Genomic DNA, 60,948 nt, shown 5'->3' with positions numbered 1-60,948 from the left:
TCCATTACCACACAGGAATTACATGAATATTTGACAGTCATTACCACACAGGAATTATATGATCTGTCTCACCCTGAACTGACATGCAGCTGTGTGTTGACTCTTGTCCTGAGTGTTGACACTTGTAGAATCCTTCATCTGACTTGGACACTGCAGAGATATTCAGCTCCCTTCTGGTATCACTTTGAATGATTTTATCATTTTGATAGAAAAACACACTGGACACAAAGTTTTCTTCTCTCAATTTGCAGCTCAGACTGACAGAATCTCCCTCAGTCACAGGATGGACAGGACTCACCAGGATCATATTTTTATCTGTAAAACAGTCAAAGAAAATGAGGTTTCAGTCAGAGATCAGCTGGTTGAGAAACTTCAGAATGAGTAGATGTATGTGAATAAATCACATATTTTGTTTTTTCTTTGTAATGAACATTCATTTTTTGAAGTGATCATAAAAACTGATGTTTCATCCTGTCTACATTCAACTTACATCTCTTACTGTAGAAGTAATGTTTGACCAAATTAAAAAAGTGTCTAAAAGTTCCTTCACATTACTTTAATGGTGACGAGTGATATATATGTTATAAATCTACATAAATCTATTGTACACTACATCTCCTCATCATAATCAGGTGATTGAATGTTTTTCAGCCAGGGGAGATTTGTGACTGTGCTCTCATTGGAAATGAAATAAAAGCTTTAACAAAATACACAACAAAATACAGTTACAACCCCCCCCAACCCTTTTTTTTATATATTATTATTACATTCTAGGTTATTTGCAAGCTTTGTTTACAGTACATGCCCAGAACAATATATCCTGTGTACTAATGTAACTATGGTCATGCAGATAAGGCAAAATTTGAATGTGAAAATAAAAGAGAAACTAACTGTCTGTAAACTTTGACCCCTTAAATCCCAGCGAAAAAAGAGCTTAATCAATGTCTGACAGTATTTTTCCAACACTTCTACTTTCATGGCTAGTTATCAATTATTAAGTTGTTACTCAATTCAGTAATTAAACGCAGAATCAACTATATGATATGATACAAATTACGTTTTTATAGGTCTACATTTACAACCGGCCTGTTGAGGGCACCTACAACGCTGATGTGAGTTTGTCACCCCTGTTGTAAATGAATCCCAGTTCATGTTTGCTGCGTCGTGGTATTCTTCGCCCCCTCGTGGAGGAGTTAGGAACTAGATTTGTGTTCCCATTATGTACTTCCGAAGCAAGAGCTCTAGTTTCGAGGGGACAGATTTCAGAGTAACACCACAGGACTGTCAATAATAAGCAAGGTTGGTGTGTGCTAAATGGTTTGTAAGTGCTATAGTGGTAAACATGTTTTACGCAGTCTGTTGGTTTTCTGTGCGGCTCGTTGTGTGCGTATGTTTTGAAGTTAGATACTCGAACCTTGTTTGACATTCAGCTTTCAAATTGTTGAATTCAATGGTTTACTGCACAACAACAGTTCGTATGGACATTCAAAACTATAGCAAACTTATTTATGAGTGGTTTGTGTAACTGGTTTGCTTCCGTATCTCGGTGGTGTCAACCAGAAACATGTCATTAAACATGAAGCAACATCGAAGTATAGCAGTACAGTCAGTAACTCAGCCTTGCTAAATTTTACAAACCTATAGTTAATCCGACCTGTTTGATGACTTTAGCATCCTATTTGGCAGCAGGCCCTTGTCCCAGCAGCCAGTTTGTCATGAAATAGTAAACACAGGTGTTACCAATGATACTATTCAAAGGTCTGTTCCATTCTGGTTGAACGGAGTCAGGGGGCTGCTGTTGTGGCATGTTGGCTCAATGAAAGGACTCTGCAACACTTAATGGAACGGGTCCTTAATCAGTATCAGTGGTAACACCTGTGTTTAGCCCTCTACGTCATATTAATATATGGCTGCCATGAAGAAGGTTATTTATTTTTGCCAATAAAACAACATATTTGAATTTTAAAGTTTAGAGTAAAAGGTAGCAGTGAAATGAGCCTTTGGTGATTATCAATCATTATTTTCAGGTTCTCTCAATTCATGTTTGCTTTTCATCATCCCAGTATCAAAGCCAGTTTAATACTATATTTTAATAAACCCCTTTCACAGAAGACTTTTTGACATGCCACAGGGAGGGAAAACAGGTGTAAATCATCAAATTAGGGATTTTTGGATTTATTTTAGCTGATTCAGTTTCTGTCATTGTTTCATGGGACACAGGGTCATCGTTATTGTTATCAGTAACAGCTGTTTGGTGTGTCAAAATGTCTGCTGTGAAAAAGGTCTATCACAGTCCCAATTATGTTAGAAGTCATAGGAATTAATTTGATTCTGGTGATTTTCTTTGCACAACGTGCTCAAAAACAATACTTGCTGCCATTCTCACTCAGTCAGCTTGGTATATTGGCAATGCTCTTTGTCCTCTAATTTTTTCCCTCCTTATAGTATGTGTCCATCTCTTTTTAAACAAAGTCATATTTGGGTCGCTACAGGACCTTAAAAAATCTTAAATTCACATTTACTAATGAACCACCTTCAAAACTATGAAGTGGTCTTAAAATCTGTTTAGGAGGGTCTTATATTATATACTCTCTCCAAGTGCAAGAGTTAAATTTGAATGCCTCTGTTATACTATTACAGTCTTTTAGGTTTTTGCTTCTGAATGGTTTTTGACAGATGCTCTTTAACTCAACCAGTTATTGTCATTTTGCCTTACTTAAAACTTTGAACTGACAATATACATATTTACTCAGAAGAGTATGCCTATATTTCCACATTTGTTGTTTTATTGAAAAAAATGCCTTAAATGTAATTAAACAGTGGTATTAAAAATCATATACATGACATGTTGAATATGTCTGAGGTTATTTTTTGCAGTGAAGATAAAAGTGAACATTTTTTCAGACGTTTCTCCACCTCCATACTTTTTCAGGATGGTGCTGTGTGCAGTGAGGCGACAGCTCCTTGGGAGCAGCAGCTGTGCAGCCTGGGTCAGGTAAAGGAACCCAGCCTGCATCACTGTTAATCACCATGGTGACAGTAAATAAAGTCATAAATAAAGGAACGTAAAGTCTGCTGAGCTGGACTCACAATATTTGATCACAAATCACAAACACGGACAGGTCTAACAATAAAAATGCATCTCTAAGGTACTGAGAGTTGTGAAATGCTAATCTGTAAAACTAATAATTTCTTGGATTCTGACTCATGACTACAATGAGTCAGAAATGGAGATGGTTCAGTTTTATGTGATACAAGTTTAGCTTGTTTGTGTGGATTTCTGCCATGCCTCCTTCAGGCTGATTTATAGAGAAGTAAGGGAGTGTATTAAAAGCATTCATCTCCCTCCTGTTTGTGAGAGCAAACAATAACTTTGAGTCCTGAACAACACCAGTCTAATGTCCATTAGGCACAGCATTTGTTTTTACTACAGTTATACAAAGTATATTCTATTTGATTTGAATTAATTTATTATTCAGCTTAAAGCAAACATTTAATTGCATAAAGAACAACATAGACATGAAGACATGCTGTCATGACATACTTAAAAAAATCTACTAGCAATGTATCTTAACTGTATATGTGTGTACTGGTGTAGCTGTTCATAACTTTCTGAAGTCTTTCTTTCCTCTCAGGCGGCTGCAGAGACAGAGTAGTGGCTGTGTGTACTCCAGCATCCACGGCTTTAGCCAGGAGGAGATCAGAGAGAAGCTGCAGGCCTTTCCTGGAGGCTCCATTGATCTGCTCAAACAGGAGTCTGGTGTCGCTGTCCTGACCATTAACAACCCCTCCCGCATGAACGCCTTCTCTGGTAAAGTGACATTCAACACTGTGTATTTTCCTTCGAGGGGCTTGAGCAGATTTGTTATTACGGGGATGAAATTCATTTACACATAATAATTTGTCCAATGTGCAGTTCAGTTTATTGTTCAGAGTGTTTCCTCCTCTCAGGCAGTATGATGGTGGATCTGGAGGACAGGGTGAGCCAGCTGGAGAGCTGGACAGACTGTAAAGGGCTCATTGTTCAGGGTGCTGCTGGAACTTTCTGCTCTGGCTCGGACCTCAACGCTGTCAGGGCGATATCTAACCCACAGGTAGCAAAGCAGAGAAATTCTTTACAGTATCTCTTCTGTTGCTGTCTGCTGTATTCCATCTGTTTGACTGCACCACCTTACCTCACTCCTTAGTTTTATTTTGCACAATTTAAAAAATTGCAAAGATAATAATAAAAATACAGTGCAGAGAGAGACAAAAAATCTCAGAGGACTTGTTTGAAGCCTCCACCTAAATAAAATTTCACAAAGATATTGCGAATGCAAAATTAACATACAGAAAATAACACAAGGGATGTCAAACTACAACTGGTAACAGAATAATAAAGCCCATTTTAAAGCAGAAATTGTTAGTATCTGATGTGTAAGAGAGTATGTAAGCATGCACACGTGTATGCAAGCATGTGTATTTGTGTGTAAAAATTGTTAAAACAAATAAAACATGGACAAACATACATGGAAGAGCAGTTACAAAACAGCAGCTCAATGCAAAAGTACTCGCTCAAACTATATTATGATATGAAATATAGGAATAAATGAGAGTAAAACAGAAAGTTAGAAGACACTTTGTCTCTGCTTGTCTTTGGCTCTAGGATGTTTCTAAGTGATGTTTCTGCCTTGTAGGATGGGATGAAGATGTGTATGTTCATGCAGAATTGTCTTACAAGACTACTCAGGTAAGGCCTCTCATTTCCGTACTGCTCCAGTAAATATCAGTGCAGACTAAAGCAGCAGCAACCAGTCTGAGCTTAAAGAAGTTGGAGTTGAGTTGTTATGTAATGGGTGCTACAGTATGCTGACAGAAGAGTTTTCTCAGTGCAGGCTGCCTCTGATGTCTGTTGCTCTGGTGGAGGGGAGAGCGCTGGGTGGAGGTGCAGAACTCACCACTGCCTGCGATTTCAGGTGATGTTTTTATATAGGCGAATAAACAAAAACACCTTTTTATTTTCCATCCTCACCTTTCATCCAGAAGTTTTCTAATGTTCTGACTGGTTGCCTCTTTCGTAGGTTAATGGCATCTGGCAGTGTGATCCAGTTTGTCCATAAACACATGGGTCTGGTTCCAGGCTGGGGTGGTGCAGCACGACTCGTCCACATTGTCGGGAGCCAGAATGCTCTGAAGCTGCTCGGCGGTGCTCTGAAAGTGGACCCTGAGTTTGGCCTGCAGATTGGACTGGCAGATGGAGTCCTGGAGGTCCCCCAGGATGAGCAGGGTGCAGGGACTCTGCTGCAGCAGGCTGAAAACTGGCTCAGTCGCTACACAAAAGGACCCGCCCCAGTGATCCAGGCTGTGAAGAAGGTGGTGCTGTCAGGCAGAGAGCTCCCTCTGTCAGACGCTCTGAGGACAGAGAAGGACGTGTTTGGGACAGTGTGGGGTGGTCCGGCTAACCTGCAGGCTCTGGCCAGCAAGTCCAAACACAAATGAGTGTCTGTGTTCATTTCCACAGAGAGGGACAATTGATTCAGACTGACCGTGACATGAATATACTTAGTTCTTTGGTGTGCTGAAGACATTTAAAAATACTTCTCAATACTTTTCAACTGAATGTTGTATCAAAAATGTGGACACTGTGGGGTTACGACCACAACTTTATCATTTCACTAAATCAGCTGGTTAATTGCCTAAATTACACTGATAATAGACTTTTTCACAGCAGCCATTTTGGCATGAAATAGTACACACAGGTGTTACCAAAGGTACTATGTTGTTGAGTATCATTGGTGAGACCTCACTATTCCACAACAATATGGCTGCCATGAAAAAGATGACTTGAATTTAGAGATGTTCCAATACCATTTTTTCTCTTTCCCAATACCGATTCTGACACCTGAACTTTGTGTATCAGCTGATGCCGAGTACTGATCCAATACCAATGTGATACAATTGTTACCACTGTATGGCCTGGCTCATGTTAAATCATTTGTATATCATGAACAAGTACATATAGAAAATTAATGCCACAGATGTTTTTGGTTGTTTAATAAATTATGCGTTATTGGACTGGTCCACATACTTGTGTTCTCTCCATGAAACCAATACCAGCATTTTAGGCAGTATAACGCTACTTGAATCTACTCCCCTCCCTCGGTTTTGCAGAGCTTTATAACGGGTTTCAGCTCATTGGCTGCAACTTTACTGTGTCAATCTTAACACTCTCACAGCTTTGTTTTTGGGTGTAGCAGGCAGCTCAAGTTCAAAAACCTTCTGTGCACTTTCTGCTCAGCACCAAATGGCAGACAGACCAGATAAATCCTAGCTGATGACCATAGTGGAGCATTAAACAGCTAAAGACACATTTCCCTCAGAAGCTGGTGGAGACCAAAAACAGAACAAAAACATCTCACTGTCACATACTATAATGGTTATGATATATTTTGTTTGGTCTCTCTGTATATGATATTATATCTACATATCTCAAGAGTAGAGCAGTGATGTTTGTTTTTCTCGTTCATACTTTGTATTGCAAACATAATTCTGCTGGAGAAGATGGAATGAGGCTGGTGCTTCCAGGGCTGAAAACTTTATTAATACTATAAATAAAACTCCCCCGTTCCTTTGAGATTATATTTTAGTGACCAGACTCTGTAGCTTCCTGTTTACAACAAAACCTTTATCTTTTATATAATTATAATATTTAATTATATAATAAACCTATTTTTGTCAGATTTATCTTCGCAGTCAAAGCACATCTGTAATAAAACTGCGATTATGCTTTTTAATTCCACAGGTTCCACATAGTCTTATATTTTTAGTATGGATGAAAACGAGGAAGTAAAGGACTACATTCTCCATCTTCTAAATCCCTCCTGTCCCCATCAGTCAAGCAAATGAACACTGCCTTTCCTCCATGTCCCCTGAAAATGGGATTATGGTAATGATTAGATCTTGCCTGGCTGATCCTGACTGAAGCAGAGCAGCAGCATACAGATACAGATACTGATGAGGAATAACAAGCACGAGACATCAGCATCTGTCTGCAGGACTGAGTAATACTGCTGCTGCACTTCTTTCCTCTTTAACTCAGTTTTGTAGGTTATTTTAGGTTATTTGTTCATTATGGCCTCAATCATCTCCACTTTTCTGTTTCTGTTTTGTTGGGAGATTCTTAGCTGTAGGTAAGAGCACTGTTGGCATGTTTTCAGTCCTCTGGCTCTCATACATGCACGTGATGTTGAAGCGCAGGGCCAAATCAAACAGTTTAAATACGCATACTGAATTCTTTCATGAGGTTTGGCACTAATTTGTAGCTCATTTTTCATTGCAGATTTAAAATGTCTCCATACAGCAAATGAGGTGTTGCAAAAGCATATCCGTGCACAGACTGAAATGGCAAGAACAGGACAGATCCCCGGTGGATGCCAGGCCTTTATCTCCGGTTCCCCTTCCAGAGGTCATGTTTTCTGGCCAGACACCCAGCTGGAGAGCTGATAGCTGCTGCGGTCAGAATATCAAAACACCTACAAGGTGAGTGACGGGAACACAAGAGTTGACCTTATTACAATGAACAGCACCTAAACACTCATTTATGGTAGGAAAAAAACAGGCTGTGATGCAAACTGTGCACACTACAGATATGTAAATGCTATCTTTCTTGTAAGCTATTTTGATCATGTAGTCGTAGTAGCATACAACAGAAACATATATAAAGCAGGCCTATACCTCAAAATTTCAATCACTTCCATGAAGAAAACTAAGTGAAATTGTTATTTTTAAAGTTCTGATTATTATTTAAGATATAAACTTAAAAGGAATCTTACAGAGTAATGGCATGGAGAATAGCTGAATACAGCTATAGCCTTCACTCTCTGGGAAATCAGCCTCATCCTGTATTAGAAAAGTATGCAGTTGAAACAGCCTGACAAACATAGAGAACAGAACAATGGTCAACAGTCAGGGAGACTGAAACACTAAATTTATCAAAAAAAGAAGGCTGCAACATATACATAATACAGAGAATTGTGCAAAAAGTTTCTTAAAAATCATAAAAAATCATCTGTGATACAGCATTCACAGGAAATAATATCATTAAAATTCATCCATGTCGCTCATTTTACACAGGTTCATGCAGTTATCACATTCACTATTTAGGTTAATTTCTATTTATTTCTATTAGGTTCTAGAATTTTAACCTAGTTCTGTGCTGTTACTGTTTTGCATTGAATATAATATGAAATATCCATAAAATATGTCACATTGTCAGGGGTCAGTTTAGTCAATGAAAGAAAAGGGGTCTTGTAAGGAAAAAGATTGGGAAACTTTGTTTTAAGTCTTCTTTTTGATGCTTTGTTATAAAAATAAGAATATATATTGAATTGAATACTTAAGTCTCTCGTCCAGTGGAAAGAATGTGACTTTTCCCCCCATAGAAAAATCTCTTCAGGTGGTAGTGAAGAGAAAAAAAGGGTCTCACTTACAATGGGCCTATTGATACTTCTACTTGTATAACACTCTGTACAGATATATTTTAAAGAAAAAACAAGCTTACAGGCACCATATGACACAGTAAAACAAGAACCCAAGAATATAATAATCAGACAGAGCAGAAAAGTATTACCCTTTTAGGATGATGAAATGACAAAATTTATTCTTAAATTACAAACCATGTAACAAAAAATTTGCCAAGCAAAAACTGTTACACAAACTTTATTCTTCAGAATGAAAAGTCTAAGACAGAGCTGATGATGTATTAAGCAAGTAAGAAATATAAAAATAACATAACTTGAAATCTCTGCAGGATGGCCAATAGCAATGGCATGTTCTTGTTTTCTTACTGCCTCAGACATCACACACAAGAGGATTTACAACCATAAGAAACACAAAAAAACAAACGCAAATTAAAAACATGTACTCAAACTCAACCCCAAAAATATCAATTCTCAACATCCTGCCAACCAGTAGTGTTTAAATAACTCTCTCTTCAAACACGCACAAATCACAAAACTTTAGAAACACACCAATTGAGAATACTTTAGTCAGGGACAATAAGAATGCTAATGAGGCTGCAGAGGCCTCGACAGCTTTAAAAAGGAAAACACTAATACTTCACATTAAAATGCCAATTATTTAAAGCTGGAAAAGGTTAAAATAAATTTGATATGTACTTCCAATATGCACATTCATTTAGAACAGTAGTTGTAATCTCTACATATTTTCAAATTTCAGAGAGCTGCAGCTTAAAGGATAGCCAAGACAAACCCTTAGGCACGTAGCCAAATAATCCTGTGGGCTCCTGAGAGACATGACTATGTTGTTGCTCATTAAGTGTGAAATTTTAATACCCACATGGCATAAGAGCATTAGCAAGTACTTCGGTTTCCTTTCTTTATCTGGATAAACAGCCTGAAGATTTTCGTTCTGCTCTAAAACGACATACTTCCAAGAGTTAACAGTTACATTTTAGCATTTTGAAGGAAAGGCCTCATGATCTGTTAAATCTGCAGTTAAGTAAAGGAAATAATTCGGGTCAGGTGGAGGTCGGGAACAAGTTATCAAGAATTCAATTCTTTGCAAGAGTAGTCAGAGGACTTGAGCTCTAACAAGCTCATTTCTGCGTGCTATGTTAGCTGAGAGAGTTAAAAGTGTAAGATGAATAGAATGCAGCCGTTCATGATAATGATAAAGACACAGTTCCATTTCCAGGAGTTACATCCTCATTTATGCTTTCTCACTCTAACGTCACTGATCTGGCTGAGACTCCCAAAAACTCTCTGACTGTTAGGATAATAAATTTTCAACACAAAAATACCTAGAATAAGAAGAAGCAGGCTGGCAAGTCACTTTTACCTTTTTGAAGGGGATATTTTACGTTTCTTGAAGTGAGGTTGTATGAGGTATCAGGTCAGGACATCCCCAGTTAAGAGAAAGCAAAGAGGAATCAGCATGGAAGCTAAGCAATGTACTGCTGTGGACACTGTAGTGTACACTGTATTTAGAATATTCTCACCACTTTACTTTGCCATCAGACAGCCTTTTCTGATGGGAACCTGACATAATGAAAGCCATATATCACCTTCTGCAAACCAACCATAGTTGAAATGAGTGATTTTACCTCGCAGAGCACGGAAATTACTGATCTACTGACCCTCGATCGCTTAGTTTGTTTGTCTTATTGTGTGACTTTCATGTTTTAAACAGTTCATATTAATCAAAACCACATAATAACACTAACAAAATAACAGATTGAGGCAGCAGTGGCACTGCAACTCCCATGTTTTGTGTAAAATGACTGATTTCGCCTGTGGAGTTTGGTTGGTTTGGCTTACATAATGCCAGTTTCCTGTCAGAACAGGCTGTCTGACTGACAGCAAAGTAAAGCAGTGAAAATATTCTAAATATAGCATACACTAAAAGTGATATTGATTTTTTCTTTTTTAGGTGGACTATTTTTTAGCGACTAAAACACCTATTGTTGCTGCAGCAGTTTATTCCTTTGCTTCTGTGCTGGTGTCCTTCTCGGCTTTTCCAAACTGAGGTCATGCTGACTGGCATCTACTGCAGCTAATACACTGACTATCGTTAAGTATCTCGTACAGCCCCACATCAAGTAAGCCGAACTGTCCCCTTCCACTTTTCTGGAATTTAAAAAGAAGAGACTTGATGTGCCTGCAACCAAATGGCAAAAAGTGAGCAGACTGATGGCAGCTGATCACCACAATAAGTCTGATACATCTACCTCAACAAATCTGAGATTTCATGGTTCACAACAACATGCTGTATCCATCTGGTTGTTTACCAAGCTCCTGTCTCAGTACTAGAACGCTCTGTGCTAGAACATAAAACCCAACATTGCTTCTACTGGCTGGGTATATGCTGGATGAGACAAACAAATAAATCATACAGACACATCCAGATCATTGTGAGCCCAAAAGAGGCACTAAATCAGACTGCTAAAATTGAGTTGTTTGCCTAAAAACATGGAGTATGTAATTCTTGATTTCCCTTGCATCAAGCAGTCCACCCACATCTGATCGTGACAGAGTGAATGACAGCATACAGTGAGGAATAAATTAGTGAAATGGAACAGAGCCATTTAGTGACGATGGTATCAACTTCACACTTCAGTCACTGTACACTGGCCATCAGGCATTCTGGACCTCCCGCTGCTACTGGATGAAGAAGGGGGAGAGGCGGACTCAGCCCCAGGAGGGGCTCTGTCCTCTGGATTCAGTCTTTGCCTCCGCTGCCTCCCCTCCCAGGGCTCTACACGCTCCCCATCTCCCCCCTCCTCTTCTTCATCCTCCTCTTCCTCGTCGTCGCTCCAATCTCCAGAGCCGGACTCGTCCACGGAGGTGTGAGGGTCAGAGGACCTGGAGGGCGACGCCTCCTCTTCTTCATCTTCTTCCTCTCCTTCCCCAGGCTCAGACCGCTCATGAGAAGGTGTGGGCCTGGGGCTGATTTGCAGCTGGGAGAGAGCATCCTCTAGGGTGGGGCTACTGCTGTTGCCAGGCTGACCACCTAGGGAGGTGGGAGGTCTGGCAGTGGCTGGAGGGGCTGTAACAGTCGACGGGATACCTGTGACCTGCTGCTGTACACCCGCTACTGTGGTATCAGCCCCATCAGCAGAGTTTTCTCGACCTGCTGCCCCAATGGCCCCAGTGACACCCTCAGTGTCCAAACGCAGTCCCGCCACTCCCTTCTTGGGGATATCCAAAACGTCCCTCTTCATCTTGCGTCTACGGCCGTGCTCATTGCGCCTGTACTGCACCATATTCTCCAAGTCAGCTACGTACAAAAAACCAGCAATCAGCATTTCAGCGGTTTTCTTGCCCTTGGAGAAAGCGTCCTCCAGCTCGCGGCTGGTTCGCTCGTCATACTGCCACCAACCGTTACGGCCCTCATAATACCAGGCATGATCACTTGCTGCCCCGCCCCGGCCTCCCGCTGATGCTTTCAGCTCCTCTGGAGAGAGAAGCGTAGGCCTTTCCAGGAAGTCGTCCGGTACTTCTTGTCTGCAGAGAGCACAGCGTTTGCTCTGCCAGGATGCTCCCTTCACACAAAGGAAACAGAAGACGTGATGGCATGGAAGCTGGACAGGATGGACGCAGCTCTGTAGACAGATGGCACACTCCGGTACAGACAGAGCTGGGGATGAGTTGCTGGAGCCAGAGCACGATGATTCGGCACTGTTCCCACTTCCACCACCACTGTTGCTGCCTTTCTTACTGGATGGAAGTGAGCTAACAGAGTGGTCAACTTCCCCACAACTAGCCATCCTTAGGAAGTACTGAGGGAAGGGGACAAATAATGGTTAGAGTAAGAAATCAATATTCAAGGCTATTATTATTATTATCATTATTATGTGTAGTGATGGGTATCAAGAACCTGCACTAAACCAGTGCTAGTTCCCATCTGCCCAGTGCATAAATATCTTTAAGCTCCTGGACAAATGATGCCACTGTCTGCATTTATGTAATGTTACATAAGCAGCTGACGAGGCAAAACATTCAAAAGTGTGGGCACACTTAACTAAACTGCAAAAGTGGAGTACTAAAATAATCTTTTCATATGTTCTCATGTCATGTCTTTTCTGTACCAAATTAAAATAGTAGTAGTAGTAAATAGTGGGCTATCAGTAAAGTATCAGTATAGAGAAATTAATTAAGTCTTAATACCCATCTCTATTATTGTGGTTGGTGCTGTGAATTGATTATGATAAAAAATTCTAGTGAGATTTATCATCTGCAATAAAAATACTTTTATTTTACTGCTGGTGTCATGATCACATCTAGTATTCAAATGCATGTCATTCACTCAGTAGCAAACAGTCCCCAGATGAAGTGAAACTAAAAATTATCAATATGGAATGATACTATGATCTATATGCCATTTGCAACCTGAAACAACACATGCACGCATGATACTTGATACTTACTGGAAGTACCCTTAATGCTGCTGTATCATTAGGAGAGTTGACGGACCTTCACACTTGCCACTGCCGAAAGGAAAAGAGCAGTAAGTAAAAGTGAAAATATATTTATTTTCAGACTGTCCTGAGGGTAACTACAACTCTGGTACACAATATCAAGCTCGATCATTTAAAAGGATGAGCTAGAAGTTTGCTTTAATTCACTGTAAGTAGGGGAGTACACAAGATTGTACAACAACGGGCTGTTCTCTTAACTGTCTGACTACAAATATTGACCTGTGTCAGCCAACTGTCTCAAGTTCATGTTAACCCAGCTGGCCTTATAACAAGGCTAGTGATGAACACAGCTAACGTTACTCGAGTCAAATCAATAGCTAGCGGTTTAATATTAACATTAACTGGTGACAGTCTTGAAGCAAACTAGTTCAGCTAATATTGCTTGGCAGTTACTTAAAAGCGAGCCGTTTGTTGTTGACGTTACACGTACAAACACAAGTCAAAGGGTACAAAGGGATCTCTCGACTGGCAAAGCACCATAACAATAAGACCTGTTGTAGCTAACGCTGGCGGGGCTGATGGCAGCACTCTGACTCCAGCAAATAGACGGAGTTCATCTGATGGCGCTAGCTTATTTTAGCAGGGCGACATAAACAGCGAGGAGAGGCATTTTCATTCTCATGATAGAGACCATGTGAAGACTGCGTACTTACCGTACCGTTAGATTTAGCTGTGTTGGTCCGGCATACAGCTGCAAGTCGTGTAACAGTGCTGATTTCCAATGCTAATTTAGCGACTTCCAATGTTAACTGGCTTTGTTTTCCTCTAAAAAAAGAGGCTGAATAAAGACGACGACGTAACGGTGCGCGCTGACGCTATTTGACGTAACATCGCACGACGCTTATCCAGGGTTGCCAGGTTTTGTATGACAAAACCAGCCAAACTGCCAACAAAACTGACCCTCCAACCAGTCCAGTACCAGAGTTCAAAACATGTCCCTGCCATAAACACTGCTTTTAAGTATTATGATATCTACAAAGTAACCTAAAACAAATTAAGACCAGTTAGCTACCCTGAATAGTTATTAACCTAGGTCCTAACATGGTCTTGCGTAATTAAATACAGTATACTGTCATAAATAAACGTTGGCCAATTCCCTGACGCTTTGTCTTATCGGTGTCGTTACCCTTTCCCTCCTCTCTTCGCAAAGGACTAATTATGGTATATTGTGTGTGTGTCAGTGGCGGTTCTAGACCAATGAGCTAGGGGTAGAGCAGGTAGAAGGGTAGGGGGCGTGGCGTGCGTTTTACGTGCCAAACGACCATGCGTGCACATATGTATAATTATAAATAAATAAATAAATTCAGCTATAATATAGATGTTAGAATATGTATTTATAGATGTCATTAATACAAGATGCATGCCAATCGGCGTATATGCCAATCGTGACAACATGCAAAAGTAGCCCAATTCCGCGGAAAAACCGCGGACCTGGCAACCCTGCCCTTATCCTCGACGCATGACAGTTCACTGTCTTCCTGTTCGCTCGTGGCTAGAGGACGTTGGTGTCACAGAGGAGAGGGGCTCTTCGCGTTTCTATTTTCACTGTAGTATCAAAAGAAGTCACAGAGACAAAATGTTCTCCCGCGCCGTGAGACCGACCGTCAGCCTCGCCCGGAGCCTGTCCACCTCCTCGCAGAACAACGCCAAGGTGGCGGTGCTCGGAGCGTCAGGCGGCATAGGCCAGCCACTATCTCTGCTTCTCAAGAATAGCCCCCTGGTGAGTCACCTCTCCTTGTATGATATTGCCCACACACCCGGGGTGGCTGCAGACCTCAGCCACATCGAGACAAGGGCCCAGGTGACAGGCCACATGGGCCCCGACCAGCTGGATGCCGCTCTGCAGGGCTGCGACGTCGTGGTCATTCCCGCCGGTGTGCCCAGGAAACCCGGCATGACTCGTGATGACCTTTTCAACACCAACGCCTCCATCGTTGCCACCTTAGCCGATGCCTGCGCCCGCAACTGCCCCGAGGCCATGATCTGCATCATTGCCAACCCCGTCAACTCCACCATCCCCATTACGTCAGAGGTCATGAAGAAGCATGGAGTGTACAATCCCAACAGAGTGTTTGGTGTCACAACCCTGGACATTGTCAGAGCAAATGCCTTTGTGGCAGAGCTCAAAGGCCTTGATCCAGCTCGTGTCAATGTACCGGTCATTGGAGGTCATGCTGGGAAAACCATCATCCCCCTCATTTCCCAGTGCACACCAAAGGTGGAGTTCCCTGCTGACCAGCTGGCTGCTCTGACCGGCAGAATCCAGGAGGCTGGCACAGAGGTAGTGAAAGCCAAGGCTGGTTCTGGGTCTGCCACCCTCTCCATGGCCTACGCTGGTGCCCGCTTCACCTTCTCAATCCTGGACGCCATGAATGGAAAGGAGGGTGTGGTGGAGTGCTCCTATGTCAGGTCCGAGGAGACAGAGTGCAAGTACTTCTCCACGCCTATCCTCCTGGGGAAGAACGGCATTGAGAAGAACCTTGGACTGGGCAAGCTGTCCGCCTTCGAGGAGAAGCTGGTGGCTGATGCCATGGATGAGCTGAAGGCTTCTATCAAGAAGGGTGAAGACTTTGTGGCCAAGATGAAGTGAACAGGGGCCATTAAGTTAGTTGAAAACAAAGAGCTGTGATTGATCATTTGTTCTGTCTTAACTTAAAAGGCATCTGGCTAAATCTCAAGATCTGTCACAGTGTTTCCTCTTTTGTTTTTGTTTAAGCAGTAGAGTCCTCTTGATTCAGAAATCATGGTTTTGACCATGGTCCTCTTTCCTGCGTATCATTACCTGTACCTTTTTAAACATGGCTTTATTCTGCACTTCTGATTTGTGGACATACTGTACTGTGACTTATCTATATTTTGCAAATGTCAAATTTAAACAAAATTTCATATATTTTCATGTACAGTCTGTATTAATGGAATGTTCTCTGCTGAATGAATGAGGGGAAATACTGTCATCATGCCTGTTGATGCAAGTAGATGTTACTGATGAGCAAAAATAGTCACTCCACCAATAAACAATTTAGCTTTAAAAATGATTCTTTATTTCTTCATTATATCATGCTAATTTTGGCTTGACAGTGTGTATGAAATTAATAGAGATGCACTGATCCACTATTTTTCAGATTCGTTCTGGTTCAGATAATTTGGATATCTGCCAGTACAGCTGCAGTTGCAGACTGTCTCATGTTACGTTCCAGCTGGTTCATGGTCCAGCACAAGCTCTGCTTGTATATGTAACGAAAAGTTAAACTTGCGTTATCTATAATTCTCTAAATAATTCAGATTATGGAATCTGAATTGTATGGATCAGTTGTGTTAGTCAGATATGTGATGAACGAGTTACATTAATATTGGCTATCTATTGGATTAGATTAGTCACAGCTCTAAACTAAGCCAGTCAAATGAGATCAAAGTGATTATCCTTCATTTCACATTTCATTTCTGGTTCATTGACACTTTATAGGCACAGAAAGAGTTAAGATATTGTTCAAATGCATACAACTTAATATTAGAGAAGTGATTCAAATTAATGATACACATTAATTAATTAAAATATCTATCTTACTGTGAAGTTGGTCCTACATGATGGTAGCTGTTACAGTTTGTAGAAAATAAAACTGGAAAATAAAGCTAATAGGCTAAATATTTGACTGCAGGTAGCCTGATTACTTTTAACTGCATGTTTGAAGATTCACAGTATGTGTTGGTGAAGAAGTTACAGAAGGTCTGTTAGAAAAGGTTTACAAAAAGTGATTGACTGTCCTTGTTGCCATGAACAAAACACAATTATTTGTGGTAATTTTGCACGTTTCTCAATTGCCATAGCATAGTTATTGTGACTTTGGTGGCACTAAGAGATGAATATCAGTAAGGCTGTCAAAAGTATTTTAAGTATCAATACCTTTTCAATAGCACATGATTAAAACAATATAGTATCAGTTACTTATAGTATCACCAAAGCTATAGCAAAAAAATATTTAAGTGTGATGTAATTCAAGACTGTATTTCAGACCTATTTTGTGTGCCTAAGACTTTTTTTTCTTTTTGCTGTGTTATTAAAGGAGGTATATTAGCTTTTTTAATGCTAGTATCAAAGTTTCAAATTCTGGTATTGTGACAGCTCTAGATGTCAGTATCTACACGTGTACAGGTATTACATAATGCAGCGCCGCACTACCATTACAGTTATCATCCTAATGAGTTCATGACAACCTTTTGACTAAACAACTGGTATCTGCAATCTGTACTGAGTTTCACGAACTCTGAGATGGTTTATGGCATGTTGATTGCACAAGATGGCAGTCAGAGGAGACACAGACACAGGTACAAACCCATTATAGTTTTATTTGACATACAGGTGCTTTTGGTTCCTAGTCAAGGAGCTTTACTGAGAGCACAGATTCCATTTACACAAAAAGAAAAACCAATAGTATATTAGATTTATCACTTATCTGGATAAAACTACCATTTTGTCCAAGACATACAGAACACATGTTAATGGTTTTCAGTTTTTTGACCATACTCCTTTGATTCACAGCCTGCAGGCTCTCCTCTACATCTGTCATCTGCAGTGATTATGAGAATGTCACAAGATGGCAATAGCAAACTCGCTTTTATTTTTTCTTTACAAATTCTGCACCAAATAAAATAAAGTAAAGAGATCTAAAGAACAGGAACAACAATAATAAACAATTGTTCTACATAATGTTGCAAAATCTACATTCAAAAACCAAGACGCGCAATGTTGTACCAGGGCCCCATTAAATAACCATATCAACAAGCACATAGTAGAACGTCTTTGTCTCTCTGTCCATCTGTCTGTCTGCCAGTCCTCCACGCAGTCACAGACATTTCTCACTTTGTTCTTCAGTCCCAGCAGCAGTCTCAGCAGTGTCTTTCCAACAGAGACACTCTCTCAGTGGTGGAAGTGAAGGAGCAGAGGCTACAGGGTAGAAAAAATGACTTTTTAAAGTCCATAGTGGCCCAAGCCTTGTGGCTGAATGTGCCCCATCCCGCTTGTGCATAAACATTATTTTCAAATCGTACAGGTAGCAGCAACACCCCTGCAGAGAGGGGTCGAGGGGGTGGGGGTGGGGACAGTGGGTGAGGGTGGGGGGAGTTTTGGAGGAGGGAGACTGGGAGGATAAGAGGAGAAGGAGGATGGGGAGGTGCTAGACTTCGCCTGTCCAGAGCACTACTGTATGAGGCCGATTTCAGGGGAGACTGGGTCTGTGTCGTGGCCTCTGCGGTGCCTGTGCTCCGTTTTGTTCCTGTTATCAGAGTCTTCACGTTCTGCTGGGTCTCTCTCCCTGTCTCTCTTCCTCTCCCGTCGACCCTCGAGGTTCTCCTTATCTTTCCGGTTGTTGCGATTCCTCCGTTCTCTTCGCTCATTATTCTTCCTCCGTCCTCCTCCTAGAAGTTGAGGAAAATGACATGATAGAGATTAGTAAAGCAGAAGAGAGGATGAAGGTCTCTGTCTTCTCCAAATCAGTTTCAAGTACTTTATTGTCATATACACAACAATAACAGTGAAGCAGTGCTCAAACAGCACAGAAAGCACTTAAAAACTGTAGTTTACCAAACTCTATGTGCTTCACAATGAAAAGTAGAAAAACTACATCTTAACTACTCAAAACTAAAACTTCAAAAAGTAGTTGAACTACATCCAGATGTGCCCTCTCGGTTGCCTCTATGGTCAATGAATGAAAAAATACCCCCAACCCCTGGGGAGAAAACATTATCCAATAGAGAAAATGCAGTATAGTGCTATATAGACTAGAAAATTAGTCAGTCGCTACATTCCTCTAAATTGTTAAATAGTTTGTTTCCTGTGTGTTTTTATTACAGCAATGTAGATGTGCTTTAAGTCTCATATAAAACTATTTTAATCGACACCAAAGATTAGAACAGTGTCACCATAAATGCATCATGAATTTTGGCGTGCTGTTCCCCCACAGCATACAGCCGATCCCCTTTTTTTTGTTTTTGCACCTGCCTTTCAGAAAGCCTGGGTATACCACCAACCATGCTCTGGTTCTTTAACTGGTTCTGGTTAAGATCCTTGGAATCCAGTAAACCAGCGAACATCTCTACCAGTTTTGAGCAGAACCACTGTCATCAAGGATGTCATCAACAGAGGGCATTGCAGAATGGACAATATAACACACTATAAACATTACTGTACATGTAGTTTTCCTTTTAAGTGCGCTATGGTCTGTGTTCACCACTAGATGGCAGTCTTTAATCACAGACAGCAGCTCCCTCCCTGTGATGAGCAGGCCATTGTCCAAAATAGAAACCCTTTAAATAAACCCCCAATTTATCTGTTCTTGCAACACCATCTCATAAACAAAACCAAGAGTTTTGGAATGCTGAAGGTTTATCTCTGCTTGGCCTACAGTTATTAATGATAATAACAAGATCCACCCCCAGGGAGGTTGGAGACAGGACCTGCAAGTGAAAGCAGAGGAGGCCCTTTCCTGTTGTTGTACTGCTGCTGTTCATGTGTGAGTGGAACGGAGCAGCACGGCCTGCTTGGCTGGTTGGCCGGCCAGTCGGGGATTGTGAAACTGCTGAAGTCGGCAGTAGGCACAGACACAGGGAGAGAGAGAAAGAGAGATAAAGCCAGAGAGAGAGAAAGAGAGAAAGAGATCTCTCTCTGTCTCCCTGCTGTACACTCATCCTCTCCCTGTCTGTTCATTAATCAAGTGAGGCCTCTGGTTGGACCAGGGGGTCCCCCCCACACATTCTGGACTAGTGACACCAAAGTCTACCTGCCCACTGTGTTTCATCTATATCCCTGGTTTCAAAAAAGGTGGGACACTGTAAAACCTTTTAAAAACAGAATGCAATGATTTGCAAAGACTTTTCAACCTATGTTTAATTGATTACAGTATGAAGAAAAGACATTTAAACTGATAAACCTTCTGTTTTTTTGTAAATATACATTCAATCTGAACTTGATTCCTGCAACAAGTTAGAAAAAAAGTTTGGACAGAGGCATGTCTACCACTGTCTTACATCACCTTTTAATTTAAAAACACTCAGTAAGTGTTTTGGAACTGAGGATGCTAATTGTTTAAGCTTTAAAAGTAAAATTCTTTCTAATTTTTGCTTGATATGTTACTTCAGGTGCTCTGCAGTTCAGAGTCTCTGTTGTGGTATTTTGTGCTTCATATTGCACCTTACATTTTCAGTGGGAGACAGGTCTCGACTACAGGCGGGTCAGTCTATTATCTGAACTCTTTTACTATGAAGTCACACTGCTGTAACGCATTCAGAATGTGGCTTGGCACTGTCTAAGCAGGGACATCTGTGAAAAAGATGTCATCTGGATGTCAGCATTTGTTGCTCTAAAACCTGTATGTACCCTTTCAATATCAATGGGGCCTTCACAGATGTGACAGTTACCGATGTTGCCATGGGCACGAACACACCCCCATACCATCACAGATGTTGGCTTGTGAACTTTGCACTGGTAGCAATCTGGATGGTCCTTTTCCTCTTTAGCTGGACAGGACGTCTATGATTTCTGAAGACAATGTGGAATCGTCAGACCACAACACACTTTTCTATTTTGTGTCAATCCATCTAAAATGTTTGTGGATATTGCTGATATATGGTTTTCACTTTGCATGGTAGAGTCTGAACTTGCATGCTTTTCCGAAGTGAGCCCATACATACAATCATGTCAGTTTTCATTGTAGTGCCACCTGAGGGGTCAAAGGTCCTTGTCCCCTTACAGAGATTTCTCTGGATTCTCTTGATCTTTTAATGGTATTATGGATTGTACATGGTAAAATCACAGAATTCCTTGTAATTGCATGCCGAGAAACATTCTTAAGCTGTTATTTTCCCATGCACTTTTTCACAAACTGGGGAACCTCGCCCCATCCTTGTTTGTGGATGACTGAACCTTTCGAGGATACCTGTTACCAGTTAATCTGTAGGAGTTCTCCAAGCAGGTGTTTTTGAGCATTCCACAACTTTTCCAGTCTTTTGTTGCCTCTTTCCTAACTTTTTTGAAACATGTTGCAGGCGTCAAACTCAAAATAAGTGCATATTTAGAAAAAAAAAACCCATAAATTTTAACCATTTGAACATTAAAATGTTTTGTCTTTGTATTGTTTTCAACTGAATAGACATCCAAAAGTATTTGCAAATCATTGCATTCTGCTTTTATTTACATTTTTACAAAGCATCTCAACTTTTTTGGAATCAGGGTTTGTAGAAATATTAATGGACAGAAGATGGACGGTGTATGTGAACATGAGCACAAACACAGTGTCCAGAGTGTTCACTTTGCAACACAATGCAAAGTAAGTTTTAAAAAAAGAATCAAAATCAAGATGGTGAAGATAGGTGAGCGCATGGATGGATGGACAGATGGAGTAATCTGGTGCACTGACTCATTCGGGGTCTGCCCCCTGTCCTCTATAAACACAGGAAGTCCCCTTCGCTCTCATTGTTTTCTTTGCCCTGACACCATTTACAACTATTTACAAGTTCAGTGGATTAGTCATACTGTAGCCCCCGTGCTTTTGTCAAGCCAGAGGAGAAACCTAATCCATGCCAGTGTTGAGATGATTAGGAGAGTGTTTATCAAACCAACCTGCATTTGGTTAGTTGGAACAGTTTCTGATGGGCTTTCTGTAAACTGTGTGTTGACATGTGTGTAATGGTCCCCAAATGAGACACCTTTGGATGTTTTGGAACATTTTCAACAGACATTTAGCGCATTTGCAAAAGCCAAATTTTAAGGACTAATGTCACCGAGAGTTTGAGACTGGCAGTGAATGAGAGGTTGACGTTTGGGACGACAAATGTGAATCTTCCACTCAGTTTATGAACTTGAATCAGTGCCTGCAGTGATATAGCTTAATTTGAATGCAAATGTTTAAGAAAAGCTTCCACATTTGCCTTAAGTGAAAGTGACACTGCTGTTAAGAGAACAGTGAGGACATTACCACTTAGTTGTGTTTTGACTTACACTTGTACAATATGCCGTAAGTACACATACTTGCAGCACATTTCACAATACAGTTTTCTTAATAAATCTGTGTTCCATCTGGAGATGTTACTGTAAGTGTTTCAGGGAATACACGTGTCTTTAACTGAAATTTATCCAAAAGTGAGCTTAATAGGTTTGGCCACAATTGTATTTTGCACAGACAAATTATTTTCACTATTACTTAATACTGAATCTACAGAAGAACATTAAGGCCACATGTGAAAAATTTATTCGAGTGCTGACTTTATTCCATAATTGTGACTTTAAAGGTAGAATAAGAAAGATTTGCCAGCTGTTGTTTGTAAATGCACCAGAAAGATAGTTGGATGGCTGCGTTTCTGCAGATGTAAGCACCAAATCACACTTCTGGCAGGTCATGGGAGAACCTGTTTTTTGGGAAGATTCCTGAAAATGCCATTACACTCAGAATTCTAACTTTATCCTAATAAGTCTGATTCTGTGTCTAAAAATCCCTTTATATTGTTTAGTATGTAAGTGTTGTGAAACCAATATTTCCAGGATTAGAGTACGCAAGCACTGGATGCAAGGACAGCATCATTATCCCAATGTGCAATGCAGTAGTGACAACAACAACAGCATAACAGACAAGGTGGGCAGTGACCACATCGATTTAAATCTAAGTAAGGTTTCACTTTGCCTGTCATCCCCAGTAAAACATTTCCAACCATGAAGGAGTTGCATCCAAAAAGATGTATATTTTTGTTTATTTATACAAAAGTGTTGATGATACATATTTTGGGTATGTAGTGCATCATATGTGATTTTGATGCAGTGCAGAGTTTAAAATCAGAATTAAGATCAGAATGAGTTATGACTGTACTGGAATCATTTTGTAAGCAGGACGATGTTTTTTCAGACATGAAGAAATACAGTTATGTTTATTACTCAAAGTTGTTTCCCTTTTTAGTGAAAGTGTTGTCTTCAAACTATTACAGGGATGTTGGCACATTCTGAATTATTCTAAATGTTCTAAAAAGGGAAACGATGCATCATCCCTTAAAGCAGGGACCAAAATTAGCACCAGCCACTGGCCAAATGCTGGCAAAATATGCCAGTGACTTGATTCACTCAGCAGCCAAGCAAACAATGTTAGTGGCTGGTAAAATTTGAAAATTCACTAGCCATTTGGCTGGTGGACAAAAAAAAAGTTCATTTTGGGAATTGTTTGACATTTTGGGACAAACTTTACGCTGAAAAGCTTTCTTGAGTTAAATGAGATGGTCAATACCATGTTTATGTCCGTGTTCAACATTACATTGTAGCCTGGAGGTGATTAGCTCAGCTAAGCATCAAGACTGAAAATGGAGGGAAACTGCTAGCCTGGCTCTAGAAAGTTTAACAAGCCAATTACAAACACAGGGTTCATGGTATAATTATTTCTTGGTGACCAGCAGCCAGGTGCAGTGACTCCCTTACATTTCTATTTGTGTTCAGATTAAACAACCAAGATGCAGTGTGTTAATTAGTGAGTTTTAAAACTGCTGGTGGGCAGATTTTGAAACCTTAAACAGAGCTGATTCCCCTCATTTCTAGTTTTTGTGTTAAGCTAAGCTAACGGTCTCGTAGCTCTAGCTCAACAGACTTAACAGACAGATAGGAGGATGGCACCAGTCTTTTCATCAATTCAATTATTGCTGAGATAGCAAATAAACACATTTCCCAAACTATTACTTTAATGTACCTTCAGTTGATGTAACTGCCAAAGCTGTGAAGCCACTGTAACATTTATTTGACCCCAAGCCCTCAAGCACTGTCTATTTTGTTGTTGAGCAATAGCTAATAAAATTGAGCACTGTCATTTGCACAAGGATTGGATACACTGTAAAGGATTTAATACAACCAATTCAGTATGAATACGGACATTAATTTCAAATTATAGTAAATCTGGACGCATTCAAGAAGTCTGTAACTTTTGGTTCCACATACAATCAATGTCACATTCAGTACACAAATGACAAGTATTTGTCAGCAGTGCAAGTTTGGAACATTTGCTTTAATCTTTAGTTAATGTGGGGGATTGTATGTAGGACTGTTTTATCCTCTTGATCTTGTGTTATTCCTCTGAAATTCTGCCTACACATTTTCTGTGGCTGTAATGTCACTTCTAGAAATCTGATGCAGAAAATTCACAAAGGACAGGAATCAGTAAACTGTACTGAGAGGACAGAGAGGCCTTACTGGGTGGGACACTGCACACTGTGTGTGTGTGTGTGTGTGTGTGTGTGTGTGTGTGTGTGTGTGTGTGTGTGTGTTGGTGTGTGTGTGTGTGTGTGTGTGTTGGCACAATGAGTGAGCAAGCATGATAGTGAAAGAGACATAGAGCGGTAGAGGAGATGAATAACAATCCAAAGATAATTCTGAATGAACTAAAGAACAAGTTGAGAGTAGGAAACAGACATCAAGTGAGAGGGGGCACTGAGAGTAAGGGGAGGTTTGTGTGTGTGTGTGTGTGTGAGAGAGAGAGAGAGAGAGAGAGAGATAGAGAGAGAGTGTGTGTGTGCGGTTGGAGGAGCACTGTGTGTTTTATGGTGGCACATCCTCCGTGGCAGGCGTTCTGTCGTCCGGGGAGCTTTTGGCGGGAGCCAGGCTGGGATTAAAGGCTATGGGCTGTCCCACAAGTGGAATGCCTGCCGCATGTCCGCCAGGATGTCATGAGGGGGGCTCTGGGTGTGTCAGAGTGTGTGTGTGTGTGTGTGTATCAGTCCCCCCTTACTGACTGGTTGATGCTAGCTTGCTTAACTGTATGTGTCTCTGTGTGTAATAGGTCTGTGTGTCTATTTGTGTGTGTGTGTGTGTGTGTGTGCGGGAGTTAAAGGGTTTGCAGAGGGCATGCAGTCTATCTGGCTACAGAGATAGAGAGGTGAACAGCAGGTCCATTGAAGGACAAATTAGCCAGCATTAACTTGAGAGAGATGGCGGCGGATGAGGATGTGTGGGTAAACATTCACAATCTCCTGCGATGGATAACGCAGGAACAGAGCCAAGTTCTTCTCACTCTGAGCCTGAATATGTCAGCATGTTTCCTAAAGTTTTACAACTTTTCTGTTGTGATATCTTGAATTTAAAACACTGTGCAGAGGTCAGGACCAACTGGAAGTTGTGATTTTGCAATGTGTCTGTAGAAATGGAGGCAGTTACAGCTGGAGGCTTAACTCTACACTTAAAGGAATAGTTTGACATTTTGGGAAATGGTCTTTCTTGAAAAGAGTTATATGACAAGATTGATACCACTCTCATATCTGTGATTAAACATTAAACTGGAACCTGGAGTAGATTACTGTTATTTAGCACAAAGACTGTGAGCAGTATAAACAAGCTAGCCTGGCTTTGTTTAAAGTTTAGATAATTATAATTAGTGTGCAACTCCCCATAGAACAACAACTTCATGTTTTCTGTCAGTCAGTGTGTGGATTAAACAAACAAGATATGTGTAACTTAAAGCTTTAAAGGTGATGGTGGGCCTGTTTTCAAAAATTGGGGCAGACATGCTAGCTGTTTCCCTGTGCTTTGAGTCTTTATGTTAAACCATGCTAACAACCTGCTGGGTCATATTTAACCGATGAACAGTGGAATCGATCATCTCATTGGACACTCTGCAATAAAGCTGTTGTGATTCCCAAACTATCAAACTAAACTTAAACTTTCTTTAAAGACCCTTTACAATGAAAATAATGCTTTTAACCTTGTTAGCATGGTCTTATGGTGTTTTTATACACTAGAAGACATATTACGAGTATACAAGTAGTTAAAGCCATGGCTGAGCATTTCCACCTATGAACATGGATTCAGACTGGTTTCATACGTAACATTCCTAAGGAACCAATCCCATCAACTTATGAGGTGGGACTTTCCATATCTGCCAAGACAAAACGACGGGTATCAGAGGAGAAGCTGGGCGTAGCTGCGTGTTGATATTTTTGGTATTTTTGCAAGCTAAATTTTACCATTTCCAAGACCATGGGAGATGCGTGTTCTGCTTTCAGTTGCAAAGTTTCAAATGTAGAAATGGTTACCCTTCATGTACTACTAAAACATCTCAAATCTGAGCAAAATGTTTGCAGTTTATTTGGAAAAATCAGACTCCCATCCAAACTTCCAGAGTTTCCAGTAGTCATTTTCCAGATAATTGTTTTGGAAATTTTACCTTAAAACAGATGGGTTTTGCCACAGAACTTATACTGAAACCTGACACTGTTCCACCCATTTATCCCGGGGACACAGCAAGTACAAGCCAACATGTTGGTCAACCAAACCAGGAAGTTTATTTTTCTTTTACCCGTTGACTGTGTCCAACAAATCTGCGGTATCCTAGATATTGTTAGCTAATGTTAGCCTGTCAAGTTACATGATGAGATTGATCTTGATTCATGTCAAATGCTGGCAGGACATTTTATATGGCTTGGGGATGTTGACGAAGAAAGTTAACGTTACTCAAACGTTACTCAAAACAGTTTGTCAGATAGCTAAGCTGCTCAATAACTGCTTGATTCCACTAGGCACAGCTGCATCACGTTATGGTTGCACCACGGCCCCTGGAGCTCATCACGGCCATTGTAGACAATGCTTGTCATTCCACTAGGAGCGCCTCAGTGTGTCCCAGAAGCGGCTCTCCGTCTGCTCCATGGAGAATATGCGTTTATTTTTAAAGGACGGTGCATCAAGCTGCACAGAGCAAATTGAGCTGGGCAGGAAGTCAACGCAGAGTGGAATCAAGGCGTTAGATGATGGCTATAGTCTAGGTCTCAAGTCACCGGCAAACTGCTGGTAACTGTGGTGTAGATGCCATGAGTTAGTAAACTCAGTTGGCAGCCCTGACACAGCCTCTGAGACCGATGGAGCCAGTTTGATGACAGGGAATACAGCATCAAGGTGATTTACAGCGGCTCTGACTCTGGGATTAAGGAAACTTAAAAGTAGTGTAAAGTAGTAGTAATATATGTACAACCAACAGAAGTAACAGTATGGCAAAAGAGGACAAAATGAGCAACTACTCAGTAGACTCATGTGGAGGAGTAAAGCGATGTAGCAAGGAGAACGGGAGGAGGAGAGGCCGTACAGAGGGGGAGGAAAAGGCAAAAGGAGAAAATGCAAAGGAGGAGGAAAGGAAAAGCAGGAGGAGGATGTATCAGTGTCTGAGGGCTGCTGGAGGATTACTGGGGGCTCTCTCAGGTCGGACCACTGACCCCCTAGCGTGTGCAGAACGTAAACAGCGAGGAGAGGACGCGCCGGAGCAGATAATTAGCCTCTCATTCACCACAGATGCTCTTGGAGCTTGGGCAACTGAGTAATCGCAAACAACTTTGTTAAGTTATTGTTTGGTTTCTTTCATTCTTTCTTTCTGTCTTTTTCGTTCTTGCTTTCGATTCACCTCCCTTCTCTCTGTATCCCCCCCACCCTCTTTCACCAGGCTCAGGCTAGATCAACAGAGCCGTCGACTCCACACTAAAGTCTCGGCCCCGACCCGACTGACTGGGAGCGCCAGCAGGGAGCTTATATGGGGGTCTATGTTTTCTTTGGTGTGGTAGGGAGTGTGTGTGTGTGTGTGAGAGTGTGTGTGTGTGTGTGTGTGTGGAGGGGACGAGGATGGGGGAATGGATCAGTAGAGAGATACAGATAGAAGTGAGGGGGAGAGGGATAGTGGGGGTGACAGAGGGCACATTTCACAGTCTGCCTTACAAATCACGTCGACCCAGTTGACTCTCTTCACAAATTACCACCAGGAGCAACGGCTGCGTAGTTATTTTAGTGAGACAAAGATGGTATGTGTGTGTTTGGTGTGCCCAAGTGTGCATTTGTCTGACTTGTTTGAAATGGAGAGGGTGTATCTGTATCTGGATGTGTGTGTTGGTCTGCATGTGTGTGTGTGTGCGTATGTGTGTGTGTGCGTGTGTACGTGCGTGTGTGTATTGGCAGCTGTGGGGATAAACCAATACTGATCCCCTGGTCGCCGCGTGCCTCCCAGGGGGAGGATGTTGATGTTGAGCTGGCTGTTTCTGCTCCAGAGTCAACTGCTTTTCTGCTGCATCACACACACACACACATGCACACAAACACGCACATGCACACACATACACACACACTGTTTGTTCTGTAAGTGTGAGGCCCCAGGGGGCTGGATCTCAGCCTTCTACCCTGTCTGCGATCTGTCATTTAACACTACAGAGCCCAGGCTAAAAAACAACCAGCCGTAGCCGCCGACCAGCTCGGTAACCGCACATACGCAGCACACACAGAACACAAAGCGATCGTAAATGCGCCACAGCATTGGGTTTTATAAAGAGTCGAGTCCGTCTGAAAGCAGTTTTCACTCTGTTCATTAGCAATGATCACGCTATCCCCTGTTTACTAGGAGCAGAGAAAGCGGTTTGACTGTTTAAAAATCCAAAGAGGTCTTGTGGGAAAACACACAACATACCCGTTGCAACATCACACATGTGTTCGCCCCACTGTCCTCACTCTGACCACAATGACAATCCTCTGAGTAAACAGTCGTAGTCCTGAGCGGAAGAAGGACCAGCTCTGATTGTACAAGCTAGAGCAGCAAGGTCTGGAATTCATATCGTGCCATGTGTCACAAATTCAGTGTTGGCAGAGAGCGTGATGGGTCATCAACAACTACAGTAGACAATGTGCAGAATGTCCCCATTAAAAAAATTTGGTTTTTAGTAGTTTATAGAGCAAACCCATTTGTGTTCTTTTCAGGGTTTTTTCAAATGGAATCGCTCACTCAGCTGTTAGCAAAAAGCAGTGATGCAGGTTAAAGCGCTCCTTTTCCCTCCCTCAACATAGGGGGTCACACCGTCATCACGCAGAAACCTACTGTATGTCAGGTGGGAGAACATTTTTAGCAGGGGCTCGGGAAAATAACATTTTGATGCCAGAAGATACGTACAATCATATTTTGAATGTTCAGATTTGAATACATAAAGAACACTACTGGGAGACTACAGAATGATGTAAAAAACTCATTCTGTAGTATTTTGTATTTTTATATCAAAATCATTTTTCATTCCTGTAAAACAAAATATGTCGGGTGCTTATGTAAGCTAGAGCAAACCAAGTTCAACCAATAATATCATGACATCCACCTGTCAATCAGTCTTTTCAATCTTAGCCAATCATAGCCATGCAGAGCTAAGACTATGATCCACCTCAAACATTTACTGTTTCCCCAAAATACCTGGGGTTGGGTGGGTTACAAGGGTGGGTTACAAGCCCACTGGGTAAAAGTTATTTACTTTGTGGAAAGTGGTATCTGTGACCCTGTGACCATCTGTGCTCAAAGCATTTTACAGCAGACAGTTTCAACAACCAACGTTAGCTGCATGAATAAAGCACAACTTTATTACTTGTACAAAAACACAACTTGATGATTCTATCCACTGATTTCAGTGAAACTAGGTTGTATATGCCTACTAGTTCTCCCTCTCATGTCCTCCAGCTTTTCTGCTTCAACACTGGATCAGAGTTTCTGTTAATTTAGCTTCTGTTAGTGGGCAACAGAACAGGTCTCAGCAGCCTCCCAGTGAACACAGTGTCTGAGACTGACAGGGAATATAGTATCAATGTCATCTACAGAGTTTCCCAGTGAAAAGAGCTTTACTTAACTCTACTAGCTCTACTAGCTTTACTTCTTGGCAAACTACATTTGTAGCGTGTTCCCTGATTCCTTGTGGACTTAAAACACGTGGCACACAAACACACTGCAACTTTGCTACAGTATCACTGTTGTTTTCTTTACCTGGACATTTCCTCCTCTTCACCAGGCACTCTTTGATCTCTGAGATCTCGGGGCAGGGGTTGCCAAAGGGTGATGGGTACTGAAGGACCTGCCGTGTGCGGGTCTCCTGGCCGCGCTTGAACCCACAGGTTCTACCGGACCGAGAGCAGGGGCTCCACTCACTCCACTCACCCACCTCGCAGTGCACTGAATTGAAAGACAAGTGGGGAGTAGAAAATTTAGTGTTTAGTTCTTTCACTTTGTGTATTCAGCTCATGTTTTCTCATTAACTTAACAGAAAATACGTTTTATTTGTTCAAGTTAATTCAACTTAAACTTCTAGTATTTATTTTCAGAACACTTAATAACTTATAAAAACTAGTTCCTTTAACTTGAAGTCTTTTGACTTAAAATGTTGAGTTGAATGAATGTAAAGCACAGAGTTCAATCAAGTTATGTTTACAAAGAAACATGATCAGTATATTAGCAGACTTCCCAGCATGCATTGTTTGAGTTAAAACTCTCCTGAGACCCTTTAAGAAAGCATGGATATCAGTGAAGTTTATACAAATAGTTAATATTTACAGGATAACTTCTTTTCTAAAATTTGAAATGAGATTACCCCCTTTTTTTCTTCTAGCTTATTTGCCAGTTGTAGCTATTCTACATCAAGGGCCATAAACTTGGCATGGCTCTTACCAGTAGGACTGGGCCCTACCAGTAGGACAGGTATCTTGGCCAGTTATTGTTTTCACACAGGACTGACCTTGTGCTGCGCACTCCATGAGTTTGTCATTGGGCTCGTAGTCCTCTGGACAGACATGGTGGCACCTGCCACTGAGCTGGTACAGGCCTGTTCGGCACCGTGTACATGTGTCACTGTTCACACACGACTCACACTCTGCAGGGCACTCTGCAAAGACAAAAGTTATGTATCTGTGAGTATAGCAGCCAAATTTAATGCAAAAACATGTTTTATGTAAATAGAGTTAGATAAAGGGTAAACCCGTGTTTATCATTGTCACTGATAAATGTAAACTCTAAACACTCACTGGGAACACACTCCCTCTGTGTGTCGCTGCGGACCAGCCCCTCAGGGCAGTTCTCCTGGCACTTGCCCAGGTGAAGGTAGAATCCTGCTCGGCAGCGTGTGCAGAAGTTCTTGTTGAAGCAGGAGTCACACTCCGACCTGCACTCTGACAGAGAAACACAGACCCACCGCCAGCGTTTATTTAAACCGGACAAGTTATCGAGTGTGTTCTGCGCGTTAAATATACAGCATGTCAGTGTTTGTGTGTGTGTGCATGTCTCACTGGCAATACAGTCAGGGACATAGGCCACTGCTGTCAGATTGATACTTTACAGGGTGACTTGTGATATCTGATTTTAAGTAAATGATAATTTAATGGCACCAAAAGGAAACATACTTAACAAGTTTTCAGTTATTTGAGTACATACTGTGTGTAAACAAAATGCCATATTTCACAAACAGGTCCTGAGGCTGTTGCTTGTAAAAACGTGCGTATGGAGGGAGGACATATATTTTGACAAGACCTCTTGTGCTATTGCTTACTTGTGCAGGTGTTTCTTTCTGGGGAGCGTGTGCCGTAAAAGCCCGGAGGACAGGACGTCATGCACACCCCGATCTGCTTCATCCCAATCCTCTCCAAATGCATGAAGAAGCGCGGCTTGCAGGACAGGCAGCCATTGTAGTCAGAGCAGGTCAGACAGCCACCCTGCTGGCACCCTGAGCTCACACCAGAGATCTCTGTTGACAGGAGCAGGAGGATTTCAGCTATGAATTTCACATGTATTAATACAAAAAACTAAAATAATTAGATTATATTTTTAAATGATGAAAGGGGATAACTACTCTAAATGTGTGTAGTTTTTGTAGAAATCACAGTACTTGTTAAGCCATAGTGCCCCAGTTTGATGCCAGAAACTTTGGAGGTGTGTGTTGAAACCTTGCTTGTAAAACCATCCTCACTCTCTTTCAGAGCTCATAGCAGGAATTCATTTTGCTCTTAGTGTCCACATGGGACGCAGTAACCTTCTGGCAGCACACTGGAACTAATTTAGCAGTAAAACATTCAAATAAGGAGATAAGGAAATAAGACAAAAGAAATCAAAACCTGACTTGTATTTTTCTAAATGGTTTAATGATTTTTTTTGGCATGATGCTGTGCAGAAAACCTTGGTGAGGCTGATAACTTCATCTAGAGAGTTCAATCCAGATCGTGGAAGTTATAAGGATTTGCATTTCTAAAACTTCAGTGATAGCACTAACTCTTGATGCACTGTTTTCATGTTTCATGGTGGACCAACAATGTTACATTAAGATATTAGTAAATGTTGCATCTCACATATCACTTTTCAAGGGGAATAAACTACTCTGTAGGTTTATGTTGTACAGTCAGTTTTGTAGTGAAGACTGCATCTCTTAATATGCTCCATATTTGTTCACTAGCAGACCTTGAAAGCTCTATGTGTGGCAGTCAAGATGGCAGTGAAGATAACAAAAACAGGGATTCATTCATGTCGTATCGTGTCTAAGTTTAGTGCATCATTGCATATCGGGTATGGAATTAATATAAGATGAGATGAAAATATGAATGTCAGTTTTCGAGCCACAGAAAAGGCCAAAATGTGGCCTGCAGCAGACGAGGTACAACCATTGTTTTTAGCCAAGCAGTTGTTAATGACTTGAGGCTCCTCCTGGCCAGTTAAGAGGAGTGAGGAGTCAGTCTTTGCTATAAAGCAGAGCAGTCAGTTTTTCAAGGTTCTTCAAAACTTGTGAATCACTGCAACCACAAGAGATCATTGAGTCATAAAAATGCACAAAGAATATTGGGTCACCTGTATCACGAAGGGCTACTATATCACATGCTCAAGTATTGAATTAAAGAATCATATAACACTAATCACTTACCGTGTGGTTGATAGCAGAGTGTTCATGACAGCTATTTAAACTGTTTACAACACATTTCATGTTCATAAGAAGTGCAGGATTTAGTTGATGGTTTAGTTACAGTAGGTTTTTATCCCCCTCTCTTTACTAATTTGTGGGATGATCCACCAGACTATGTGTGCCATAAAAACTGTGGTTGTAGATTTTAATCATTTCAATTCTATGTTGAAAGCCCTGTCACAGACACTTACAGCACGTGTATTTCAAAGTGATAGTGTGTTTAAGTAATGATTTAAAACTCACAGGTATATGCAGTGCTAGCAGAATATTAAAGAATTACAAAACAAATGCAAAGATTATAAAAACACAGGGTTTAAAGTCTTAAAGAACTGACAAAGAAATTATTTCTATGTAATTTCTTCCTGTCAGTTTCCTGGAAAAGCTTGTATATCAACTTTTTCAGTATCTAATTGCACTTAGGGGACAAAAACAGTAACAAAGAGGGTTTGGGTGGTTGGATGAAGATGTGAATATGCTCTGAAAGAAAACCAGCAGACATGCATGACAGGTCCCATGATGCTGGGCAGTTTAGAGAGGATGTTTTAAGCGTTTGATCCTGGTGTTTCAGTGACAGTATGACCGTTTTTATGAGGAAATGTGTTTAACTCACTCCACTGTTTGAAATACAATGTTTTAGTTAAATCCAGAAAGTGGTACAAGGATTGGGGGGATGAGAAAATCAACCCAGGGACAAGCATGTTTGAGCTTACTTATATGTCTGTAACAGGAGTGACACCTGTGACAAATAGTCAATACAAAGAAAAGGTTGTTTTGGTGCTCCATTCCTAGAGGCATTGTTTGGATAAAGTTGCAGTAGTCACACATGGTAGGCAAATCAAAAGCAACCCCTGTAAGCGCCCAAGGAATTGGTTTTCCTCATGCCACAGGTTTAAGCTGGCCCTCTTCCGTCTTCTCTAAGTTCGGGGGGTTTAGCTGCCAGTTTACCATAGATCACGGATACTTTGTTTGAAATATCTCGACAATCTTTACAACTGCTGTCCATTTGCCCATATGTGTTCCTGCCAAGCTGGCCTGATTCACAGAAGTCTTAAGACGCAGGAATTTGGCCTTGCCCTTGCACTCGCACCGACAAAACCTCAGTTGGACAGTGGTATCTTGCATAACATACCAACAAAGTCGCATACGAATAAACACATTCACATGCCTGCACACTCACAAACACAGATGGTTCACGGAGAAAATAGAACCGTGCGGTAAAATAGAAGTAACCTGTAAAAAACATGTTGCCTTAAGTATTAAATATTGTCTACCACTTCATATCCATGACTTTATAATCTCTATCCTATGTTTAACTTTAAATCACAATCTAAATCAACCCATCTTCATCCTCCAGTAAGCTGACATGTCTTGATAAACTATATGATATACTCAACAAATATATAAATGCAACACCTCTGATTTTGCTCCCACTTTTCATGAGTTGAGGTAAAAGATGTAAGACTTCTTCTATGCACACCAAAGGTTTATTTCTCTAAAACTGTGTTCATACATTTGTTAAAAATCCATGTTAGTGAGGACTTCTAAGTGATACACAAAACAATGCCATTCTAAAATGTGCAGGTGGGAATATAATGGCAATTACTGGTTGACTGGCTGACAGTGGCTGGTTGGAAAATTTTAACAAATTGACCAGCCCTACTATAGATACCATTTTCCCCCCAGAAGGGCATGACCCACCCTGCTCTGCCTTTGATTGGTCACTACTCACCACTTTTACTGGTTGGGTTGGTTAGCTTTAGGCATGAGGAGTGATTGGTTCGGGTTCGGGTGAAAAGTTTGCAAACATACTACAGTTATCCATTACTGGCTGTATGAGGCGCTACCAGAAAACCTTTTTAGTACGTGGTTTATGCTGTGAAATGGTCACACTTAGGGTTAGGTTCAGGCACAAAAATTAGTCATGTAAGTTTAGAACAATACAATATGTTGTAATAACTATGTTATGTTACATACGTCACATGACGTCACTAAAGTACCCTGCAAGATAAAAGTCACATGACGTTTTGTACTTTACAGCTTTTAATAATATTTTGGTTTCACCAATCCTGATGTCCTGTGTGAAAAATCCTGTGTTTATTTTAGCATTTTTGAATTACTTAGTAATATATTACTGTAATATTATTAATTTTGTACCATAATGAGTATTGTAAGGGATTACAAACAGTAATTATATTACAGTCACTATTTGAAGTAACTGTGAGTTACTAGTTACTTTTTGACCTAGGTAGTTCATCCCATGACTTGTATGTATGGCAGGTCACATCAGCTGCTCGCCAAAAATCTAAATGAATTATGGAGGATGACAGACAGGAAGAGAGGCATATTTTCCACAAGTGGAAGTACTGTCATTATTTTAAGCATGTTTGGCGAGAGAATATGTGGTGATTGAATCTAATTTGATGGTAGATTTGTTTCCACCACGGCTGACTTTGGCCAACCAGCAACAATAAAACTTTCTGAGTGTTAACAGTTCACTGCATCAACAGTTCAGCTTTGGAGCACAACTGGAAAGACAAAACAAAATTATCAATAAACAAATGGCTCAATCTGCTAACAGATCATGCAAACTTAGAAAGGCTCACAGAAACCCTACATGACAATCTGACACTATTCCATAATACCTGGTCTCCATTTCTGCAGTTTGACCAGAGCTCATTCCTCTTTACTTCAGTCATTCACATCTTTCCAACACCAGTATGACAACTTGTTTAATCAGCGTCTCTATTTGCCACACCTGTCAGGTGGATGGATTATCTTGGTGAAGGAGAAGTGCTCACTAAAACAGATTTTCACAAAGTTGTAAACAAAATTTGAGAGAAATGAACCTTTCATGTGCACAGAAGAAGTCCTGGATCTTTCACTTCAACTCGTGAAAAATGGGAGCAAAACCAATAATGCTGCGTTTATATTTTCATCAAGTGTAATTACTACTGTTAACGCCCAAGCACCCACATGCCTTCACTTTTGGATGCATCATCACGGACAGGAAACTCGGAGCTCGGGTTCTGTCTCTGCGTGGTAAGTTTGACCAGTTGACTTGATGGTCATTGACTTCCAACTCACTCTTACCCCCTTCTTCCCGTCTGAAGTCTGTACTCATTCACCCCTTCACCAACTAATCCCTCCATCCTCCCGGTTATCTCTGGAAGTGTTACATATCTGCATCCTTGGAGGAAGTTTAGATTCTTAGAAGCACTTGTCAATTAATGGATTTACTCCTTAAAGAAGAACGTGAACTACACCGTCAGCTTTGACAGAAATGTATATCAGTTATATCATAGCTGAATATGTGCACTGCAAGATAAATGTATTATCCTTTTCAGTCCATAAGACACATTTTCAGCATCTTATCTTGAACAAAAATGAATTCAGATTTCACAAAATTCACAGATTTCACTTTTCCTGCTTGGTTTCTTATTTGAAAAGCAGTGTTAACAGAGCTCTCTCAGTAGCTCCCCCTCTCACACAGTGTGTTGAGAGGCTCTTTAATTTTGTTTAGGAGGAAATAAACATTTAAAAGAGAGAAACTATGTGCCCTGTTGCAGTGAAGAGTAAAAAGCAGACACTACATTGACTATATATCCTACATTGGCACAGCACTAACACAGATTTAACAGGGAATAAACAACACTCATACACACTCTAAAAAAACAAAACTATTTCTTTTAACTTCCTTGAAGATGTGAATATGCTGAATATACTCCCTTAAAATTTGAAGTTCATTGAATTTGAAGAGACAAGTTGAGGTAATTTAGCAATGAATAAAAACATTTTAAAAACTTTTTGTCCATTTTAATTCAGTTGAACTTGAGAAATTATGTTCAATAAATTTACGCAATTAAATTGAACCAATAAATCTTCAGCCACACTTAAACAAATTAGTCTGGTAATAAACTGATCATGTTTCTTTAGAAACTGAATTTAGTTCGTCAAACTCCTCAAAAGAGTTAGAAAAACTGTGTTTATAAGTTCCAAATTGTTTGAAAATAAATACAAAGATATTTAAGTTTAATTAACTTGAACAAATAAATGAGAAAAGATTAGTTAATTCCTCTTAATTCCTGTACATTTCTTTGTGTTTAACTTTACAACAACAATCTATATAAGCTGTGTCACACTGCTGAACAGCAAAACGATCCAGACTTTGTTTCTCTGGTCTGACCTAAACTACTCTGAACAGAGCTGCCAAAAGCAGCACTCCAGGACCCCTTTAAAACTACATAATAAACACACCATTAACCCCCAGATGCTGCAACTCTTTGCTCTTTAAAAAAATGTCCACTTTGGTGGTCATGAAGAGAAAAAAATCACAACAAACACAAATAGCGCTCTTTTTGAGAGACATCAGAGTGAGAGAGAAGTTTGAGCCCCAGGTGGCAGGGATGAAAACATCACCTCGAAGGTCTATTATTGTAGATCACAGACAGTTTTCAGCCACGCTGGCAAGCGATACATGGAATATTCCAGTTATCTTCTAGCTCTTCTCTAACAGAATTAGTCACAGAGCACATCTGGAGACCCTCAGTGATAAAGTGTGTGTAGGAAGAACAGAAAAATATACTTTATTGATACTTGTTTCATAGTGTCATGGAAAAAGGGGTCATAGCTCAAGAGATGAGACATAATGTTGGAACCCATAGTGTTGGAGATATACGACAGATAAAATACCATCACACACAGCATGGAACATCTCTGGTGTTGTCAAATTTGCACTAAGTCAGGTTTTGAGGCATATAATAAGATCAAGATGGGACAAGATTGATTTCACATTATGATGCTGAGCTCAATCTCTGACTGGCATGAGTGTGAAGACCTCTCTGGGCTAACATCAGAGGAAACCTTTCCCCATAATTTCTATAAAGCGGCAGTACAAGGAACATAAATTGAACATGGAGGTTACTTCTCCAAATATGGGAACTACAGCTGTGAATATCCATGTGAACACTGATCAGCCCTGATACCCAGGCAGCCGCCTGAAGTCTGCAGCTCTGACCGCTAGAGAGCGACGAGAACCAGGAGGAGACTGAGCGCACAGAGCAGCGGCTGCACGCTTCAGGTGAAGGACAGAACAATCAATTCATCCAATTAAAGTTCGGGGGAGACTTATCAGAAGTGGATTAAACGTAGTAAAAAGACTTGAGGTGTCATGGGACCATACAATCAAGAGCTGGAGATGCGCTTTAATTTGGCGAAATCAACCAATTTAAGAATAACTCACCACCTTATTAAACACTTTGAGTACATAAACCTCATAATCCAGATGTTGTGAGTGTGGGAATGAGCGATAATATGTCCATTATATTGAAAAGCTTTATAATCAATTATAATCTGGGAAATTACTGGGCTACAATCACTTTTAGTCTCCCAAAAGTGAATGAAGTTTTGATCGTCTTCTTTAAAGTGTGCTTTCATAATCTGTCATGATAAATCTTTAATAATTTACTTTGATAATCCACAATAATAATCAATAATTAGCTTTAATGATCAATAATAATTTGGGAAATCACTGTTTTAATCTACCAAAAGTGAATTCTTTAAAATATACTTTAATAATAAATAATAATGAGCTTTAAATAATTAACTTTGATCATCAATAATAATAATAATGACCAATAATAATTAACTTCAATACTCAATAATAATCTGGGAAATCACTTTTATAATTTAATTAATTGTTTCGTCTGTTATCGTTTTCTTTTTAGTTATATACTGGAGTGAGAAAAAAACGCCCATCAAGGATAAACTGCAATAACTCATAAGAGTGGAGCATTGACCAGTGTTCCCAGTTAGGTGCCTGCGTAGGATTGTTTTGGTGACCTACAAATACAAGTCTACCAGTTTTAAACTGTAAAACTGACCAAATTTTAATGTTTCAGTCGTGAATTTGGATATTTAAAAAATAACTGATTATCAGCTTTGTTGGATAAATATGTAGAATTCAGGCTGGAGATGTTTGTGAGTAAATTAGGGCAATAAATGTTGAATTAAAAATAAAACAAACAAATGTAAAAGACACAAAGACCTTAATGAGTGTGTGCAACAAACTCCGGGCAGCATCCCACCGCACTTTACTCACGTTTATGTTGCCGGTGCCTGGAGCTGCTGTGCTGCTGACAACCAGTGTAATCCATGCAGTGCAAGATGATCAAAACAAAGGAGATCAGTTGTAATTGCATAGTAGCCCAGAGGTGAGACTCGTAAAGCTAATGTCAATGTTCACTTATTGGATAAGATTCCGTGTTCTTCCCCCACAGACGGAGGCAGAGGGTGGAGGGTGGATAATTCCTAGACACAGCAGCAGGACCCCCAGCTATGTGGTGGTGATATGTGGTGATGGTAGTTAACGGTGGCCCAATGATGCCTGGGCCGCTTAGACTGTAACATCCTGGACAGGAGCCAGCCAGACTGAGTCAGGGGACCGTTATCCGTGCCGTGAAGAAGAACATTCCCTCCAAAAATCAGAAAACAAACAAACACGCCAAAAAGCGAGATTCTCATCCGGTGCGCGCAGGAGGAAAACAAAATCAACCATTAGTGTCGGTCAAAAAGATGAGTAGAATTATTATTACTGGCTAACATGACTCTCAAAAAGTTTCAGATGTAATATCCATGCGTGGAACTCCAGATTGACCTCCCCGTCTCTCTCAGGGGTGATGCGCCGTGCGTCCCGGTGTGTGGATACCCTTTAATGTGCCAGGCGCGCTGAGGACCTCGGCTTCATCAGCATCAGCTAAAAAAGTAAAAGCTACCACAGGACTAACGTTGGTAATCACATAAAAAAAAGACAAAGTGTAAGTTGGAGGTGTCGTAGTTCTTTCGGCTGTCAGACTCACACCTCCTCTCCTCTCCTCTTCTCGCTGTCGGCTGCTGCAGCAACTGAACCAAAGTAAATCTCCGCAGTTTCAGCGCTTTTGTGCTTTGCGTGCAGGACCCATTCACTCCCCTCCTGCCGGCCGGCTGATGACTTCAGCCCTCTGCTGTCTCTCTGTGTCTCTCTCTCCCCCTATGAGCTGCAAAGTTTATTTAGAGGGCAAGCCCCCCCTGCGTCAGAGATAGACAGAGAGAGAGAGAGAGAGAGAGAGAGAGAGAGAGAGAGAGAGAGAGAGAGAGAGAGAGAGAGAGAGAGAGAGAGAGAGAGAGAGAGAGAGAGAGACAGGGAGAGAGAGAAAGAGAGGTTTTTCATCCAGGGGTTAGAGATGTGGATTGAAGCTTCTCTCTGATTCCTTTCTGTCACTGTGCTCCCAGTGATGCTTTAAATGTTCATAGTTTAACATGAACTCAATGTAAATATAGAAATATTTACAGAAATATATTATAGAAATATTTATCCATAGTTAAAAATAACTGACAATAGTGTAATTGAGGACCAGGAGGGCGGCAGAGGGGGTGATTGCAATGCTGCAAAAGTGCCCTCTTGGATGCCCCTATGGTAGATAAAACATGATTAAGTGTCCTTCAAGTGGAGAAAATGCGATGCAGTGTCATATAGGCTGCACAAGATGCTAGAAAATTAGTTGGTCAATACATGCGTAATATTAACATTAATATTTCCCTGTGTGTTTTTATTATAGCGGTGTAGTAATTGTTGTACTTTAAGTCACATAATAAAACTATTTTATATAAGTATTTTGATAAACCAGGGTTTGGCCTTTTGGTACGCAGCTGATATCTGTTTTTTCACCTCTGCTCCTTACACAGTCCACCACTGATATTTGTATGAAAATGAATTTGCAAAGCTAACAGAAGTCTTTTCCCATAGTATTCATATTTATAATCAGTAAGGCTCTTGAAAATAATTTTAATTAGAAAAATTAAACACATTGTGGACACGATCCCAGCAGCCAGATTAAATTAAATTTTGAATGAAAAAAATGTTATGACATATCAAGATGTCATTTTACATCCATCGATTCCTCCTCTGACACCTTTCCTGTGAATGTTTGTATGGGTTTGTTTGTTCAAAGACAGAGAAAAGGTGACAGGTCACTCATTCTGACTGAGATTCTAATTTATCTCACCACGACAATGTGAGATTAGCATAATTATTACTGAGTTTAGATTTTTTTCAGGGTGTATTTGTGCAGATGTTTATAAAATCACCCCAGAAACAATAGTTTCTGGAAGATAAAACAGCATGAATAATCTGGCCGTGTAGAAACTCTGCAGTGTGTTTTATATTTATTTCCAGTTATGACATTTGAGACTGATCTGCAAAAATGCACCTAAGGAGGCACTAATAATGTACTGGAAAGTAATTGTTTCATGCATCAGGAAGAGGAGAGGTAAAAGATGATCACTTACTATTCCTATTTACTGCTTATAATTTCAGTGGCAGTGATGGTTTGGTGTGTGGAGAGAGAAAATCCCAAACATCAGCCAAAGAAGCAGCAGCATCTCATCTTATCACCTCTAGAGGGAGTTAGTTCCATAAAAGCTTGAGGCACATTGTCATAACAGAGCAGCATGAGTATCAGGGAGTTCTGGTAAACTGCAGCACTTGACCTTCCCCTGCTGAGTCCAGATGTGATGTTTGCATTAGTTACAATATGTAAGAGAGATCAACAGCAAAATATGCACTAAAATGTAAAATATGAATCATAAAAATCACCTAAAATGAGCATTCAGGCTTGTATTCTCATATGACAATAATACCTTATCCATCAGCAATCATCCAGATCATAGATCAGACACATTTTAGGAATTTGGTGATACTTGGTCCTAGATGCAGAGGCACACACTTCCAGGTTTAGTGAATTATGGCCTGTGCAGGAGCAGAACAGTGTAAATGGGGAGGGGGGATGAAGCCTCATTTGTCTAACTAGTGTGTTGATGTTTAGGGGGAACAGTATGCTCGAGTCCCGGGCTTCTCGTCGTTGTGGCTTCTGGTCTTTCATCAGTCACTGCACTGAGGAAAGCAATGCAAACACAGTGTGGGCTCTTTCAAGGAATACTTCCTTGTTTGCCCTGTGCTAACTCAAGAACAGGACAGTGAGACATAACACAGATTGATGCATTGTTTTAAACCCCTTCACCTCCATGGAGGCCGACAGCTGGATCCAAACATTACTCAGGAAATTAAGGTGATAGTTATGCAAGTGATTCTAATATGCAAATTTAAAATGTCATGTCATTTTTAATAGATTTACATTTGAACAAAAGCACTGTGGTGCTTCTAAAATTGTAGGATATTATGACGAGAAGCTATGAAAAATTATGAAATATCCTTCCTTCTCCTCTGTTCCAGCAGTTTGGTGTGAGGGATGTCGAAGAATAATGCTCGTCTTTGTGTCCCAGTCTGAACTAGCCCCACCGTCCCCTGGGGGTAGGAGTGTGTGTGTGTGTGTGTATTTGGGTATGCGTGTGTGTGTATGTGGCATTGGGGTGCGGAAGGTTAAGGTCACTTGGTCAGTCCCTGTGACCGTCCAGTGAGAGAATCAGTCGACACCTGTAAATGAAGTCGGGCAGGTGCATAAACCCTCCCAACCAAGGATGGATGCACACTACAACTTTTTTTTTTTTCTAATACCACATTTAGTCCTATTTTAGCCTGGCTCTAATTTAGGCCATGAGCAGGAATGAGAGGGTATGGCATCATCCATGCTGACATAAACTTTGGCAGAAATGAAAGTTTACAGAAAACAGAGGTATGTTTCCCCCCACTACTATTTTTTGTTCTTTTTTGTTTCAAGTTTTGGACACAAGCCTTAACATAATATATTATCACTGACTGCTGGGTGTACAAACAAAATTCCATAGCATGTCAGCCTCAGTGAAAATACTACAGAATGAAACCTGTAGGACTGAAGTTTTTAGTCCATTTCTCAGGCTTCTGATGACAAGTTTTTGACTTGATTTAATTGATTTTTGTACAGGTTAAGTGCAAAGCAGCTTGACAGTCTCTATTGAATCTATTCAAGACTGAAGTAGACTGAAGTGCATTCAATTTGAATTTTTTGGCCCCTGTTAAAACAGCAATCAGCATCATATAAGCTAAAGTTCTTATAGTGAACATCTTATCAAACATTTACCTACTTACACTTCCACCAGACAACAGAGCAACATTAAAACTCATTTGACCACCATACATATATGTATGGTCCAATATTCACTCTTTTTCCAGCTTTGTTTTGGTCTCCACCAATTTCTGCATGAAATAGCTCACTCTTTAACTGTTAATGTTCACCAACTCTGCCTGTCACTCTTTTGATGCTGGGTGCACAGCTGGTTTATTAGAGCGTTTTCACTGAAATCCACCTGCCTGCTGCATGGAAATGATGCTGATGAGAGTTGTATAGTGAACTGCAAGCTATTAAGTTGTGAGCTATAAAATCAAAACGCTAAGTTAACAGAGTTTGGCTGAGAGGAGCTGTAGAGCAGAGTGACGTTTTTTTGCGGTTTCATGACTACAAGCAACACAGATAGTCATTTCTTCCTCTGTTGGTATAAAAAATATTGATCACGACAGCCTTAAATGTACCTCAACAAGCTTTTTTTTTTTTCTTTTTTTTTTAGTGGACAAACAAAACAGTAGTGACTTTACTGACTTTATGGATACAAGAATAACTGAAATGGGGACAAAATACACAAGAGTAAACAACAACAAAACAACAAAAGATCACAACAACTTATGTTATTATATAATGTACTATACTAATGTAATAATGTACTATACTAATATACTAATGTACACAATTTGAAAGTATTTATATTAACCAAACTAAACAAGGATGAAATAGTCAAAATAATAATAATGCTGATAGTGACATTATGCAATCATTGAAATTGATATTAGTGTTTTAGAGGAGATCTGCTCTACTACTACTACTACTATTACTTCCAATAATAATAATAATAATAATAATAATAATAATAATAATAATAATAATAATAATAGTTTTATGAGTGGGTTACTGTTTTGTTTGATGAATCAACAAAGACGAGGAAGTGCCAGCTAGTAAACGTGAATGGAAACAATGCTCTGCAAATGTTTTATGAGGTACGAAATGAACTCGACATGTTTGTTGGACCTCAAGGATACACACAAAGCATTTTGGTGAGAAATAGTGGATATAAACATGACATAACAAAACATCTGTTTGTTTACAAGGAAACTCCACAGGGCACTTTTGAGGGGAATGTCAGGGTTTGAGAAGCTGGAGTTCAATATGTATCAGGAGCAAATAACACATATCATCCCCCAGTTTTAGCTGCAGATATTACTCAGTTAAGCAGATGTCCACATTGTCATGTTCATCTGACATTGCGTAAATCCATTTACCTCGACCTTATCAAGAAAATCATGCTCGTAATCCTAAACCTCATCAGAGAAGCAAACATACCACAACACCACAAAGCTCATGCCTGTGATCTCCAAACTGTTCATTCCCCGGCCTATGACTCATAAAATTCCCAGATGACAGTGACAGTGTTGATCCACTGTCCTGTCATCAGCTAATGAATTAGGCCGGGCTCTGTGTGGACAGCAATTGATAGTGCGTGCCTCGCTGGGGTCTATGAAAACACAGTGGCTCAGTCTGTGGCCTTATATGCAGGTTTTTCTGACGTTGCATCTATTAAAGCTGCATATATCCCAGTGGCAATCCTGCACATTCTCTCAGCATGAAGCAAGCAGAGTGAGACAGTGACACAGGGCAGCAGAGGGTGGACAATGTTATCAAAATAGACTTGTGTGAGCGCACACACATTACATGAATAAAGGATCTCGTCGAGTTCTAATAAATAATTATTGATTCTGGAAATTCTATTATACACACAGACAGGCAGGATTAGATTAATATAACCAAGGATTAGACAGGTGCATGTGTTGTGGGGCGGCAGGTGGAGCAACCTTAAACGTGTATGTGTGTGTGTTTGTGTGGCTGCATTTCTGTGTGTACACTGGGGTGATTGGGGGGATCATTTCATAGTAAGAGGGATTGAGAAGGTGGTCAAGGACAGATAATCATGTGAGCAAAAGCTGTCAGCTGTACACACAGAGGCAAAGCAGGTCAGAGTTTTGTATAGAGAAGGTCAAAAGAGAAGGGTACTCTGTGTGTGTGTGTGTGTGTGTGTGTGTGTGTGTGTGTGTGTGTGTGTGTGGTGAAGGGGGACAAGTACCACCGATTCCTAGGGATGTAACAATTCCAAAAACTCAAGGTATGATAATACCATAATAATAAGTCCATGATATGTTATTTATAGTGACATTAAAGACAACAACAACAACAACAACAACAACAACAACAACAACAAAGCAACAAACATCTTTTTTTTTTTTTTTAATTTATTATTAAATGATAAATCCGATATGTTAATATAGTATTTGTTTTTCCTTTTAATTTACCGTGCCATGCTTTCCTTTAAATTTTTTTTTTATGTCTTTATAGGACAGCTGAAGTGAGGACAGGAAAGAGTGGGGGGGTTGGGGGGGATTACACGCAGCAAAGGGCTGCAGCAGCTATCTAAAACCTGAGACCGCTGTAGAGGACTCACAGCATTGGTATGTGGGGCGTGTGCTCTACCAGCTGAGCTACCTAGCTACAAAAGTGGCATGAATAGTCTTTGGCAATGAGTGCTCAATGTGCAATTGTAAAACACAAACAATGCAGCAGTCAGCAGCAGTCCTTTTGTAAAAACAAAACAAAGCAAACAATAAAAAGGTAGATATCGTCAAAGTCTGGTGTGGTATCAACACTTTTTCATTGCAATATATGATTATTACCTCTCCAGTGATTCCCCATCTTGACTTCCTCTCATATAATGACAAATAACCCTCCTGCATTAAATTGGTGTTAAAGAATTTCACATTTCAGGAAATTTTCTTCTTCCTCTTTGCCTAGAATTAAATGAGCAGAACAACACTGCTCTCATACAGTATGTGTCAAAACCAGCAGGGTAACAGGGGTGGTTTTAAGGTGTGGCCAACAGGGGCCAGTTCCCCTGTAACACTGAGTTTGGACACCCCTGTGCCCCCCTTTCAACACTCCACAATAATAATAAATAAAATGCTGATAAAATTAGCACTTTCTTGCAATGATATGATATATGATATAAAGTAAACTTGTTCAAACTTTAAGAAGTTTTTCAAAAAGTTTTGAAAGGTTTAAAATTTTAATTTGACTGAATTTGAAAAGACAAGTCGAGGTAATTTTGGAATAATTCAAAGCAAATAAACCTTTCTAATCAAATAAACTTGATATGAATTTAGCTATGCTTAAGAAAACATGTTCATTAAACTTAAGATATTAAATTTTACCAATAATTGTCACACTGAGGAACATTACAACCAAGTTTGATTTCGTTTCACATTTTCTCAGTTTGAAGAGTCAGTTCTTCAGTTCACACAAAGAATTTAGAGCTGCAGCTGCTCCAAAGACAATTTTAAGAATTCAATACTAACTTTCATTATTTTTCATTATTGTTTTCATTGTTGTATTCGTTATGTTTATTAGAGACACACCAAGATTCCATCATATATGTTTTCTTCAAACTTTGAAACAGAAGGGTTTTAACTCTAACAATGCATGCTGGAAAGTCTGTGCTGATCATGTTTCTTTAGAAACTTAATTTAATGACTTGATTGAACTGTGTACAGTACATTCATTCAACTCATCATTTCATGTCTACTGAGCTAGTGTTTATGGTTCTGAAGTGTTCTGAAAATAAATACTAGAAAGTTTAATTTACTTGAATAAATAATACTTATAAATTTATCTTAAGTTAATGAGAAAAGATCAGTTGATTCCATTAAATTCTTGCACAATTTTTCTTACAGTGTTGAGAGGTTTTAACCTTGTTGTCTATCAGGGTCTTCTCATGCATGCTAGCACTACTGTGCACTGTGTGTTTATTTATAGATTATGAATGTGTATTTGCATGTTCAAGTCCAGAAATATCCACTTCACATGGATGTGATGTACTGAAGTGTAAGTGTGTGTTGTGCTTCACTGTGGAAGTGACCTCAGGAGGAATCCCCTCAGCAGGCCTGACTAATTTGGCCATGAGCGTGGCATTAACTACACATTCCTTCCGAAGTGGTGTCTCCACTTCCCTCTCCCCCACGACAGCAACACTTTAAATAAACTGAACACACGGCTGTTAAGAAAGGCCACCGCTTTCTGCGTCTGACCCTCGCTCTGACCTCAATTGATGTATTTCCTCTTCTTTTCAGCTTCTCTTTGAAAAACGTGACCGACCAGTGAATCGTCAAAGTGACTAGTATGACAGGAGGGGGGAAATGTAAAGAAAGTTCACTTGAGTCGGGCGAGGGGGGGGAGTTTCTTTATCCTCAAAAAATTAGAGGAAAAGTCAGTGAGCAAAGCCAGCCACCTCTTGACAAGAGTGAGAAAGTTTATATATTCTCTTCCCTCTCTTGCTACCCCAGTGTTGGGTTTCTTATGAAGCTGTGGAGAGACAATGACAGCGTACCAGGGATCAAACACTGCTACCCAGGAAATTTTAATCATCGGAGCACCACCAGCTTTTTTTCCCATCAGTTGTTGCCCGGCAACAGGTGAGGCAGACCTTAGATATTCTGTATGTGTGTGTGTGGTATTCCTAGTAGAGGAATGGGTGGGGGAGCAGATCAGGGTGTATATAAAAGAACCTTGGGGTTATTTTATTAATCTGCATGGGGAGTCTTTTCTTTTCCTCCCTGATAAAACCTTTTCTGCTCTTTCTTTCTCGCAGGCGGCCCGTCTGCCCTCGACTTTTGTCCTGTGATCACTGAGCTCCGCAGGGACCCGTGTCAGGCATCCCCCCTCAAAGAGAGCCTGTGTGAGAGTAGGTGTGGGTATATGTGAGAGATCCACAACACTGTAATCATTATGGAAGGTTTGCAAAGCTGTATAACTTTGAAAAATCTAGTTTTTCAGGCAAATACTGTAAATCATTTTTGTTGACTTTTTACTGAACACATGGTCCAGGAACTGCCCTCGAGAAACTTTGAGATTACTCGCGGTAGAAAATTGAAAGAAGGCAGATGGCCTAAGCTTTATTTTTCTAGCGAACAATTTCCTCTCAATCTGAGAGGTACTAATGGAAAGACCCTGAATTAAAACATGTGTGAAAGTACAATTTAGCCCTTCGATTCTCACCCAGCCAGAACAACCTTTGTGAACCGCACTGAAAAGAGAATTTGTCTTTTTATGAAGCAAATTAATGAAGACATTTTTCCATCCAGCGAAAAAATTAGGTCTCCTTCCTTCTCCCAGCAAACCTCAATGTTGGCCAAGTCTGTTCTGCTAGAGTTACCAGTGGCTGATGTTAGATTGTTGATTTCAGGAACTGTTGAGACAGTGTGGTTTTAACAGTCAACAAATAGATTCTCAGATGGTCCAAACATTAAGACACTGGAGTGATGCCTCTGCTCTCTCAAATACACCACGAAATATCACCCTGGAGCACTTGGAACACTTTCGAAGGATAACTCCTCAGTGTCCCTGCTAGAAACTGTACACTCCCAGAACGTTCTGAGAATGTCCCTGCTGGTGTAAAGGATATCACCTTGTAACGCTCCCAGAACGTACCCAGATATGGAGTTCTTTAAAGGGTAGGGGGACGTTATTTTGGCAGACGTTCAGGTAACATTCGGGATGTTCTGGGAACATTTAGGACACCATTACTATAAGGATGTTCCCTCTAGGTCTCTACACTATGTTCCTATAATGTTTGCAGAACATAGGCAGGTTTTTAGGGGCGTTCTTATTCATGTCCTTCCAACATGTTTCCAAAACATTTTCACAGCCTTTCCATTAGATTACAGGAAATGTTGCAGTACCTTTAGGGGACATAAAAATTGATATATTGAAATATCATCAGGACCCACCCTTATGGCTCAGTTGATGGAGTGTTCGCCCCGTATTCTGGGGCTGTTAGTCCCCTGCAGTGGTTATGGGTTCAGTTCCTGCCAGCGGCTCTTTGGTGCATGTCATGCTAAGTTAGCATACTAACTTGCTGATGGAAATGTCTTTAGTTTTGCAGGTATTTGCACATATACTAAAGTATAAGACAGTATTTTACAAATTCACATTTACTTTCACATTTTAGACCTGATGATAGTGCTAGGAAAGGTGAGGGATTCACTAAATATTTCATTTCAAATCAAATTTCAGTGTGAGTTCAAGAACAGAGGTATGCCTGTTTGTTTACCATCTTGCCCCAGAAATGGTTTATCCTATAAGAGAGACATTTGTTAACGTCAGGAACTCAAATAGAAGCAGGCTGTGATGTTTATAAAGAAAATAACATCAATTATCTGTCACAGCTCTCACTCTGTTTAATTTTAGTCGCACATTGTTATAGTAACCAACAAAAGAGAAAGAATCTTTTCTTGGAGTGGCCGGAGGCTCTAAAAATTAACAAGTGTTGATTATTCTCACACAAGCAATCCATTTCATGTTTGAAAACCAGTCATATAAAAATACCCAGGAACCATAAAACAGCGGGATTCAAGAGCTGGTGTTTTTATAATTAAAGCCAAAGCTCATTCCTGCTAATGACCAGAGCAGGACTGTTTAGCCAGGACAGTCCATGTGTTCTCCACACAGGGTAAATCCAACTGATGTGATCTGCAACAGCTGTGGGAAATAAAGTACAGCAAGATACAATTAGATAATCAGCAAGAACAACTGGGAGGTGAAAATATTATTGTGAAATTATGAAAATATTATCCGTGAATGTCCTTGTTTTTGAGCCTATATACATATATATGTATATACATATATATATATATACACACACACACACACACACACACACACACACACACACACATATGTATATATATATATAAATAACTTCTGAAAAACTGAGAACAACAGTCTTGTTTTACATCAATCAACAAACATTTAGAAAATTATCCAATTCTTTAAAAGTTTCATATAACCTCTGGTGATGTAAGTGAGTTGGAAAATCATTTTGAACCCAAAGGCAATGGTTCAGTGGAAACAAAAAAATAAAAAATCACCAATGTTTGCAAACTGTTTTAAACAGCATCAGCAATATGGACCACAACAACAACAGTTATGTTGAAGTAAAACTACGCTGTCTGAAATGTTTTCCAGACTGTAATTCTATTTCAAATCATAATCAGTGGCCACACTAGAGATGATATTCCTTCATCCTGCTGAATATGATCCCTGCGTAGATGTAAAATATACCTACAGTATTTATCCACAGAGAACTTGAGTGGAGCTGGACACCACACGTGTTCAACGTATGTGAAGCACATGAGGCCAGTAAAACATGACTGATCCTGCATCGGACCAAAGAGAGGGGCGACTGACTACAGTGGCTGTTTATAGCTAGTGATAATGGCCTCCATATAAAAGCAACGGTAGGCTAATTATGCTTGTGAGTTTGTGACACCAGGCAGGTATTTTGCCAAACAAGGTGCATAATGAAAAGTAAGTAAGTGTAACATTTTTTAAACTGACGTATCAGACAAAGATTTATACCAGTTGTTAGCATTTTTAAAAGGTACATTCAGTGTAAAATTTATTAGAACTACACTGCAGAAATAAAATATTTGTTTTAACCTAAATGAAACTGATTCAAAACAAATTAACTTGTCAAATAAACTTGATATTAATTCAGTTGTACTTGAGATGACATGTTCACTAACCTTAAGATATTAAGTTCAGCCAACAACTCTTCAGTAACGCTGATGGACATTTAAATATCATGTAACGTGTAAGGGTATAGGGACTCAATTCAATACTAACCTTCATCATGGTTCGCAGTGTTTTATTATTGTGACAAGCAACCACAACTTATCTTAAAGTACATTAGACACAAAGCAAGTTTTCATCTTCAAAGTACAAAAAAGAAGAGTGTGAGGAGAGCTTTAACTCTCAAACAATGGATTCTGGGAAGTCTGCTAATATGCTGATCATGTTTCTTGAGAAATTTAATTCAAGTTTAATTAACGCGACAATAAAAATATTTATGTTAGGTTAATGAGAAAAGATAAGTTGATTCCACTAGATATCACCACTTTTTGTATTTTTTACAGTGTACTCAGTGTGACTAAACCATGTCCAGTCAGGATGCATATAGGGAACTAAACCCACTTGTTAGGAAAAGATGTTGGTCATGGGTGAATATTAGACTTTGCACTACTCCCTCTGTGCAGTTTTTGGACCATTTTGCATCCCCACATATGAAGCTATACTGGGATGCAATAAAAGTTAATGCATTAACAATGACTGGTGCTCATGTAAAGTCTGTTATTACTAATATGTTGCTGGTTGACCTATTACAGGGACATTCTGTGTGTTATTGAGGATGACTAAGTGACTGGCACAATTAGTCATTCTGTCAAAAATCTTTGTCTTTGTTCTTAGCCAGTTGAACTGTGTCCACACATGCAAGAAAAACTTCACCATCCAGAAAATAGACATCTAATCTTCCTGGGTTTCATTTGATTTCATTTCTGTAATTACATGATAGAGGACAAGGCAGAATCACGCTATGAGGATTGTAGTGATTTTTGGTGAGAACACGAGACAAATATTCTCCCAAAGGTGCATAATTACTGATTGCTATCTCAGTCACCACTGGGGACTCAGTGTCCTACGCCATGGTCAGGTTGATTTGAACGTGTGAACATCAGTGCCTTGAACTCTGCGTCAGAGCCTAAAATCCCCGAATGACTGGAGCCCTGATGTCTTTTAATGAGCCTGAGATCCAAACTGAGGCTGAATTTACTTTAATTGGACCCTGACTGGAAAAGCATTTGTAAGACCTTGGCGTAGACCATTCTCTCAATCAATGGACGTTAATGTCCTGAGAAGAACTCTCATCCAGGTCAAAGGACAAACTTCTTTGGACATAGGCGTACATGCGACGTGGGATTGGCTGATGGGAAGGGCTAATGCAGCACAGATTTGAGGGCGCTGAGGGACTGTGCTTGGATACGAGTGATATGGGCAGGTTTGTTGTACTTGGATGATTTCTTTGGCAGTAGACATTCCCATCCTTGATCGTGACTGAAATGAGTTGGCTCTGATGGCTCAGACCAGGAAATACCACTTACCTTAAATTTAATACAATGTATGTGTGTTCTAACCATGCATCTGTGTACACACAATAATATAGCCTCATTTAATAGAAAAAACTGTGGTAACGTACCAAATGCTTGGGGGTGGGGGTCGTATGAGCACACACAGACACACACACACACACACACATGCACACAGGATACGGTGGATATCACCGATCTTCATAATAGATGACTCACTGTCATTTCACTGTGGAACTTACTGGAATTTTCAAATTATCAACAGGTGGCAAACACACAGAGAAATGTGTGTGTGTTTGTCTGGTGTGTGTGTGTGTGTGTGTGTGTGTGTGTGTGTGTGTGTTACCTTTTGAACCAAGAAAAAAAAGACGTGGTTGGGGAAGCACAGGAACACACAGCTAGGCACCACAAGTATAAATGTTATAATGCACAGATACATGATACATATTACTGCAATAGTATGCAATGATGGAAAGAAAATGTGATCTGTAGTAGAAATACTGTTACATTACTGGAATGTCACTCCTCTACAAGTAAATAATATTAGTGTTAAATAATACTTAAGTAAAAGTACAAAGTACAAAGGGACACATTAGTATAAAAACCAAGAGTTTCAGTTACGTTTTTTTTATTATTGATGTTTAAAGAAGCACCTACAGTCTACATAGCAAGTTGGAGCCATAAACAGTATATTAAATAGACTGAATCCATATTTTATCAACAGTTCATGGTTGAAGAAGTTGTTCCTCTCGCCCTCTCCTCCCTGGACTCAAAAGTCAGACACATTGCCTGCAGGGACATCGACACACCTTTAGTGGAACACTGACACGTGACAATGTGTCCTCCACTGTAAATTGATCAATGGTTTATAACTCCTAACTGTCTGAAAACAAAAGCCCGCTGCTCTAAAAAATGCACAGTCTTGAGTCTGAGTTCAGTGATTGCCTGCCTTACTGCCTGCCAGACTCCATTATCATATTGTTCAATTTACCATTATAAACATCTACTCCTTTTAAAAGATTATTAATGATTTCATGACTCATAAACAGACACTAACTAATTCTGTAAACATTAGGTATTAATTTTAGCTCTGTTTAAAGTGAATAAATGTGAAATGGGCAAACAAAAACAGACATTTTGCTGGCTATAGTGTTGTCAAGGAAGGCAGTATTTCAACTTGTTTCCTTAATCTCTGATGACATATCAAAGTCATTTTATGATTTGCTACAGCAAATATATCACATATTTGTCCTTTAATGCATTATCAATGGCATTTAGGAATTACTGTCTCTCCAAATCTTAAATCTAGATTCCTAACTTTTTTCCCCATTGATTGTTTGTGATCAGATAGCCTTATTGGCAACAAAAATGCAGATGAAAGGTTTGGATATTAATTCAAACATTGGCAAAATTACAGACTTCCACTCACACAAAAAAGTCATACAATAGCCTAACAATTGTCAGACAAGTGATACTGTTATTTTGCAGTGCAGTTGTCATGGTTAAGACTCCTCAGCCTCAGAGGGATTATAGTCGCTGTATTTTAAACCAAACAGAACTTCTTGTATGCTCTGTCGCATGAATCATTGCTTTCCTTTCCCACCGCCTTCTCCATTTGCCATTTACACTTTTCTAAGTTCTCCTTTTTCTTCATACCGACCAGTAGTGAGGAGTATTTTTTTGGCAACAATCTATCATTTAACAAAAACAAATTGCTGAACAAATAGCTGGCAGCAGCAGTGGCTGTGAGTGAATGAACTGATGTGTTTGTTAGAAAGTGTTAAATCAAAGTTATTAGGCTGTAATCATTTTTTACAAGACAATACAAACAGCTCAATCTCCCGCTGCTGTCGTGTCGTGTATGTTTGGTTCTGAGAGATAAAAACATTTTCTCCATCTGTCTTCTGTGCTGAGAAGAATTTATGGCCTCCATGGTTCTGCCTTCACTGTGGCTTCAAAACAGCCTCACACCAATGGTTGAGGAATAATTTACACCAAGACAAAACACTGCTTGACACCAGAGAAGGCAGAGCGAGTTAGGTGAAATGGTTGCACTTTATTTTATAGTATCTTAATAAACATAACAAGCTGTACAAAAACTAGAAATAAAAGTTCTTTATTAGTGAGTAAACGAACGTAGTTATGCCCTAATTAGACACCATCCACCTAATGGTACATCAATAAGATGTAACAAGCCATTCTTTGTATCAAATTGGACAAAACACTAGAAATTGTCTAATAAAGACTATCTAATAAAGAACATATTATTTCTAGTTTTTGTATAATTTGATACAAAATACAAAAATGTATTAGTGTACTGTAAAATAAAGGGACACTGATGGAATCCTTTAGTAAAAACACTGGATGTAACGTGTTATTTCAGCTGTGAAATACCAACACACTGGACCGGTGGAATTTACACTTAACCATTTGGAACATTTACACATCATAAATAGTAGCTTCCCAGCGTTAATATCCATGCTGTTTACATTACTCCAAAATCTCTGAATCACAATGTTTAATCAAAGACACAAGCAAGGAGAATGAGAAAGAGTGGGAGACAAAAGAGAAAGCTGAGAAAGAGAAGAGGAATGCAAGATGAGATGGAGAGGGTGGAGGAGAGATGCGCCTACAAATAAATCAAACAACCACAACATCCTTCTGTGCCAAAGTGAGTGATGACAGCATGACGTACTGTAAGTCACACAGAAACTGACTTAAGTTTAGTTATTACAGAGCAGACCTTTCTGAGAAAGAAACTTAAAGCAACTGCAGATCAGATCCTGCAAAGCTCGATCCCACTGGATAATAATCTGAGAGGAGACCTTATGGCCATAAAGATGGATACTCACCCTCAGTCTGCAGTATAAGGAGTTGTCTCCCAGCTATTTAATCAGAGAAGTTTTAGTGCTGGTAGTTAAGTAGCGGAGAGTTATGGGTGTGTGGAGAGGTGTTGCGTGAGAACGGAAAAACACAGCCTCACTGAACCCAGCAGAGCAGTGTGGATGAGAGTGACAGGTTTGGGTTTTTGGATCTCTTTCTCTCCATCGAGCTGCTCCCTCCATCCTGTATCTATATTTGTATCTATTTATCTTTACAACTCCAACATAATGAGTCTGAACGGGAATATTAGCCCATAAATTTGATCCTGAACGCCTCACGGCTATGCAGACAAGTCTAGGTGTATACACAAGAACACACACAGAGGATGCACACACTCTTGGAGGAATACCCACCACAGTAAATATGTCTTTGAGTTGTAACGCAGCAACACATCCCAGTAGTGTTTTCACCAGCAACTGGGTAAACAAACACACCAAACCAAAGTTGAGTTAGTGAATAACAGGTGCCAGGGCGCCTTGGCAAAACAACGCCAGGCATTTATTTAGCATGAACACCACTATAGTGATGACACATGCAAACACGCTAGACGCATAATTTTATGTGCTTAAAGGCATGCACACACAAACACACACTTTAAATGGTGCATGTTAATCCATGTTGACAAGTTTTATTTCTCAGATTTTATGGCCAGAGACTTGAAGCGCTTCAAAGATGTCAAATTAGGGACCTCCATCATTAAAATAAATTCTTGTTCTAGTTTTCTATGATTTAAAAAGGCTGAATTCACACATTGTGATTTTTATGTGGAACCTGGGTGCCAGTTTCAGCATTCTGGCTGCTTTGTTCTCTTTCATCTAACCATGTAGCTTGTTACGCATATGCTTCTGTGTTCATTTGCGGTATTCAACAACCTTCAATTCCACCCTCTCCATGTGTTTTTGAGAAGATGGTCCAGTTAAAAGCTATCCTAATATTTCTAATCACTTATTATTTTCACACTGATTCATATTCATATTATTTTGTAGCAAGGTAAAGTAACGTAGCCTCAGTAACCTGTACAACAGTCAGGTAGTGAGGTAACATAAATCCATCCCATCAGTCAGTATCCACTTGCTTAACTCTGAGTTTCAGATCCTGCCTTCTAGGTCTCGGTTCAGATTTCCTGCTGTAAAGAGCAAGAGATATACAAACTCATTCATTCCCACCGCCATTCTCTTCTGAAGTCAGGGTCAGGGGGGTCGATATACACCAGAGATGATGTTGTTTGTTAGTTACTGTTGTGTTGTTTGACATTAATGTCGTAAGACACTTAATTTGGCAATGTCAACTGGTTACACAAAAGTGGGTTTAATAAATAGTAAACACAATAGTTATTATTAATACATCATCTTGTTAGACGAACTTCATCAAAGTGTCATCATTATGGTGAAAATAGTTGAATTTATGTTGTAGGATGTTGTTGATTGTACTTAACATGACTGAATCTTACTTGCTCGATCAATGAGAGTCCAATAAACACAACTCAAGTCATTTCATGTCACCTGGCTTAAATAAAATTTGCAAGATGACTTAAATTTATCCAGTAAGCAGTCCAAATTCCAAAGTACTTTACATTGATATCATTTTGATTAGAAGAAAAAAGACTAATTATAAAATTTGTTGAAATTGGTTGCTTTGTCCAAATAAGAAAAAAAAAGATCAAATACACTCAGTTTATAAATGTTAATGCAACCCAACCCAAAGTAACCTGACATGCACAATGATTTGTTACACAGAACCATTTGAGAGGTCCTCTTTAAAAACTGTTTGGAAAAGGGCACGCACTCTCAACACTCCCGTCTAACAGTGGCTAATATCAATCAGTGAGCCAGTTGGTAAATCAAACTCTTGCCAAAGCTGATGGGGAGAAAAACAAAAACATCAGGAGCTTCAGGAGCTGCCATTGTTTGTTCGAGACAAGTCACTTCCGTGGACGCTTCTCACTGTCGTTGCACCTAAATAGCTGCCAGTAGGTCCTCCTAGAGTGCTGATTAGCTGCACCACTTTTGGTGAGAACACATGTAGATAACTTTGATTTTGTGAATCCTGGTACCTCGCAATGTCAAACCCAAGATTTACAATCTCATCTTTCGCTGGTGTGATTACTCATGTAATCTGTTTGCACTGTGTAAAGACTCTTTTGCCATCCAAGTCCATCACCACTCACCACTCACAAAAAAAATCAAATGTCTATCTCTGGTCCTAGGGGTATAGCTGAAGTTTAAACTGTCAGCACACTTTTCCTCCATTTCTCTCATCTGCCAGGATCAATATCCTCAAAATGGGAGAAGAACATGGTAGTAATTAGAATCTGTTCATGAGAACTAGGCCTCCCATTTGTTAATCTGATTATTTTCTCAGTTGTTTGTCTGTAAATTATCAGACAATGTTTTAAAAATGCCCATTACAATTTCCTGAGGTCTCCCAAGACATTTTCAGACGTTTTGTTTTGTCATGCCATGTCTACTCTGCAGAGAATCCCACTGAAATGATCTTTTTACTTTATTTGATGATTACAGATCTTTTTTAAAAAATACTTTTTACTTTCATATTTGATATTTTTCCTACATGTAGACAAGTTCAAAGATCTCAGACTTTTGGAACATTTGAGTTCTATTGCCACCTTTTGGATATTATCTTGGTTCCATTTAAATGTTTACATAAAATATCTAAGGGATGTTATTTCCTTTACATGATTTTCTAGGTCTTATTATGTTTTTTATGAGGAAATAATTTTAATGATTTTCCAAAATAACATTAGTGTGGTTCCGTATGTCAAATTCTCATTATTGTAAATAAATGTATGTGGATTATCAGTGCTTTTTTAGTCAGCATTCCTGTATGCTCTTGTGTGTAAGAGTGTGTGTATGTTTGTGAAGGGAAAGTGAAAAGTGTGTGTGTAAGTATAAGTGTAATTGGTTTGGAATGAGATTGCCCTCAGGGTGCAAAGGGAATCTCCACTCTCAGGACTTATAAACACCTCAGCACGGGGCGACGAGTCTGTGTCTGTGTGTGTGTGTCTACAAGCTGTGTTCTGTTTACACACCTACAGGGACACACTCCCTTTGCCCTGTACGTGCCCTAAGAGAAACATGCACACCACAGACACATACACACACACACACACACACAAATACACATAAGCACACACACACACAGGCACGTACACCCATTTTATGAGCCATTAAGAAAACAAATAAACAAACTCCTCAATCCTACCAAGCAATGACACACACACTCACACGCAGGCATGCACTTTCTCTCCAGCTGTTCATTTATCTGCCTGTGTATCTGTTGATTTCTATCACTCATTACCACACAACTACACATAGACATGCAAAAACAGATATGCTTGAAAAAACATTTATTTCTAGATTGAAAATTGTGGAAAAAGGCACACAAATAATGAATAAACAGCAGGATATTTACAGTACTTTTATTACATAATGAGTACTAATATAGACATGCATAAAAAGTCCATTTGAACTGATGCTTTTTCATCTCCCCTGACCTGCCGATGAAGATGCTGAGGCGCTCTCTGTTAATCTCCCTCCCTTCATCTCTTGTCACCCTGCTCTCCCACTCTCCCCTCCTCTTTCTCTCAGAGTCACGGCTCATTGGAAGACAAACATCCTGACCCTCCGCACACCCCCACCACTCCCCCAGGCCCATCTATAAACTATGCCTCCCTCTATTCCTCCCTCTTATCCCTTCATCCTTTCCTCCCTCCCAGCTTAGCTTGTAACCGTATCCTACCTGCAGCGTATTCTTTACATGCATTCATCAACGTCAGCCGTTAAGACAAGCTCTTAGAGGGCAAGAAAAAAAAACACAACATCAAATTAGCAGCAGAGGGAGAGTTGTGGTGCGGTTGCTAGTGTGATGTGGAAAGGAGGCGTCCTGGAGAGAAGGCATGCATGGAATCAGGAGTATGACCCCCTCCCTGAGCTTGAGAGACACTGATTCAGGACATCTCACTGTCAGCTAGGATTGAGTGTTTTATTGACAGAAAATCGATAACTTGAACATAGAACGATTTCCTAGAGAGATGTACCATGATGTTCTGTGTAATAGGCAGTTCTTATTTGCACAAAAATATGTATATAGTATATATAGTATATGGTGATAGACATAATTGGTGATATTGTCTTTCCAAATTGGGACTTTGACATTTTAGAGCCAACAGCGGGTTGCACCAGTATTTATTGTTAAGATTGTTTGGGTTTCACACCAAAGTAAAAACTACTAGCGTACTACTTCCTCTACAACTAGGAGAAAAACAATATCGAGGGCCAGTGTGTAGGATTTAGTGGCATCTATGAGCTTGCAGACTGCAACCACTTTGTCTCACCCTCCCCTTCCAAGTGTGTAGGACCACTGCCACTCTTGTGCAAGCTGAAATTTCACAAGAGATAGCTCAATAATCAGTTCACAGAGTTCACAATAGTTCACATTAATCTTTTTGTTTTTTAAAATTTTGAATAGAACCTCCACCTACCAGGGAAACTGGAGAACATAATAATGTAATACTGAGTGATTGAATGGCCAGAATAACTTATATCTATAGTTATTAACAACAATTTACAACATTTTGAAAATATTTTACACTACAGCAGATATAAAACCTGTACATCAAACATCAAACACTCTAGAACTCATATTTTCTGACAGAACGAATGCACCATAATGCTTGGGATGCAGGGCGATGATGAAGGAGATGAGATAGAGGAGATGAGCGTATGAAACATGGATGTGAGCATACACTTAGTGCTACATGTCAAAAGTTTTTATTCCGTGTCAGCATCAGCAAACTGTTTGGTTCCCCGACATATATCATATTCATTCAATTTTATTTCAGTCTAGATTTCTCCCTGGTCATCCACACCACCCCACCTGTGGTTCTATGCCCTGCCTTTTTAGGAAACACCATTGTAAGGTAACAGTGTTTCAGGTGACAGACTCATAAAAAAACAGATTTATGGATATCATATTTCATTCTGCCATATTATGCGTGTTTGGACATTTAAAATGGACCATTTTATTCAAAAAGACATGTTAATTAATGACCTTGTTAATAATCCTGCACTCTGATTTACTGATTGCTTCTGTAGTACTTTGTGCTTCATGCAATAATATTTTCACATATAATTAAACATCAAAAGTCTCCATCTTGGTGTAAATATTATGCTGAAGCCAACATCTAAATTTTTATGTTACAAGGAATCAGGTGTCGCCAACGGTAAGTCATTCTGTGCCTGCATTTGAGTTTGTAAGCTCCAGAGAGACAAGGGAGGAGGAAAAGAGGTGAAAGAGTTAATTTCTTTCCTATTTTAATGCAGGTGAAATCTTTTTTTTTTTTTTTTTTTTAATAAAAATAATTTTGATTTGTAACATTAGTTTGGGTTTGAGGTTGTTGAGGTTGATTTAGGTTACTGTTGGCAGACATAAGACCCATGGGCTCTATCACAAGTGTGACGCCGCTACCAGTCAACCACCATGTCGCTCTGTTTCCTGAATCAATTCCACATTTAGGAAGCAGGGCACTTCAGCAGGAGTGAACCTTCATGCTGGCTGATGGCCTGATTCTCGCTTTGTAGAGAGATGACAATCAAACTGAAGCAGATAACGCAGAGGAAATGCTTACCTGAACTCTGTGTTTGGGTGCAACTTAAAAACAGTTCCTACGTTTGTTTTCCACTGCTGTGGGTTTGCTTTGAGGTTGATTATTGAAATTGAAGCTGGACAGCGGAAAATATGAGCAGATAAGCAGAGCAGCCAGGGGATGGTAAGAATCAGACGGATATTAAATAGATTTTGGTGAACAAGTAGACAGTCTAAATGCTCTTGTCTGGAGGGAGGTTTGTCTAAGAGAAAATAATCCTGTCTGAATTGTTTTTCTCCTCTGTGATTAAAAGCAGTAATTTCCTTACCAATAGGATAATTGCTTAGGAATGAAATCAAACAAGATCTCCATTCATTCATTCTGGATTTTGTCTAAAGCACGCTTAATGCTATTCCCCCGGCAGAAGAGAGGCATGACTTGACTAAAGTAAAAACATTACAAAATGAAAAATTGCCCTTGTTCCTCAAAAAAAGTGAAGATTCCAAAAATTGTGTTTTTTTTACACATTTACTGTCTGACAACCATGTACTTTGAAGTAAAAAAATATTAAAATCTATTTTAGTCCATAGTAATATTATGCATTTAAAAGCACAATATATAAATTCTGCTGCTAAGGGTCTTTCACATTAAAACAATAACCAAAGTAGTTTGATGACATTGTGAAGTGTAGTGGGATGATGGGGGCTCTTTTCTTCAATTTTA

General features: G+C 39.9%; 4 protein-coding genes across 6 annotated transcripts; 2 read left to right on the top strand and 2 right to left on the bottom strand.

Annotated features, from left to right (window-relative positions):
* The first annotated feature begins 1,217 nt into the window (after positions 1 to 1,217).
* Positions 1,218 to 5,578, top strand: echdc1 (enoyl CoA hydratase domain containing 1). 2 transcript variants are annotated; one of them, XM_084725632.1, is made up of 7 exons: positions 1,218 to 1,299; positions 2,933 to 2,995; positions 3,636 to 3,811; positions 3,952 to 4,094; positions 4,677 to 4,729; positions 4,875 to 4,955; positions 5,061 to 5,578. In XM_084725632.1, the coding sequence occupies exons 2-7, from the start codon at positions 2,934 to 2,936 to the stop codon at positions 5,476 to 5,478; spliced, it is 933 nt and encodes a 310-aa protein (XP_084581758.1). In that variant the 5' UTR covers positions 1,218 to 1,299; position 2,933; the 3' UTR covers positions 5,479 to 5,578. The 2 variants fall into 2 exon arrangements, with proteins under 2 accessions (XP_084581758.1, XP_084581759.1); XM_084725633.1 differs by having other exon boundaries at positions 1,299 to 1,321.
* A 4,616-nt stretch (positions 5,579 to 10,194) lies between these two features.
* On the bottom strand, positions 10,195 to 13,903 carry LOC146321175 (E3 ubiquitin-protein ligase rnf146-like). Of its 2 annotated transcripts, none has more exons than XM_084726226.1 (3): positions 13,630 to 13,903; positions 12,926 to 12,985; positions 10,195 to 12,277 (listed from the first exon to the last, which is right to left on the bottom strand). In XM_084726226.1, exon 3 carries the CDS (start codon positions 12,263 to 12,265, stop codon positions 11,105 to 11,107), a length of 1,161 nt encoding a protein of 386 aa, XP_084582352.1. In that variant the 5' UTR covers positions 12,266 to 12,277; positions 12,926 to 12,985; positions 13,630 to 13,903; the 3' UTR covers positions 10,195 to 11,104. The 2 variants fall into 2 exon arrangements, with proteins under 2 accessions (XP_084582352.1, XP_084582353.1); XM_084726227.1 differs by having other exon boundaries at positions 13,635 to 13,903.
* A 532-nt stretch (positions 13,904 to 14,435) lies between these two features.
* mdh2 (malate dehydrogenase 2, NAD (mitochondrial)) lies at positions 14,436 to 16,008 on the top strand. The gene has a single exon (XM_084726225.1). It carries the CDS (start codon positions 14,436 to 14,438, stop codon positions 15,564 to 15,566), a length of 1,131 nt encoding a protein of 376 aa, XP_084582351.1. The 3' UTR covers positions 15,567 to 16,008.
* Positions 16,009 to 17,300: 1,292 nt separating this feature from the next.
* On the bottom strand, positions 17,301 to 39,713 carry rspo3 (R-spondin 3). Its single transcript, XM_084726224.1, has 6 exons — positions 38,796 to 39,713; positions 31,301 to 31,495; positions 30,780 to 30,923; positions 30,494 to 30,640; positions 29,749 to 29,934; positions 17,301 to 18,388 (listed from the first exon to the last, which is right to left on the bottom strand). The coding sequence occupies exons 1-6, from the start codon at positions 38,893 to 38,895 to the stop codon at positions 18,171 to 18,173; spliced, it is 990 nt and encodes a 329-aa protein (XP_084582350.1). The 5' UTR covers positions 38,896 to 39,713; the 3' UTR covers positions 17,301 to 18,170.
* Between the last annotated feature and the right edge of the window lie 21,235 nt (positions 39,714 to 60,948).

Source organism: Lutjanus erythropterus, chromosome 9 (genome assembly GCF_056507025.1).
Source record: "Lutjanus erythropterus isolate fLutEry1 chromosome 9, fLutEry1.hap2, whole genome shotgun sequence".
In the NCBI taxonomy this organism is placed as follows: Eukaryota; Metazoa; Chordata; class Actinopteri; order Lutjaniformes; family Lutjanidae; genus Lutjanus; species Lutjanus erythropterus.
This window is presented reverse-complemented; position numbering and strand designations above follow the sequence as displayed.

Coding starts and splice junctions, on each gene's coding strand:
- mdh2 (XM_084726225.1), top strand. CDS start 14,436: ATGACAGTTCACTGTCTTCCTGTTCGCTCGTGGCTAGAGGACGTTGGT.
- LOC146321175 (XM_084726226.1), bottom strand. CDS start 12,265: ATGGCTAGTTGTGGGGAAGTTGACCACTCTGTTAGCTCACTTCCATCC.
- rspo3 (XM_084726224.1), bottom strand. CDS start 38,895: ATGCAATTACAACTGATCTCCTTTGTTTTGATCATCTTGCACTGCATG. Junction 30,924..31,300: donor AGAAAGAAACACCTGCACAA/GTAAGCAATAGC, acceptor TTTCTCTGTCAG/AGTGCAGGTCGGAGTGTGAC. Junction 18,389..29,748: donor GAAGAGGAGGAAATGTCCAG/GTAAAGAAAACA, acceptor CTCAACTTCTAG/GAGGAGGACGGAGGAAGAAT.
- echdc1 (XM_084725632.1), top strand. CDS start 2,934: ATGGTGCTGTGTGCAGTGAGGCGACAGCTCCTTGGGAGCAGCAGCTGT. Junction 3,812..3,951: donor CCGCATGAACGCCTTCTCTG/GTAAAGTGACAT, acceptor TCCTCCTCTCAG/GCAGTATGATGGTGGATCTG. Junction 4,956..5,060: donor ACCACTGCCTGCGATTTCAG/GTGATGTTTTTA, acceptor CCTCTTTCGTAG/GTTAATGGCATCTGGCAGTG.